A 72,089-nucleotide genomic window follows, 5' to 3' on the forward strand; every position below is an offset into this window, starting at 1 on the left:
ATTGTAATAGGAATAGACATGGCTGGAGCTGCGCTTGTGGTGTTCTTGAAGGCCACAAGGCAATACGACTGGTTTTGTGAAAGAAATTGCTACTTTTGAGTCATTCCGAAGGAATTAAATTGGATGTAAATTGTAATGTCAAAAGGTTACAAAAGATTTAGAGTTCAAATAAAATTTCCGTTTTTTTTTGTTCTTGTTGATTGTTGTCCTTTTTATTTCATCAAAGAATCCTGAAGATTTTAAAAAAAAAAAATGCGAGCGATGGTTGTTCCAACAAAAAATGTTAAGCAGCACAACCTTTTTCAAACATTGATCATAATAATGTGAGAATGGCGAACAGCCAAATCAGCAGTTTAGAATATTTACAAAGATACCCAAAAAAACTCAACGTCGACTTCTTTTTCTTACCTACACACTTGTGGTTCTCGTCTGTTTTGATCAATTCCTTGTGACACTAAATATGCGGTTCTATTAAACAATTCTTTATTATGCCATCTATTGCAAAAAAAAATAATTAATTGTAAATAATATAATTCAAATGCTGTAGATGTGTCATAGTTTCACATTCACTCATGTGTTAATTATTGTTAATGTATACAGCCCTAGCTGGTAAAGTTCGCTTCCCCACATTTTTATACAATACCTTGTTGTTTTTTTGTGATTGGTGGGTGGTGGGGTGGTGAGGGCGAGGGGGGGGGGTCGGGGGCTGGACAGTGATGGGAGATGCGCAGTGAGTGGTCGGACAATACTACGGCGGCACCATGTGGAGACGCCCTCAGGCACAAGGAAGCTGGCACACACACGCGGTAGCAAAAGCGCGGAAGCGTGGAACAAGCTGGGGCGTAAAAGAAAAGTCCACAATTTCATCATGAAGAAAGATATGGGTGGTGTGGGTAGTGGCAAAAGGATTTGGTAAGGACAGTTAGCACGTGAACGGGTAGTGACGCGGACTGTACTGCTCTGTGCCTGCAGGCTGATTAGAGATGGAGATGGTTTATACTGAGTTGTCTCCAAGGCAGTGAAGGCTGGCACTGAAAGAAGATCATTCCCTCGAACGAAATAACTTCTGACGGAAGCAGATGAAATATATGTGTACAGGGTAAATGCTGCCTTCACAGAAAAAATAGACGATCTTGCCCGTACTATTTATCACATGCCTGGGTAGGCAATTCACTAAGAAGGATTTGTGCCCCATGACAGTGGCGTTTATTTGCATGTACTGTCTGTGTTTGTTTTAGCCCCAATTCACTAAAGGCTAATCATGGCATGCAATTAGGTAACAGCGCAAACACACTCAAAAAAATCTGTGTCAAACACAATTTGCCCAGTGGATTGCAGGGGCATAGTAATACGATGCATCTGCATATAAACGTTGGTTTTAGGACTTTTCTGCCAATCGCTTGAAATCATTTTATATCAATTAATTATACTGCCATGAGGTGGTAGAATTTTTATGCTTGTATTTTTCTTAAAAAAAATATAACAAATGACAATTATTTATTTAATTATTAATTACTGATTATGAATTATTACATTAATTATTTGTTGTTATTGTTATATGATGTTTTATACGTTATAATGTCTAAATTTGAAAGAGTATATTTACTTGTTAAATATGTAAATGATCTTCTCTCAGATTCTGAGCTGGTTGATTTGAAAGGACAGAAGGCCTTACAGATCTGCGCCTGTTTGCTGTAGTGGCCAGTTTGGGCCCAGAAATTAGCCACACTAAGTGAGTCAGCAGGTCAAGTATTTAACATACACAATAGCAAATAGAAGAGGAGTCACTGACCTTCCAGAATACTCAGGAGCCAGTTCATGAATGTTTGTTGTGTTGTAGGACTGAAAAGTTGTATATCGTTTTTGTAGCATCTGTACCATTCGATTGTACAAAAATACAAGGGGCATGCGCTTGCAACACCAGAGACATGTGATTGGAGGATGACCCATGACAGCCTGGGTAGTCGTGTGTAGTCTTTTAAGTCCCTTACTGTGATGAGGGTTTGTGGGGGCATTGGGGCTGTGATGCTACATTATAGCCCATATGCCAGAGATTCCCACACACAGGCTCTTTCATTTCCTGCACACTTTTTTAGGATCTTTAACAGCTTCCACTCAATGCAGGGACCCATCGTCTATGCTTTCCTGGGCTATGTGTGCGAGGGGATTTAGGTCACTCCTTTTTTGCTGAGTTTACGGCATTTCTCTTTGAGTTGTGAGCGATGCATTTTCCCTGCAGTAGTGGACAAATGAAACAAATGCAAAGGAACAAGGGTGTTTCTTGGAATAGACACAATAGGGGACATTTATGTGCTTAACCTTTTCCATCAACCTTTTTCTAGAAACCCTGATAGGGATTTGACCCCATTCATAGCTGATATACACCCATGTTCACTCATTACAGTGTGGCATAACCCTGATAGAACGACAAAATCCAGTGCCTTTAGTGCCTGTTCAAAGTCTCTCCTGCCAACCTTTTGCTCTCCGCCATCTGTCCTGTGCTTTGGCACTTCTCATCAGCAGCGGTCCATCCGCCAGTTGCTTTAGACCAACCGCATTTCCATACAAAAGTTGATATGGTTACCCTCAAAACATAGTGTTTTCCTCTACCTAGCGCGTTTTTTTTTGTGTGTTTTTATAAGCAGAGTTAGAAAACGTCCTGGGTGGGCTAGGTGTTTGGCCTGAGCTGACCACAGTTTCGGATCCCAGCGATGAAAACAGCCAAATACTATGGCTTACTTGGACTGGTTCAACTGCATGTCTCACTGCACCATTACAAAAATGAAAAAAAGGAGGGAAACCTGAACAACGACCCTCCTTAAGGCATCCGCCGCGCCGCTCTCGTTCTTTCGCACTCTCTGACCCCCGTCCCAAAACATAAACAAACTTGCCGCCAAAACCTGCTTTGTCAAAACAACTCCATCCACCCAAACTTTAAAGTGGGTCACCCATCTGCCCCACCCCCCCCCCCCCAAAAAATCCAACCATATCTTGCAACCCCCCGTGCCAGGACCTCCAAAACTTTGGGCAATTATCTAAGCGTGATGTCCACCGTGATGGGCAACAACATCAGAACATGGGTTAGAGCTGCTATTATCCTCCTCTCTGTCTCTGGCATGCTCTCCGTTGCCCCGGCTATTATCCATGCTGCAGTTTTTGGGCTCTTTTTCTGCAAACCAAGTGCAATTAAAATGATCAGCTAGGCTGACCTGTCCTCCCCTCAGTCCCATCAAACCAACCCCCTGCCTCACCCAAAACCCCAGGGCATGGGCCAATAGCGTTAGTCTGAGGGGTGGGGTACCAGCAGCTATTCTCCTCCCAGCATGCTTTTTTTGAACGGAGGGGCTTGTTAGCCACGGGGATAGCCATCGCAGTGCCACACGCTGGGACAGTGGAGCTCTGTCCCGACTGAATAGTCATTGGCTCCGCGCAATTATCCCAGTGTGTGCATCTGTGCAAGTATAATTTGTAATAGGTGTGTGTTGAGGTCACATTGCTCCAGAGTCGTGTCCCCTAAACACCCTCCTCATTACTGGGCAGGTTTTTTTTTTTTTTTATCCTTTATAGGGGCGGGTTGGCCTTGTGTCTGAGATCATTGTGTTTTAGGGGACAGGCTAGAAAGAGAAACCACAATAGGCTCAGAACACTTTAGCATCATTGCCCCCCCCCCCCCAAAACCCAAAACAACACGCTACAAGATTCGGCCCCGCTAGGAAAGTACCCGCCAAAATACGCCAACATTTACCAGGCTATCCTTGCATGACCCCCATCATCTTCTGTTCATTTGGTGGAAAATATAATGTGTGTGTATATATATAATATAAATATACTAATATATATATGATCATATATATATATATATATAGATGTGGTGGTGTGTGGGTGTGTGTGTGGTGTTGTGGTGTGGGTGTGTGTTATAATTCATTACACTTATATAATCATCATAATATATTTTAGAATATATAAAACAATATAAAATATACAACAAATTGTAGATAAATACAACTGATAATGATATGTGATCAAATGCTAAAATAATACTTTTATAAATTAAAAATAATAATTGTACAGTGATTATAATAGTATCAATAGTTTATATGTGTTGATAAAATAATAACTTAATAATAATAATAATAACAAGAATAAAAAAATATATTTTAGAATAATTTTATATAAATATATTTTATTTTATTCTTATCTATTATGATTTGATCAAATATTAGTGTACAGAAGAATCGCAGAGACATCTCTTTTTAATTCACAGTGATTTCATGCGCTCCCTCATCAACAAGATGGATTTCAGATCTCTGGGGGAGATGAAGCTTTATAAAGCCAAAGGTTAGTTTTTCTATCAATGCTAATGCTATGTACGTGTACAAATTGAACATCTGTCATACTCGCTAGGCAAACTGTTCCTGATCATTTGGCAATTCTGTCCCTCCTTTTTTTTTTTTCCTCACCCTCATCGCAGTAGGGACTAATTACAGTGAAATATGGACCAATTAAAACACTGTCTGAACAGGCCAGCTCAAACACGGGGCTTAGTAAGAACTAGCTGTTTTCCGTCAAGCACATTGCACAGTGTCATTGAGAGGCAATAAGTAAAAAAGAGAAATGGGGTTTACGAAAAGTATCTCATGTTTTTTCCTTCAGCCTTCCCCCTCCCTCATATTCATGTATTACAGGCTGTGTATCCTCATTTAAAGTGTCCGGAAGTGACATCCAGTGCAGCGTGCTCTGTAATGCAGGCAAAGAAATACTGAGGATGACATCTCCGATAAAGCAGAGGTATAAGGTGGCCCCGTAAGCGGCAAGCCCCCAACCAGGCCCATGCATTGAACAGAAGAGGGCCGTCCTCTGAAACACATGGAGACTTAAAAGTGTGATGGCGGAGTTTGGGGAAACTGAGCCGCATGCCTGGTCTCGGGGTTAGGTAGAGAGAGGGGAGGGATACTTACAGAGTGAGCTGTTCTTGAATTGTTATCGAGTCAGAGGAGAAGAGGAATATAGTGGGCACTGTTGCCAGTGGATTACAGGACACACACACATACACGACTCACATTTTCGTCATTACCTCGGAATGCATTTAAATGTGCACACAGGTGCGCTCACAGAGAGAGTAGGAAAAAAAGCCAGCTGTAAACTTGAGCCCGCTCAGCTCACACGTGGTGAACGATGCACACACCTTATTATGTGCGCACATACAAAAAAACACACAGGGTATACCAGAACCTTCTCGTGTATCGGACGGACATCGAAGGTGTTCAATAGGTGATTAATTAGGCCAAATTTAATGTATTCACAAGGGATTTGTATAGGTGGATTTTTTTATTTATGTAAAATTACTTATATTTATTAATAACGATAATATGATCCATCTCATTTAATACAGATTTTGTTTTATATTTATAATTTATTATATTATATTTCTGGAGTGAATACAGGTGGGCCAATTGATGGAAATAGTAAGCGACATTTCATATTTTTCATATTTCATAATAACTGTTTTCAATGTGACAAATCACCACTAATGGTATAATATCCAACTACATGAAAGCAACTGATTGTTTAAGTGTCCCATTGAAATCTTTGTTCTTCTCCTTGTTGAACGTGTTGACATGAGCAAAAACTCAATTAAATTTGAACTATAAGCATACCTTCGTCATTAGTATGTAGCTGCATCTATATCAAATTACCATAAACAAGAAGGGGTAGTCGGTAAACGACTGACTAACTGGACTGAATGTCAGTCCAAATGACAAAGACAAACCTTACTCCTATTTGCACAGAAAAATTGGGGCATAGAGTTTCATTTTACGGCACACGACTGAGGCGTCACAACCGCTGAAGCATTAGTAGAGTGGAGGGGAGTGGCTGTCATGTGGTACTAGAAGCACGGTGTTTGCCAGTTGACAGCTCTTCAGGGATACTCCTGTAGTCAAAATTAAGCCTGCTCATATGTAATGCAGGCTAGTCCCTTTATTAAAGTGTAATTTGCAAGTCGGAATACAGAGAGTGAAAAGTCTTTCACAATGTGGTATTCAAAACATACTCTAATCACTGATAGATCACTCACCAAATCTGCAGGGACTCAGTAGGGGGAACAGGAAATGGAGGAACGAAGAGAAAAGGATTTTGTCCAGCATAGAGAAACCAGCCGTCACAGTCATAAATAACAAAATTGAGGCATTTTGTATAAGAAAGAGGAGAGAGAGGGAAAAAATTAAACCGGTATTGAGCGAGGTACGAGGGGAGAAACACAGATAACGAAGCGGCAAGAAGCGGATCCTCGCTTAAGCTCATAGAAAGAGCAATGAGCCGCAGCCCTCTAGTTCGACCATTGGACAGGCGTTGAAACATCGCTCTGGGCCACTCCATGAGGGAAGAGTGAGTGCTGTCTAACAGTCCTGCATCTTTAGATTTACAAAGTCTGCTGAAGAAGTTGAGAGGCAGGGATGGCAGCACTTTTCAAAGAGAATGAAGGAAGCTGGAGAGGAGTGATACAAGAAGTCCCCATGAATTTCAACAGAGAGAACATCAGAGGGGCCCGGATCACTAATTCAGTGTGGGTTACATGCTGCCGCTCCTGTTCTATTCAGGCGTGGCATAATGGAAGGCAACATTCTGCCACAAAGGGATGGACACGCGGAAGGGCTCAAATGGGCTGTGCGCACAACACTACACACACTGCACTTGCTCGCTACCGTTCCCTTGGACACAGTTCAGATGAGCATGAATAGTTTGTTAAAAGGAATTGGTGGCGTGTATTTTCAGGTTGTCCATGAAGCTCATTTACAATAGGTAAATGGAAAAGTTTTGAGCAATGGAATTCACATTGCTTTCGTGGAGATTGTGCTCCAAAACAAAACAGACAAAAAAAAAAAAAAATAGAAGGTGTGCAAAAGATTATTGAAGTAAGTTTTAACAAGAAGATACTATTTCAGTTAGCTTTTCTACTTTTCAAAATTTTCATGGTTGATTTTACTGTGTTTACTTTCTATTTCTTTCTAATTATGGAAATTTAACTAGCAAATTTCTTTGTGAACATTGTTGTCTTTACCAATTTTTGTTCAGTGTAGTAATTGATTTCTGCAATGGTCTCTGGATTTAAAAAGGTCATTTATGAACAAGCGTATTGGAGGTGAAGCCACAGATCTGGACCGTGATATTACAGTTTCTAATAAGCCTAATCTTTCACCGACAAGAACACAATAGGCCAGAACTTAAGTGGAAAAAAAAAATAATGTGCTTATCCATTTGAGAGATTCCTCGATTTATATATCGATTTTTCTCAAGGATTTTCGAGCGGAAAAAAGAACTGTGCACTCACTCCCCACAATAAATTTCAAACAAGCATAACATATGAAGCTCTAGCTACTGGAAATGAAAAATGCCAACTGGTTCCAGTACCTTACAATTAAGACTGGGCTTGTCAAGCGCCTGATGGATAAGCCGCAAAAACTGTATTTCCCGAGCTAAGCTAGTCCGACAGTTTCAAACCCTTCCAATTTGGATGGTGGTTTAAAATGTCATAGAAGTTTTGTCACAGTGAAAGGTAGCGAGCACAGTATCACAGGATAATTCGGGACAACCAGACTGTATATGTGGGGGTTTTCGTAGCCAATTCCACTAAGAGTGCCATTTCGGGTTTCCACACAGAACCTTTCAGATTTAACAAGTTCAGAACCGACTTTTTCTAGTGTGAAGAATATTTAAATAATATGACCCTTTCCCACTAAAGACACCAGTGCTTGACAATGGAAAAGCGTTCATTGGATGTTAAAGGTGTCTCCATGGAACAGATGCCAAAAAAAAAAGGGAACCTTTATTTTTAAACAGTGTATCTTTTTAAAACACAAAATATGAGACAGTATTTTTTTGGCCTCATCTGGACCTGCTGGCATTAAAATCGTCCCATCTTATCACCCACACTTGCTACGACCCTGCCTGGTTCCGCTAGGTTTTAAACCATTGCTTTAAATCTAAAGATTAAATTGAATAAGTTTTAACCTAAACCAAAAAGCTCGGCCTTTATTTTGTGTTGATGCATGGTTTTTTTACTTCTTCTTCAACACCTGGCCCCCCCCCTCTTGGCCTCTTGTGGACAGCACGCGCTTCCCTGACGCTGTGGTTTTAAAAGGGACAGTTGTTGATGGGCGTGTCAGAAAGCCCCAAAAAAGCGCCCCCCCCTTCAGCCGACTCCACTCTAGCGCCTACACGCGTAAGCGCACAGAGGGCCTTCAATTCATTACAGTATTGCACGCGCCCGCCCCCGCGCACACACGCTTTTACCTGTCAAACTCTACCGACTGTGTATTCAAACGCTGCAACTTTTGAGTTATTTTATGTTGTAACTTAACAAAAAGTGTATTTTTTCTTACTTGGAAAAACTTTTGTATATTGGGTCCATAACGTCAAGTTTAGCATTTACAAATCGTTTTGTGTTCATTGTAAAAAAGACTGTTAAAATGGTACTTCAATACACTTTTTTATATGATGACCCTGTTTGGCAATGTCTGAATTAAAAGTTAATTTTATATTTTTTTGCGAGAAGTAGAAAATGGGTTGGTGGGTGTAACTGCCCAGAGATTTTAAAAAAGCAAGAAAAAAGCCCTGTTTCACAAGTCTAAAATTTCTGAAAATATGTTTATAACAGGAGTTAGCCATAATTCCTTTTTTATTTTTGTTTTTTTTTAATTCAATACTTTTCGAGGGCACAAAACATCGATGTCATGTGGGCTAGCAGGAACATGACTGGGGGGGAACCATCATATTTGCAAACTGTATTTTGCTTAACAAATCTTTTATTGCGCCTTTCCCCCCTACCCCCCCCATCCCGTCCCACTATATTTGTTTTTAAGTTTTTATTTTTTTTTTTTTTTTTGTTAGTTTTTTTTTTTTGTTTTTTTTAAATTTTCATTTTTTTTTTAAAAGGATCACTGTGCCCTGTGCGTTTCACATAGAGTTCCTCAGCATTTAAACAATCTTATTTTGACTGTGTTAAAACAGTAATAACAAAAATGTGACGGTTTACATTCTTTGATTACTTGTTGCGGGGTGCTCTCTCTCTCTCTCCTCATGCTAGACTCGCCCCACCAAAGTGTAGATTGAGGGTTGGCAAACATATTGTTAATTTCCAAAAGTGCTGTCTTCACAACATTTGGCATTCATTCTTATCGCAGTGAAAACGGTCCCAGAATGCTGGTCACGTCTCCCTCCTGCCTGACCACAGGCAGACTGCCGAGGTTTAGCAGGCCCTTAATTCACTTTTATTGCCCATTAAATAAACTAATAAATAAATCTGAACGTCGGTGTTTTTTCTAGAATTGCTTTCCGTTACCATGAAGAATAAAAGTTGCAATACACAAAACAAACTCACGAAAACATTCTCTTTTAGAACAGTTTTATCTGAAAACAAACTGTAGAAAAGATGGGACCTAAGGCTATTCTATAATTTCTGAGATGCAAAACCCACCACTGTAAGAGCAAAGTGGAACAGGCAGTGTGGAGACCTCAAACCCTCCGTTTGGACAATAGGCTGCATAACCTGATCACCTACTCCAAATCCTAGTACCATTGCAATTATTATTCCCGATTAAATAAGACACGTTGGTGTTTTGAAAATGTAAACTCTAGACTCCTCTAAACTGCCGTACTGTAAGGGAAATTGTCCAGCTACGATGCATTTGGAGACTAGAAGTCTGAATAAGCGAGAGGTAATGAAGCAAAATGGCATGCTATGAGGTAAAAAATAGATACATATTAAATGACTGTTTACCAAAACATCTATAATCTCTTACATACAAAAAGAGCTTAACATATTTCAAACAACAACAACATTTTTTTAATACAATAGAACTTCATATAATAAAATTCGCCAAGTTGGGAAGCATATTAGAGTTGTGAGAGGGGTCTATCAGGGCAAACCTTCTTTTGATGTCCATTAGAATAGATAAAGAACAACGTCTGCTTATGTTTTCGGATTAAAATAGTTTTCCTTGGGCGAATGCGCTGGAAGGACTGGATGGACCCCGTTTCTTCCCTTTTAGTCCTTTTTGTCTCTTTGAACACTCGGACCCGTGGTTTGCCGTGTTTGTATGGGCCCATCTCTGGGTGTGGAATTCGAGTCTAATCCGAACCGGAACTGGGGCAGCGCAAACGCAGAGCTGTGTGTTCTTGGATGACCATCCGAGTTCCTCCCAAGGCGAGTGGCTGCGATTTTCAGGTATTTCCTAGAAAGAGAACGGGACATGGTGAGTATCTTGCATGAACAACAAAATCGAGAAACCACAATTATAGGCTGCAATTCAGTTTGAGTGTTTTTCAATACAAAACCTTTCACGAACGTTCAAACCAATTGGTGAAGTCCAGGAGCTCTTGGTTCGTCCGGACTCAGAGGGTCGTATGAGCCCTCATCTGTACAGGAGTAAGAGGACACGTGGCGAACCGGCCATAGAGGTTTCATGTCATTAGAGTAAGTTTTGGGATATGTGGGTTTACAGGACGCCCGACTGGAACGCCCGCGCTCACCGCGTCATGCTCGTCTAAGATCTGCTGGAAGCGCGCGAATGTACTCAACAGCCGAGCGCAGCGTCTCCACTTTGGCTCATCTCTTGTTCGCCGCTCGTGGGGACGTGCTCGCGGAGAGTAGCAAGCCTTTGTTTACCAGCTTGTACCCGGTTGCGTTCTCCTCTCGTTTCGCCTGGCCACCGCGTGCGGCTGCTGCTTGTGGCGGCAATCTGGTACCCGAAGCCCGGCGAAGCTGAGCCTCCTTTTGCACCGGATCAGCCGCTCCGGAGAGGAAAAAATGAGAGCTTCCTCTTCGTCTGCTTCGACGCGGACTTGTTGCTGCACTGGCTGTCGGTCGGACTGAGTTGGATGCTCTGAGAGGCAAAAAAGCAAGCAGGTGGCATGAACTGCTGCTGGTTTAACGCTTTTATTTCCATCTTGGTAGTTGATGTTTCCATTTCGCGGAGGCAACCCACAGAAGTTTTCTCCTTTGGAATGCCCATGGGCCGTGCGGTCCTTTGCTCGTGGCGTTTTCACCTGTCGTGTGGTTTCAATGGCTAGGGGTTGCTCCGGACTCTCGACGCTGTTCCTAAGTTGTGAGATGGAAACAGCGCGCCTTTTTTTTTTTCAATACGGGCTGCTGCCCGCCGCCGCGTTCCCCGCCGACCCGCCCCCTGAGATTCGCTTGCTTTGCGTACGCCGGGGCGCGTTGCCGCTCCTGCCACTGAGGTAAACAACTTCTCCCACCTAAAGAATGACTAGAGGTGTTTTCGGTTATGACAAGTGTTTGTCGGAGAACAAACACACGCCACACAACGCAACTTTCGAGCGTGCATTAAATGCATCCTGTGACCGAGTGTCAATGATGTAACAACATGCTTCGATTTCCTCTTTAGGGCTGCTTTTGAGAAACGCAATAATTAAACTTGAACGTGTCTAATCATTTAAAACACGGTAAAAAAAAACTGAGTAAAATTACCCCTCTTCAAGAATGGTGCACGTTTGACTGTATTTGCAGATATATAAAAAAGTTTATAAACGCAAAACAATTCACAGAATATCAAATGGTAAGATAAAATATCTACCACTGTTTGCCAACAAATATCCGTCATTAATATAATTTAAAACATGTGACCACTTGCCCCAACTTGGCATTTATGAAAAAGAGGTGTAGTTTTGAGGACAGAGGGATTGAGTGTTTGAAATCAAAATAGTTTGTTTGTGACAGCATGCCCCGGGTTACCCCACATTAGTTAATCACATACGAGTCCTGCTATACTTAAGCTTTCTAAAACTGCCCGAACATCATCTCATCAAATAAATCAGATCTTAAGCAAATATAGCAATAATTTGTAACCGCTTGCTTGCGTGTAAGACAATCCATTCATAAGGTAGTAAATAACTCCTTCCAAGCACTTTGCTTTCACTGGACTCGGGTTGTGTAGTTCGGGAATGACATTAACACTTGTCACAACGTTAGACTGTTAACGTGTTACAGCCATATAAATATTTTTCCATACGGGAATCTTTGTCCGGGCAAGATGAAATGGTTGGCCAGTCGCTTATTAGAAAAATCATCACAGTTGTGAAAGGCAGACAGAACGGATGGGTTTTTTCGGAGGACACACGGCATTAAGAAAGGCTCCTGAACACCTTATTCCACCTCTATTGTTTATGTATTTTTCCTCTCCCCTCGATGAATTTCGCCTCTTTCCTAGCGCACGAGTAAATGGCACATTGCTTCACCAAACCAACTTTGTTTGAAGGACTTTGCCTGCGCAAGTTTTTTTGTGCGCGCACGATGCATGTGGAGTGGAGAGGGAGGTGGGGCAATAAATTGTGTAATTTCTCTAGTTGGATGAGGCATTCAAGATCAGGCCAGCATATTAAGCCACACAACCGCCCCGCCAACTTGCCTTTCTCTCCCTCTATTCTTTTAACCCCCTTCCCTTCTTCTTTTAGCGCAGCGAAGGCGTTTCGAAAAAAAGCGTGGGTTCTATTCATTCCGGCTACGGGACTCTCTGAAAAACATATCCACCGTGCTCTGTAGTGCATTTGCAGAGTCCCAATTAGCGTTTGTAAGCCCTCTCGTCCTCTTTTCATGATACCCTAGGCTGAGGGACGGTTCCAGTCCTTCCCGATTGTTAATAATTAATATGGACAATATTTGACATTGACATATTTCCAATTCGTTAGCTGTTAAAACTACATTGTGAAGAGCTTTTGTTGTTGTTTTTTGATCAATTCAAATGACTAATTCACGTGGTGCGCTTTTGAAAGCAGGTGTGTGGCGTTTCTGCACTCGCTCATTTCTGAACGTTAGTGATAGAGAGCACGTTTGCGCAGATGAGGCCGAATCATGCCGATGAATGAACCGAACACCCGATGATTGCTTGTTAACTGCGTAGACTTGCTTTTTACATCGTGCACGAGCATAGAAGGATTGAAAGCCTAAATCGCGTCGCGCGATCCACTGCAGTCCATGCAGTAACCAGTACAAGACATCTGGGTTACAAGCATACACTTACTGCACAACATATCATATATAAAACTATAAAACACTATTTCCTATATTTACACATACTTATAAAACTAAACATGTATGTAGTCATCTTATGCCTTTCTATTTAGGCCTATTTCAAAAGTGCATACTTTAAATGAAAGGGGAATGTGTTTATTATTTATTAGTATTATTATTATATATTATTATTATTATTATTTTATTATGATGTTTCCAACCCCCCTTTAAGTGTAACTTTACGAAACTCCCCTTAACCACATAAGGCAAAGGCCAGATGTAGTTTGTCAATGCATACCAAAAAAAAAAAAAATGTGATTCATTTCATTTTAGCTTGAAATATGTGCGTTAGACACCATGCCTTGATCCGTTTTTGTGATAAGATTTTCGATACAGAGGGAGTCTACTGTATCGTAAACACTACCTGAAAACATCTGCAGGCGTTGAAGGGGGAACGGTGTCCAGATTTTTCAGAGACGGTGATAGGACTTCAGCTCTTCCTAGATCACATAGAGGTTTGGGTCATGGGGCCTGTACTCCTGTGATAAATAGGCCATCCATGTACAATATTGTCATAATCATTTCCATTGATCACAAATTAAATCTAATGTCCAAGTAAAGCCATTTCAGTAATGCTAGTAGTAATTAAATAAATAGAGTTTTTATTTTTTTCTCTTCATTTTTAAGTATTTTTGTACGTTTACTGCTTGTCCTACTTATCTATAGCAATCTAAATGGTGAGCCTCGTGTCCAGTGCATACAAAAGAAAAATGGTTTTCGGACAGTGGAGCTAGCGCAATCGATGGTTTCATTTATATATGACGCCAACTGCCATCTAGTGGTGAAGTCAATGAATGGTTTGTCTAAGCCTAATAAAAGGTGTGGGTCCTGTACCGACAGTGGTCCCTATATACAGTTGACTTTTACTTAACACAAATGAAACAAAAAATGGATTTACACGATCACATTTTCTGAGTCTATTGCCTAAATGCAGACATAGAACGTTACCACCTTTTCTGTTGTATGGTTAATAACCTTGTCAAGGTTGTTTTGTCCGTATAGACTCGAACCACACAAAGTTCGTCCAAATTAAAAGCCCAGTTGTTAAAGCATGTACAGTAGGGCTACATTAAGTTCGCTTATGTTGAATAACACGTTTCGTTAAACTCAAAAGTTAAATTAGAAAGTAAGAAGCGTATTTAATTTTACCCTGACTACAAACATGCTGCGAATTGCAGTCAACCTGAGATGGACCCATATCAACCAGTAGGCCTAGCAAAATAATAAGAAATAAATCAAATAAATAAATAATAAAAGAGAACAGCAATTACCAATTATTTTAATATAACGGTTACTATTTTCAGCAAATAGAATTGTATAACTTAGATTTTTTGTTTTTCATTACATTGTAAGAGAATCAATAAGCCTACCAAAAATGCAGCATAAAAGCTTTAAAACATGGTTTTCGAGTTACAATCCTTTTACTTTTATGTATAATTAAAATGTACCATATAAAATCAGACAGACCACACGGAAATAATTTTTGATTCATATCTCATGAAGCACCATCTTTACATGTTCTATCGAAATTGTCTCCAGGAATTTTTTGGTTGAAAATACCTAGGTAGCTCTGCCCAAAAAATTTTTTTGAATAACAACCGTCCAAAAAAGGTGTAACCATGTTATCTGGTTGATCCTAAACAAAATTGACCCACTCTCATCAATATCCCACAAATTTTGCTCAAAGTTAAATTATCACAGATAATAATAATTGGTGACGTATTTTTTAGATGTAAATTCCGAATCTTGTTATGATAGCTAATGCAAAAACGAATGGGTGCAACCAAAGCTTTTTTCTTAATAATATTTACGAAGTAGGTATCCCCCAAAAAAAAAAAAAAAAAAAAACTTCCCTTCCCTCTAGGCTTGATGGACCTATTCTTATATAGCAGTTGTCTAATAAGTTTATTTTGTACATTTGTTGTCCACTGCTGATGTCCACGATCCATTTATATAAAGTGTGAGGTCAATTCTCTGCTAATATGAAAAAATTGCACATGCCATCTCATTAGCATTAAGAAACCTGAAGGAATGGCTTTTATCACAGGAGTAATATTCTTTATATTTAATAGGAAAGGACCATTTATTCATAAATCTTCATACGAAAGTAACTGAGCAGACTGATCTAAAAGACCAAGCAAAAAATCAATTCCTTTATCCATCCAGCTCTGTAAATAAAGAGATTTCCCTGATGACTGTAATATAATCGATTAAATCAGTGTATCAGTTTAGAATTTGACCAAGTCGCACACTTGGACCCCAGTCACCAGTTAACTCAGCTATATTTGGCGCCATCGTGTGGTCATAAACGGATAGTGACGATTATTATTTATAACGGGATCCTGCATCTGTTTTTCCAATCTTGAACACTCAGTCCCCTCTACTTTAAAAAATAAATAAATTAATCTACTAATAAAATGAACATTACATCAAGTAGAAGAAAAACAAAACTGTGAAGTAATCGTTACGAAATGCTGACTTTGAACTCATTCTTCCTCACCCAACCCCCCCCTGCAAACTCTTTCCCACTGGACAACACAAACCAGATGCGCTGTGGCGCAGCTTCCAAATATCCCAGAGGTTTATGGGCATCTCGTCGCGTGACATGAAAACGGGCCGACCAGGGGGTGTGGATTCACGGGGTACTTTTAAATGGCTGGTTTTGGATGGGCAACACACAGTGCACACAAGCATTCAGCAAACAGACATCACCTGAGAACTAAAGCAAGAATGGACGCAGGTTTCAGACAGATGAACGGGAATCTGGAGAGAAAGGTGAACTATTCTCTATTTTGTAATGTTTTTACTATAATATTTTGATCATATTAGTATAACCAGTTTATATTATTTAAATATATTTGTAAAATATTTTATAGATTTTCCCTAACACTAGAAATAACCAGAGGAAAAACTGCAGACTAGGATGCAAAGTAGAATTGTTTATGTAAAGCAGAAAGTCAAAGTGAAAATTTTTGTGTGAACCTACAGTTTGTTCAATGACAGTCCAGCTCATGCTTATTATTGTTAAACCTCACTGGAAATTTCTCTCCAGACCACAAAACGAAGTTCAACTATAGCATCAACTGAAAGACTCCAGTGATCTAATTTGTTAAAACTTTATATACTGTATGCAATCAGAAAATGTTTACCTGACGATAACTAAGTGGTCAATAATACAATAATTGCTGATTGTTTTTACGTTCATATTTTAGATGTCCTGAATTGTACATTTTACATTAATTTTTGTTCTTTGAAAAGTATTATGGCAAAGCATGGGTGAAAGTTATGACACTTGGCACCTGATTCACAGGAATGTGAGTGTGACTTTGGTCATGAGTTTTGAAGTCCTTATGTTCAGTCACACACAGATTTTTGAAGCTACATTAAGGTCTTGCAAAAGTTTTTCATACCAAGTTAATGTAATATTTATTACAGCCCTAAACCTACACAAACCTGCTGACATTATTCAGTTTGAAGCAGTATATGATCTTTTTTGTGATTTATGGGCATTTGTATTTAAATTAATTCCCACAGAGGGAAACTACTTACTTGCCTTGAAAGTTACTTATCAGTGGTTTAGTTTTGCTCATGTTTAACAGACAGTGTTGCATCCTAAAAAAAATAAAAAATAAAAAAATACACACAGTGATTGGATTCCCAAGCAGAGATTCATGGGTCCCTTGGGAAAAGATGAGCTAATATTCATTCCAAAGACAAAGTGGACACTACTAATTAAATAAAAAGTGCAAAACAATGAAAATTCAATTTTAAATCACAGTTCTGCCTTCATTTGATGCGTGTTCCACGACAATGAGTTCAATTGTTTGACATTTGTTTGTTTAACAGGGCTCTCTGACCTCATCCTACCTGGAGGAACCATTAAATAAAACAGGAGTGGTGTCCTGCATCTTCTCTTTGAAGCAGGAAGTTGGCGCTCTTGTAAAAGCTCTAAGATTATTTGAGGTTAGTGTCTTGACACAAAATATTTGTATCCATCATTTGTCCCTTTCCCACAGTCTGTTTTTCTCTCTCACTAATATACACTTGCATTTATCTGAAGCCAAAACATGAGGGTCAGGACAGCAATGATAGTGGTAGATTTGTAGAAATGCAAAACAGGACTATATTTGTATTTGCAGGGGATTAGGTAATACTGTGCACATGATGTAACTTCAATGAAGTCTGCTGGATGACGCATTTTGTAACATGGAGGAAGAGTACACATTTTTCATACACATATACTATCAGCATTGTTGCAAAAACAAAATCACTGAATTTGTTTTTAAAGGGGATTTTGTGCCACAAGAAAAAAAAGAAGGAAAAAAAAGACTAAATGCAAGTGAAAGCTTCTGTCACTTATAAAAACATGGAAATTTTAATTTATATAGATAATACCTCGGGAGAGGGAAGTTCATGGGGAAAAAAGAAAGATGTGTACTTTTATTCAGAAGGATGCATTAAATAATTGAAAAAAATAAAGTAATTTATAAGGCTGTTCTTTCTGAACATTATTCATCAAAGAATCCATAAATAAACATTGTAAACATTGGATTCCTCAATTTATTACAATTTTCATATATTTTCATCTGTGATAAGAAAAAAGAAAGGTTTATTGAGCATCAAATCAGCATATTATTTCCATTTTTAAGGATCATGTGACACTGAAGCATGGGACAATGACTGATAAAAATTCAGCTATAATTTTTTTTTTAAAATGTATAAAATTGAAAACAGTTTCAGAATATTTCACAATATTCCTTTTTTTTACTTTTTTGAAATGCATCGTACTGAACCTTAAGTTTTATTTTGTATAATCTACATTTTGGTTTAAATTCAGTAAATATAAATAAAATAAAAAGAGCAATAAAAAGCAGAGACAAAGCTTAAGGCCACTGAAAACACAACATTGTGATGCATATAGAAAAATCAATAATATCAACCAGAATTGTGTTTTGAGATGACAGGATATTATAGACATGTCTTGTAAAAATGCCAAGATTTCTTGAATCATCTCCAAAGTTCTTGTATCAAAGTTCAATATATTTTGTTTTGGGATGTTGACTTTTCTACTGCCTACGTGCAATGAAACGTGCTCCCAAGTAGATGATGTGTTTCATTTACTGATTATAAAGAAGCTATTACACAAGCACAACATGTTGCATACTAATATATGTTGTGCTTTCCTGAAATTCAGCATCCAAATTAATGAGCCTAAAATCTTCTCTGGTGCTTTTCTGCAAGTTACTAATGGATATGTGCCAATTACTCACCCCCTAATGCCACTATAAAAATAAAAGCTCATCCTGTGGATTCTGATTGGCTCTTCCGTACCATCCTACTCCACCCCCTTTAAAACACCCCCTACTCCACCCCTCACCACGGATACCCCGCACACACTTTCCAGCTTTATTTTGACCTAATACAACGCAATCTCCTACTGCCCACATTGAATGTTTGTTATTAGGGAATAGGATGCTTTATGAAAGACTGAAAACAACTATAATGACTTATTATAGTTATAGTGAATATCCAGTTCCAACAATTTAAATAGAACATTAAATGATTTTAATTATTAATATAATGCAATTAATTAATATAATACCACTAATTAATATGCATAATATCTTTAGATATTATATTTTCAGGACAGTATAAAACATATAAAACACATATTATACATATAAAAAACATATGCAGACACTTGACAGTGATCTTAGAATGCGAATGTTCTGACTGAACACAATTATATTTACCTAGCACTGTGAAAAAATGCAGCAATTCTCTGCTGTGTTGTTTTTTGAGTGTCAAAGGATGCAGATTCATATGGGCTCAATCATTACCACATGGAGGGGAAATGTTGAAAAACAACCAGAGAAGGTCCAAAGCATCGTAAACCCTATCCGCCTCCTCTACAGGCCTATAGCAAACAGCAATAGGTGTCCTCCTTCTTTGTGTGTATAAAAAAAAAAAAAAATATATATAAAAATGTTTTTTGTTTTTATCTGTGCATAATTTTGTTATGAAAAAACACACTCTCTTATTTTGTGTGGAGAAGATGTGCACATGAGTCTAATCATTCTTGTTTGTGGTACATCTTACACATCTTTTTTTAATTTATGTTAAAATCTTTTTATTAAAGTGGTCAGGGTACATAAACCCTGTAATTAGATATATAAGTGTATCACTCAGTCTAGAATACAACTGAACAACTTTAAAACTTTCTCCACAGTACTGTATATTGTCTTTATTTTTTTGTTAGATGGACTGGCCTGGAGTGCCACCTAGTGTTTAGTCACTATATGCATATAGACTATCTAAACGTCAAACTAATGCTGGCTGTATCAAGCAAGCTAAAATATGATTGTCAGATGTTCAAACACACTAAAAGAGTAATAAATATTGAAAAGCCTCTCTTAAAGTTAATAAATGAATATTAAAGTATTAAAGTAAACAAAATTTGCTTTATTCACTCTCACATACTCTCACTCTCTTTTTTACTAGTAAGTTAGATATAGATATAGATAAATATATTATGAAAAAACAAATACATTTTCTCTTTTATATATATATATATATATATATATAATATATATATATATATATATATATAGACAGAGAGAAATGCGTACATAAACAAAGAAATACATTATAAAAATATTACTTATACATAAATATCTTGTAATATATAGTATTGATTTATTGTTAAGTTATGTAATATATTGCAGCATTATGTACATGTATGTTACATGTATGTACTTTGCAGGAGAAAGGCATTAATCTGACCCACATTGAGTCCCGTCCATCACGCAAAAACAAAGAAGAATATGAGTTCTTCATCAGTGTGGATCAATTGTCTTCTAAAGCGCTTGATGAGGTTATTGACGGTCTGCGCACTCAAATCAGTGGCCAAGTCCATGAGCTGTCTCGCAACAAACAGAAGGACACAGGTGAGACACAGAGCAAATGCACAGAGCAAAAACTGTTATGACATTTCAAGGTCAGATAGAAATACAACAAGAGAGCGAGAATAGGATAGTATAGAATATGAAGAACAGAAATAGAACACATGCTGTAATCGTTCATAAATGTCATTGCGGAGATGGATGACAAAGACCATTGCACTCAGCCTCTCTTATGGTTGTTTCCAGAATTACATTAGTTTAGTTTTTGAGGACAAATAGACTCATAGAGATGTTTCTATTCTATTCAAAGGTCAGTTCAGCAGGGTGGGGGTCAGAGTTCAATACAAAGACTGACAGACCAACAGTTCCCATCACAATTTCCCCCTTATACAATAAGAAAACACAGAGCAGGGGACATTTATGGATATTTATGGCTGATGAGGAAAACCAGTCAGGGTCTTCAGTTCTTGGCCTTTTGTTCAGACCGCCTCAGGCTCGTACCAATGGCTGGACCCCCAAAGAGTGTAACTGTCATAAATCTAGCTGATGTAGAGCAAGATTTAGCCTCATAGCCTGGACTGCGTTGTCACCCTCTGGCTCTTTCACCTCACAATGCTTTCTGTTTTCAACTGTGTCATCCATCTCTGTTAGCATGCTAACATTAGCAACCACAGTATTCGATATTACACAATTCACATATTTAGAATTTAGTACTTTAATCTCTATTTAATAAAGAGAATGGAAACACTATAGATCTCATTGAAATCTAAATCAGGAAACTCGCAAATACTTTCAATTAAAATCTATAGGCTCAAGTAATTTTGGTAGGTTTAAAGGAGAAAGGCAGCTCTGTTTTTTTTCTTCTTTTTTTTTTAAAGCACTTATATAATTTCTTATATTCAGAAATGTGTTATATGAGTTTTGGAAAGTTGTCTATAAAAGTCTTGTCTTGCCCCATAGATTTCCATTGTACATGCATACCCTTGTGAAAAAGTGCACTTAATTGTAATTAGTGTGCATATACTTGCAGATAATGTAATATTATTGAAATAAAAGACCACTTAATTGTACCCAAAGAGAGAATACTTTCATCAGTTAATTTTTAACACACTTAACTATACTTTTGAAATGTATATTTTGTAATAATGTCAAATTAAAAGTTTTATTTCTAAGTACTTTTTAAACAAATTGTCATGTACTTAAAAAGTACTTATTTTAATGGGCTGACTAGAATACTAAATGTAAAGTAGCTTACTTGATAATAATTTTAACTGGAGTGTGTTATTCAGTATTAAATTTCAAGTTAATATTGGAAATATTTTAAATGTACTAAATTGCTTCTTCATATTTACACGTGTAATTATAAATATATTTAAATACATGCTGTTCAGTTTTAAACTAAATTACATATATTTTAATTAAATGTATTTTAGTTTAGCATAAATGCTTGTCAATACATTCATTAGTACACATTAACCATATTTCTCAATAGAAGTAATTATGAAATTACATATAAATATATATTTTAGTCCTACTTAAATGGGTCAAAAAACATTCATATAAATTTGAACTATAATACATTTTCATTTAATTAAAATGCAATTAAGTGTCTGAAAGCATCATGTTCCATATATTATTTCTGTTTAGATATTTTTATTTGTAAAGTATGTTAAACTTTTTTGTCACAAGGATAGACACACCATGCAAAATATGCTGTCAACAGAAGATAAACTGCATTGATTATATCATTTATTATTCAGTCATTAACCATAAACATTCTTCCTTCTTTCCCTCTCATCAAAGTTCCATGGTTTCCCAATGACATCCAGGACTTGGACCGTTTTGCCAATCAGATTCTCAGTTATGGGTCAGAGCTGGATGCAGACCATCCTGTAAGACACTATGTGTGTGTGTGTGTGTGTGTGTGTGTGTGTGTGTGTGTGTGTGTGTGTGTTTTGAAGTGACTGTCTGTATGATCAGAGCAAAGAGTAAAAATGAGTGTGAGAGGAAACTTCATTTTTATTTCAAACGCATGCGTGTGTGGGTGTATTTTGAAAGATGCATAGTTGGTCCATGCAACACTAAAAGCCCACAGTCAGAATCTGCATCACTCACGGCTTCAATTGAGCCCCTGTAATTATAAATAATTGCCCCTTTCCAGCCGTTATTAAACTGAAATGCATTCATCATAAGCAGCAAACACTCTACAAAGGCTTCATTTGAATGAGTCTCCTCCATGAGACTGAGAAATACTGTCAGAGGCTGCTGAGAGATCAGAACTAGCTGTAGATCCACTTTCTTTCACACTCTAACGTCGCTGTCATTCACAGGGCTTTACTGACCCCATGTACCGCTGTAGAGGGCCAGAAGATGGTGATTTTGCCTACAACTACAGACAGTAACTATCGCCCTCAGTGTTTTCTCTTTCTCCCCCACTTTCCCATGGGATACAGGGATCATCCCCACCTCTAGCACTTTCCCTGTTGTTTTGTTGTGCATTCTATGGAAAATTACTCCTGCTGCCAAACAAAAGGGCTAAATTGCAGGGTCCCAGCGCAGTCCGGAGTGCCGGGACCTTTGTCATCACAATTGAGATGCATTATTCACTCGGCCACTACAAAGGGCAGGAGCGTTGAATGCTACGCACCCTGAGGAAGCTCACATTTGCATACACGCTCCATCAATAGTAACACCACTCATCACTGATATGACATAGATATGACGTACAGTGTGTCTGCAATGTGTCTTCTTTACAAAAAAAACATTGTAAAAATCTTAATTATTCCAAAGTTTTGACCGATAGTGTAAATGTCTTTGCGTTATAAAACAAAACATCACAGTGGCATTTCTTTTAAAGAAAAATAGCACAAACATGTTTTTCAAGAAAAATAATTCTCAAAATAAAGTTTGTTAGGTTTGTTGTATACTATTCAGACAAATATATTTGAACACATTGTGTCCTAAAAATGAGCTAAACCTCCCTCTTGAGATAAAATGAGCTAAATCTCCCTCCTCTTTTAGTGCACAGGTTATTCCACGTGTTGAATATACTGCTGAAGAGAAGGCCACATGGGGAACAGTTTTCAGAGAGCTGAAGACTCTGTACCCAACGCATGCCTGTCATGAACACAACCGTGTTTTTCCACTTCTGGAGAAGTACTGTGGGTACCGTGAGGACAACATCCCGCAGCTAGAGGACATCTCACACTACCTGCAGAGTAAGAGTGTCCTCCAGTAGAGCTGCTTTAATAAATATACAGTCAGGTGAAGGGGAAGTAAAATTAAAGGTTTAGTGTGTAATAAAAAAAGTAAAACTTGTTTCACTTCTACACTACATATCTCACACGTTCTTGATTTCTCAGCATGCACAGGTTTCCGTCTGCGTCCTGTGGCCGGTCTGCTCTCCTCACGTGACTTCTTAGCTGGTCTCGCCTTTCGAGTGTTTCACTCGACGCAGTACATTCGCCATAGCTCCAAACCCATGTACACACCTGAACCGTGAGTATACAGACCAAAACATTGTTACAGCTTTGTTTAAAATAAATGTCACAAATATATGTCATAACTGTGATAACAGTGATTAAAGGGGGAAAAAAATGGATTTGTTTCCTCAGGGACATCTGTCATGAGCTGCTGGGTCATGTCCCACTGTTTGCTGACCCAAGTTTTGCCCAGTTCTCACAGGTCTGATAATATAATATAATAAATATAATACAATATAACTTGAAACAAAAGAAGTGAAGTTTATGATATACATCTGTAATTTTGACTTTTGTCCTCACAATTCTGACATGAATTATGATGTGCAGGTATCTAGAGAACATCTGCTTCAGACTTTAAATCTCTAATGTGCATTTATCGGTGATGTACTATCCAAATATGATGTTTTCTGTTTGATCAGGAAATTGGACTCGCTTCTTTGGGCGCCCCTGATGAGTTCATAGAGAAGCTGGCTACAGTGAGTATAGCTTTAAGTTACAATAAGAATCATTTTCCACATTTTAACTGAGGCCATGTTATAAGACCACAAAGTATATTTGTCTCTCTTAGAAGGGCTGCATGATTATAATATTTTTTTTATTTTTTTGCAGGTCTACTGGTTCACTGTGGAATTTGGTCTGTGTAAGGAAGGAAATGAAGTAAAGGCTTACGGTGCTGGTCTGCTCTCATCTTTTGGTGAACTGCAGGTATGTGCTGTGTGTGGTACCTCTCGGAATACTTCCTTCTGGTTCATGCCCTGTGCTCTAACCCAACAAAGTAAACTGCCTTTGCCGACTTGCTGCAAGCTTTCAGAAAATGGGTTAGCAGCCCAGTTGAGTTTATTGTGTTATTAGTGGAGTGATACACAGAAACATGACACTGATGCACAAAAGCATGGCTAAAGTGGAGAACAGACTGAGTTATTCTGATGTCTTGCAGTACTGTTTGACGGACAAGCCCAAACTTCTGCCCTTCGAGCCAGAGAAGACCTGCCAGCAGAAGTATCCCATTACAGAGTTCCAGCCAGTTTACTATGTGGCTGAAAGTTTCGAGGATGCCAAAGAAAAAGTCAGGTAAAGTGACTGCAATTAAACCATCTCCAAAATCTTCCTTTCCTTCAGCATTTTTTTCCAGTTATCTATGTGCTTTTTTGTTTTTTCAGGAAATTTGCTTCCATCATTCCCAGACCTTTCTCTGTGCGCTACAATGCCTACACACAGAGAATTGAGGTGCTGGATAACACACAGCAGCTGAAGAACCTGGCTGACAGCATCAGCGGTGTGTCTTTAGTATTATGTAGCACTTAAACTGAATCTTCCCTTTACTATACAAGAATTAAGAATGAAAAATCAGGATTTTCAGAAAAAAAAAAAAAAAACAGATAGGAGAATTCTCTAATGAAAGTATACAGACAACAGGAATGAGCAGAAAAAAATATGATTTGAGAGTTATATTAAGGATTTTGGAAAAGTACACTGTAAAAAGTGATTATCAGGTAACCTAAAAATGTACCTTTTGTGGTTACAAAGAAATGAACTAAGTCAAATAATATTGTTTACTATCTAAAAGTCAAATTGAATATGTTCATGTACACTCACAAGTAATGTTTAAGGATCATATAAGCACCGTAAAATTGTTTTTAGCATTATTTAATGCTTTGTTTCCATTCAGTTAGCTTGTAGTTATTTCTATTCATTTTTATTTTATAATTAAATTCAGATTTCAGAATTTTAACTTAATTTTTCTTCACTTATGATTAAATTCAGGTTGTATTTTTACTTTTTACAGTAATTTAAAATTTGAGTTTTTTTTTTTTTTGGTTTGTTAGAATAATAGTAGTTTCTTAAATAGTGCAGTGTGTATTTTTTCACAGGTTTTATTTTTTAATAAAGTGTATCTTATGATTAGTGACTAAACAAGCAATTTATGAACTGCAATTTTTCCTTTTATCTTCTGTAGCCATATTTGTTATCTTAATATGTTCAAATTTTAATTTAATCCCATATTGATCACAATTATTTTTTTCTTCCTAGGTGAGATCTCAATCCTGTGCACTGCCCTGCGAAAGATGGAGTGAAGCGATGTTGGAGGATTTTCGAGGGAAAAGAAGAAATGCTAGAAAATCAAAGACGTTTCACTATATTGCCTTTTAGGCTCATATACAACATTTTCTAATCAAGCTGTGATAGAGAGAGCATGATATTAAATATTAAATTAGTCCTTAGATATTACATGTAGAACATATTTATAGACAAATTTTGCTAGTCCAAATATATTTAGCCAATGCGTATTTAAATAACATATAGCTAACGAAATAACATGAGAAAAAAAAATACCTATGCAAAATAAATCGCATGTAAATACCCAGAAAGCTTCGGGCATTATCAGGCCCGCTGCCACAATATTTGTTATTTTATATATTATATATTGTATTTTTCTCAGTAGTTTAATCGTACAAAAATAAAGGTTGCCTATACCATCCACCATTTGCTTCAGCCGTTGCTACTTGATGTCGCACAATGTTGCTGTAATTTCCCCAAAGAACCCGCAATCAATGAATCGCGGGATCAAAGGCTTGTTGAAACCATGTGTCGAGCGATTTGTGGGACGAATTATTTTCATTATTAAATTGCTTATTTAAAACATGCGTTCATATGCAAATTAAAGCTTAGTGATTAAAATATTTACACGTAGTACGCTAACGAAAGATAGTTAGAAGTTTCGCTTCACTGTGAATGCAATTCAGAAAACTGCATATATCATTAATCTGTGGCTGTACTGAAAAACTGAGATGTTATGCATGCCCGTGCGTTGTCACATGTATTTAAAAAAATAAAGATATTATTATTAAAACTATTATTATTATCATCCTTTATTGTTGCCATTTATTATTTTAGAATACTAGTTCTTGTACTAATTCTAATAATAATAATAATAATAATTATTATTATTATTATTTATCTCGTTTAAGGTAACAGCATGCGTATACAGCAGAAGTCGGTTTCAGTACCTTGGAGAGCTCAGTCTCAATGCCGTATTTTCTGTATCATTTACGACCCTAAAAAACAAAATATGCTTATTTATTTAAATATTTCCAATAAAGACTCATTTAGTGCTGACTTTTCTCAAAAATAAATAAATAAATTAAAATAAAATAAATAAATAAATACCTAAAAGGCATGCAATTTGTCGCTTTTGGCTGTGAAGCACCCGTGAAATGTCACGTGTCACTGCTCTTATTTGGTGTATGAAGAAGAAAAACACAAACACATGACGCATCTCAGCTTAAAATTAGACTTGCATTTTTGCAACACATTTGCATATATTGTAGGGCTGTGACCCCACAGTGAACATATGAGTTTTTTCCTCATTTTGGAAGAGCTGGAGTTTGGTGCGACACAAAGATTAATTGGATATAATAATTTTAGATATAGTGGCCTATATCTAACAGAGAGAGCGGCTCGTCATCTCCAGGCCCCTCGCGCTGTGGGGACAGCTTCGTGTTTGAGGAGGAGAAGAGCGGTAAAGTCACTCTCAACATCCTCTTTGCTCTCAAAAATGAGAAAAACGCAGGCTTCTTCAAAGCTGTTAAAGTCTTTAAGGTACGTGCTTTTACTTCTTTTTTACTTCTTTCATTCACAAATTACAGTTGTGGTGACATTTTGTTTCAGCCTCTGTGAAAAAAAAAAGAAAAAAAAGAAATGAAAAAGGAAGGGTTAAATGGGAGCTTTTTTCGAAGTTACTGGAGTAAGTTTTACAAGAAAATACCATTTTGGTCTTTCTGCTTAAAAAAATCAAATTTAATTAAATGTGTATGCTTTTTTATCCTTGTAATTGTTTGGGTAAAATTTTACTAGCATTTCTGATTAAGTGAAAATTGGTTTTAAAGCATTTTTCCTTACTATAATTATTTGGCTGCAAATTAAGGTATTCAAAATCTAATTACCTAAACTGTGTTAATTAAGGTCAAAGACAACCAGAGCTGTTGTTACAAATGTGACACCAACAGAAAACATGGGCAGTTTAAATCTGTTTGTGAATTTATTGTGGTTATCAAATATATATGTACAAAATAATTATCCCCGTTGCCACCCCACCCTAAGTTTATTCCAAAATAGCAAACACAATCAACACATCTGTGCAAATAAATCTGGAAACAAACACATAAAACAGGATAGCAACACTAAAAACATAACAGCCCATGTGCTGCTTTCTTAGTCGTGTCAGATTTGGCTCTATATGTATTATGTTCATGCTTTTTTCATTGTAGGTGCCATAAATAAATGTTTTGAAATGAAAGCATAATAAAAATGTTTGTCTGGTTTTGCAACTTAGACTTTTGAAGCAAAGCTCCTCCATTTGGAGAGTCGACCGAGCACGGGAGATGATCTGGAGTTCTTCATGAGGTGTGAAGTGCACTGCTCTATTATTATACATATCTTATATATATATATATATTATATATATATATAATATATATACATATATATATATAATTGTATGAACTTAATTTATCAACTAAGTGACTATATTTTAGGAACAAATGATCTTTGTTTTGTCATTGTAGTGGTGACCCTTTACCTGTAGTGGAATACACTCCAGAAGAGATTGCCACTTGGTAGGCTTTCCCAATTATTTTAGTGAGTTTGACTGTTGTTCTCGTTGTCAACTAGTCATTCTTTGCATATCAAATGTTTAGAGAAGACTAGTGTGACCGCATGATTCTAAGAGCGCTTTCTGTACCCCCACTCATGCCTGCAGACATTTTCTAGAAGCCCTAGGGCAGCTGGCGAGTGAATGTTTGTATGGGGGAGGACAAGATCCCTCAGCTAGGAGAAGTTTCTGCTATCTTAAAGGTAAACAGGCCTGCTTGTCTTGTTCCTGTCATAAAGTTGCAAAACTGCAGTTTATATTGTCCATGTACTGTGAATGTGTGTACCTTTTGTTTAGAGAGGACAGGGTTTCTGTTGCGGCCAATAGCAGAGCTGCTCTCTGTTCGGGGCTTCTTAGCCAGACTAGTGTTCCGGGTGTTCCAGTGTACTCAGTACAGTTGTCACCCTTCAGCTCCCATGCATTCCCCTGAACCATAAGTATAGTGACACACACCCATAAAACTACATTTAATTTGGCAAATCTTTTTTATTGCACAATATTAATATTTTTACATTATTTAACTCTAAACAGTGACTGCTGCCATGAACTACTTGGATGCAGTAGTGCTTGCAGACAAAAAACATGCCCATGCTTGCAGACAAAGAATTTGCTCAGTTTTCACATGTTTTTGTCCAGAAGTACAAGTTTGATTTCTATGCCTCAAAAACAACTTGAAATTAACAGTTCAAATGGGAAATGTGTGAATTTGGACTAACATTTATAATGCATGCTATTTCAATACAGATTGATTTTATTTAAATTGTCAACTTGTAAATCAATCTTTGTGAACTGAACTTTTTACCCTGCAGGAGATTGGACTTGGCTGAGCCAAGTTGGCTCGCTTGGATCATCAGATGAGGATATTGAGAAACTGTCCACAGTGAGTGCATCCTCGTGGAAATATTCTGCTGGAGAATACTTCACTGAAGACTAGTGTATTAAGCAAGTCTTTAGTGCCCCCTTGTGTTGTTTCATTCATAGTATCTTTTCTAAAAAAAAAAAAAAAAAAAAAAAAATATATATAGATATATATATATATATATATATATATATATATATATATATATATATATAATATATTGGGAAATTATATAGTTAAAAGGCCATTATTTATAAATTCTGTCATTCAGTATTCTGTCATCCTGTAAACCATTTATGCTCACAGTATGTATGTACTATACTGTACATGTTAGTAGGCATATGTGTAGCCTAACAAAACATATCTACATTTCACACACATCTATGCTGGTTTACAGTGGAGTTTGGTCTCTATAAGCAAAATGGAACATTGAAAGCTTATGGGGCTGGACTATTGTCCTTATATGGTGAACCTTTGGCAAGATAAAAAAAAAAAGCACTAATATGCTGATTTTGGAGCTCATGAAACATTTCTTATTATTATCAATGTTGAAAACAGTTGTGCTATACTTAATATTGTAATAATTTTCCAGTACACCCTACAAGCCATTCAACCCAGCTGAGACTGCAGTCCAACCATACCAGGACCAGTCATATCAGCCTGTTTACTTTGTGTCCAAAAGATTTGAGGATGCCAAACACAAGCTATAGTTGGGTGTTTTCTCAGATGATCTGTAGAAACCTTTTCACTGAGTTTCACTGAATTTTTTGTACAAATGATCAGAAAGCCTCATTAGTTACTGCTATTGCTATTGCTATTGCTCCACAGGCAATATTTGTCCGCAATACAGAAGCCCTTCTCTATTAGATATGATCCCTACACTTACAGTATGGAGGTTCTGGATGAGCTTTGTAAGATCCAGAATGCTTTAGGGCAGATGAGGGATGACTTGAAGATCTTTAATAAAGTGTGAGATACAATATCAATAACAACAACTGTTTTAAAGAAAGCCTTTCTGTATGAATGTGAATATTGCAGATTACATTGCATTAGGTACATTGTGTTATATGTACAGCTTATGTGTGTATGTGTGTCATTATATAACCTTCAAATATGTAATGAAGAGCTCTGTTTACCAAAATAATAAATATCTTTATTTTGACTACTTTTGCATTTTATCTTAAATCATAGTTTCTAGTGTAGTGTACATGTAATGTTTTGACAAGTCTGGAAGCCTGTTTCTGAATCATGACTTTTAATGCAACATTAAACTAAAGCGAGTTGGGACAAACACCCCACAGTATGCCAGCATGCTGAATTTTGCAGAATTTTTTACGTTTTAAGAACTATTTTTCGTTCCCCAAAGAACCTTTCAGTGGACAGTTCTTTTCTAAGTGTGAAGAACATTTTAAAAATCTAAAGAAACTTTTTCCATTATAAAGAACCTTTTGTGGAATAGAAAGTTAAAGTTAAATGTTCTTCATGGAACCATAGATGCCAATAAAGAATCATTATATTTAAGAGTGATACCTCAAATTATGAACACAATAATTCAAGTTCCCCCTAAAACATGTAGCTCTTAAATACAAGAACCATATTGGAATAAACCAAATCAGACTGAACCAAGTCATTCATATTTGGACCAATGGGAAAATGAAAACCAAAATAAACTAGAATGTTATCTGGCCCTAAACAGAAAGTACAATCTGCCTAAATTTCTCTACACGGTTCAAAAAGGCAGACACAGACATAGCTGCCAAAGAAAGAACGAGTCTATGTGCATTGTGACACTGGTGAGGTTGAGACAGAGACTGTGGTAAATATAAAGAGGTGAGAGAGAAATGCTTTGACCAACTCTCAAACCTCATGCCACAGTTTTCCAGTTCAGCAGAAATGGATCAAATGCAGATGTTTCTGGGGGAAAGACAGTAACATAAATGCAAAATTCATCAGTCAGCATTTCTGTTTCACATATATACAAGCAATGACAAGAAAATTAAATTACAATATTTATATTTATTATAAATACACAACATATTCATTGTTTGCTACGTTATTGTGAGGGATTTTTCCATTTTGAATCTTTTTGCAGGTTACATCCAGCAGGTGGCATCAAGTGCCTGTCTTTATGAATGATTCATTGAATCATTTACTTTAACCTATAACCTATAACTGATTCATTCAGAAAAGCCTGCATGTTTACTCTGAGATGGCCAACAGCTAAATTCATCCGAGGCTCGATTGGAAATATTTTCATTGGCGAAGCGAAAAGAGTGCAACAGAGCAGAAAACAAAATTGCTGATCGCTGATTGGTAGCGATATCCAGTTCGTGAAGGAACCTTTTGATTCAATTCGGTTCCTTTGAATTTGTCAAAGTGTAGTGTGCAGCGCTGCTTTGTTTTCAGCGTCGTATCACTGCTGTTCCATAAGCGCCACCTGCTGTCAGAGAGTGAATTTGCATGAAGGTTGGCATTGATGCAGTCAGTTGGCCATTATTTATCAAATTTACTTGTAATTTTGATACTTAAGTAGTTTTATTATCAGTTACTTTAATACTTAAGTGTTTTTCAACTTTAACTTTTACTTGAGTCGATTTTCATAAAGGTATCTGTACTTTTAGTGAAATATGATGATTGGATACTTTATACAAATCAATTTGTGCTGTTGCTGTAATCACCTGTCAACTCGTGGCCATGGCCCAATGTCAGCCATGCTAATATTCGGAATACAGCGTTCTTGCTAGTATACTATTGCTTAAATGCATCAGAAATGAATCATCTGTCCTGCTTTGGCTCCAGCAGGAAAGGAGACAGTTTAGTGGATTAGCCCAACTTTTAACAGATTGACAGCTTGTGGTTGCACTACAGATGGTGTAGGACCCAGCTACGCAACTGTTCTATTCATAATAAAAGATTAGGCTACCAGGTCACAACATATTCCTCCCTACTGGCCCCAGCACATGCCAAAAAATTCTCTAGGTCGAAACCACAAACTGAGCAACCAGGTCACTCTGTGCTGGAATTCATTGAGTTCAGGGGTAAATGAGGTTCTATTAGCTGGCTGGCCTTTGTTTGTCTTTAGCGTGCTGAAATAACAAATCAGAGAGAGAGCTCGTCAGGCAAATAATATAATAAATGTGGGAGAGAGGAGAGAGGCAGACATCTGCTTTCAAAAACAAAAATTTAAACACTTAATCGTCTCTCTATCACATTTTACACTGCGCTCAACCCAACCCACAAATCCCATGAAAGCCATAGCTGGGATCCGAATCCATCACATTCAAAACAAATGGGTGTTGCCATAGCAATATGATAACCACTGACAGGTCCTGTGCAATTCTACCAACAAATCCCAAAACACTTATCACGTCATCAGAACATAAGCATTGCCTTTTGGTATTGTGGCCATTGTGGAGAGCAATAATCAGGTTTCGGAAGAGAAAATCACATTTATTTTTTCCATAGGGGAATTGATTTTTTTTAACAATAACTTATAAACCTTTAAAGACACTCTAACTGTGAGCTAATGATAAGCTTTTGTGCAAGCTATCGGCCCATATTATTTCAACTTATTTTTTAATAACTGTGTTCAACAGCATAATTCCTTGTGAAAAAATGCATTACCCATGATTCAGAGAAATCTCAACCAATTGCGCATAAAGAAAATCTTAGCACCACTCACATGAAGCACTATGACGTAGAGTTAACTATTTAGTATTGTTATTTAAAGATGGGAAATTTTTATTAAAACAGATGTGAACTTGCAATCGATTGAAGATGGATGGGGTTTAAGTAGACTAAATGATTGAAGAAGTCTGGCATACTTCACCAGAGACAAGTCTTTTTCACTGAAAGATCGAGTTATAAGATTTTGATAAAAAAAAATTACAAGTAAATAAATTTATAAAACGGATAGATAATACATTTTCTCTTTGTGTTGACTTGAATACTGAAATTGCATTTCTTTTTTCCAAATATTTATTTCTTAAAGTACTAAAAGAGTCATTATTAAAACTGCTAAAGAACTGGAATCATTAGGAGGAGCTGGATCCAGAATTGTTTAAATCTTTACGATTCCCACCAGAGGTACATCACTGTACTGCCAACTTTTAGCCACTGGTCATACTGTGAAAGAAAGTTCAAGTCTTGGTCCTCAAAAGACTTTTACTTATCCAGGAGAGCCCTCATGAAAATACATTATCTCCTGGAATCAAAAAGTGCACTCCTTCCTTTTGTTCTTTTCGCTTTGTCTTAAGCAGTGAATATGATTAGGCCTGTAAGCTGTGCGGAAGCTCTCAACCTGGTTAGAGCTGCTTTGATCATGATGGGTTTTTTTCAGTCATTAAAACTACTCACCATCTTTGGAGGCTTAAGGCATTAGGCCTTTGAAGGAAGGATTGCATAGTCTTTCTTCATCATGACAGAGAGCATCTGCTTCAAGAAATGCATAAGCGTTTTCTATTGCAGCACTGCCATCTTTCCTACCAGGCTGACACTGGATGACTGAAATATTCCAAGTAAAAACCACCATATCATTCCTATATGATGCATACCCTAATCTAAAATCTTGTTCTTAAAAAAAGGCATATTCACAGCCCCACTACTAAATGTAATCCAGCCACCAGATGGCAGTCTTGGGTTAAAATCATGCCCAACCAATATTGATAATAGAAAGTAGATTTTTGGGAAGGTAGATTATATTACCTAAAGTCCTTTCAGGAATTTCTCAGTGCTCTCTCAGAAATTTTCTGTATCCTTTGGAATAGTATCTCTTGTGTGAGAGTATGTGGAAGATATGGCTGATATGGATTTCTCCAAACTATATGCAGCTCGTCCAGGACCAGCCACGTTCAGCGCTACCAAAGCCTCGTTTCAGACCACACTGAACTTATTCAAACAAAGCCATCAGACCAGGAGAGCAGTAGCATGTAATGATTGTGGATGGTGGTGTGCCACTGGTCTCCAAGAATCATACAGGCTTGTCTTTCTGGCTTGAAAGACTGTAGGGTTCATCCCCCCGCCTCCTTCCCTGTGCACCCATTTCAGTCTCACCTTAAACCCCAGGCACAATATGCCCTACTGTTACACATGGAGGAACACATGCAAAAGCCTCAGGAACGGCAGGAAATCTTCTCCAAGGGTTCCTGCACTTCTTGACGGGTTAATATTTCACAACTTTTCAACATGTCCACTTGTCATTTGATGCCATTCACAAAAAATATAACGATTTATAAATTAATAATTAGTAAATAATACTTTTTGCCTCATGAAATCAACATAAATACAGACAGCATATTTTTTTTTTAAACAATTTTTAAAGATTGTGAATGTTTTTATTGTCATTGAACCAACTATTCTACCAAGTTTGGCCTCACACCTTCCTGCCCAAACACAGCACAACTGACCTGAGAGGACCCTTGTTCCCCCTTTAGAGAGTCTCCTGTGCTTTTCTTGGAAAAAAACACAGCTCACACCGTCTTGTGTTCTCCTTGCACTTTAGTTTCCCATGCTTTGTCTTCATCTTCAGGGTTCCACTGTTGAAGCACAAATTGCATTGCGTCCGTCTCCCCCACCACACATGCGTCACGGTCAAGCTGAGGAAGTTCCCCTGTAGTGTTAGGAATGGGACTGCAGATTATTATCCTGGTGGAGTCAATGAGACGGTCTATATGAGCACCTGTACAGTTTTTTGTCTCACATTCAAGCATTCTGCAATGAAAACTGTCAGCTCCTGCCGTTAGGCGACCTTTGGCTCAACTTTAAGCCAGCTTGGCAGAACACCACACCAAAAACACTGATACAATGCTTCGCAGAAAAAGGGAAAAAAAACTAGGGAGAAAGAGAGTCTTGTTTCCCACAATTGTTAGTCTGAGTTCTAACCCAAGTGACCTATAAAATAAGACACAGTGGAGTACGTACAGTGACAGCACATGAAAAATATGACTTTATTTATTGAAAAAGGAAAACAGAAACACTCTCCAGCTGACTTCAATCCAGGTTACAACTCTGTCATCCAGAACAGCTTTCGGTCCCCACCGATAACACACAGAGGCAAGGTCCTATGCCAGCTTAGACCAGCCCCCCACAGATGCAAACCAATGATCACAGGCTGCAATGACAGTTGTATACCATGAGACCTGAAGTAGATGCAAAACTATGACTATCTACTATCAAACGTTGCTGTTGCGTTGCTGTTTGTTGATCGGATCATTAGTAAAAATGTACCTAAAATGTCTCGCCTTGTCAAACATGAGCTGGTCTCTTCACGAGTGGATAGCTACAGGGAAAAAACCCTCAGTATCATTTACTGACAGTTTATACTCACTCCACCTTAGAGACGTCATGATCAACAAAACTTATTAGCTGAATGTCGTAATGGTGATTTAATGTGGAGGAGTTAATGTATTTTGTCATAAGGTTTCAAGTGGCGTTGATTCTCTACGGAGCAGATGTGTTTTGCAAATTATGGACAAATTCTTGATTCTCTGAAAGATAAACTAAATTAAGTGGGAACAGGGGAGATAGTATTACAGTGTGCCTGGGTCATGTTGACCGCACAACAGTTCTGCTTTAAAAGTACCTCACTGCAAAAACATAACACACCACAAGCAATGATGTTTTGAATACCGAGATAAGGTTGTGTTTATCATCCAAATTGTGGCCACCACAGCTCCAACTTTAATAGTGTTTTGTGAGACACCGGTCAGCTGACATGAGCAGCACCTGCCAGCTGTCCAGAGACAGAATAGCATGTTGTGTATAAGGTCATAGAACCGTATAGTGCCTTTCTTCTCCACCACCATCAACTGTCCAAAATAATATAAACAAATATATCCCATTGAAAGTTTTCACATGAAAAATCTACATCCTATATGACCCTTAGTTCTGTCAGACTTTTGTTACTGACCTTACAGATGTCCTCAGGGTGCCACAGACACTTACACCAGGGGAATGCAGTCGGAATGAAATGATTTTTCGTTACCATCAAGGTCCCACGCTCTTTAAGAAGGAAGCAACAATATAATCTTCAGGGAAATTCAATATAAAATGCAGACATTAAGTATGAGGACAGCTGTAATACTTGTTCACCACAACATCTATCCCGCATTGGCCATAAGATTGATACTTTGATCAAAATATTGGGTATAGGTTAATTGAACATGATAAACAGGGAGAGAATCTCTGAAACTACTAGGGATTGAATCAAGATGTGCACTTTTAACTGTGGGGATGTTCTTTATCTCATATGTGTTTTTTGTGTTAAGAAATTCACAACTTAATCCAAATTATAAGTGGTGCAATAAAGTTGGAGGTCATGGTGACAGAGCAAATGGGCCAGTAACAGAAAAAAAAACAATGAGGCCATGAATGGGTTATTACATCACCCCTGTCCCCATGTGTTCTTGACCCTTTAAAACACACACATCGTCGATAGCGCAGTGTTGCGATTTTGCGGTTATCGCGACAGCCCTACAGCTGATCTGGAGTTCAACTGAGAAGCGGGACTGCCAATACCTCCCAGACTTTTCTTCTCAGGAACACAATTTTCACTCCAAATCTGGCCTCGAGGAAGTTTGTGAAGGCACGTTAGGGCAAGTACAGATACAGCAAGAGGCCTGCAAGCAGATGCAATAAATCATTTGGACAAAGAAGACTGGAGATCAGATTCTGGATGGTTTCACTGAAGATCAGATCTTGGGTTTACCACATTACAGAGGCCAGAGAGAAGAGAACCACAAGTTCTCTCAAATGAGTTGAAACTGTGGAGGTTTTCTGGGAAAGTGTGGGAGAAGAGAAGGAGGGGGGGAGGGGAAGAAGCCCTCCATTAATAAGAAAGACGCACAACCGCTTGGTTGATGAGGTCATTGAGAAGTCTTCATCAAATTAATGCCAAAAGCACTTCAAGGCCTGTCTGAATCTCAACCATGCAGTTGGGTAGATTAATATCTGCAGCTGGGCGGTACTTGGAGGACATGCCCCATGCTCAACAGCTCCCAGACGAGGGACTTTGTAAGCACCTAAGCTCTGCCCAACAGTTGCCAGAAACTCCTGAACTGTCTCCTCTTGTCTGGGGCATCTCTGCTGTGATCAAGCTTCTTTGCTGAGCATGAGTGAGGTTTCAGACCACACCACAAAAACATGGTTAAAACCCCTTTACTTAGAACCCCTCGCCAAGCAAGAGTTCAATTGCACGCAAAACCAAAACCGCCAGTCTTGACAACCACCAGGGTATTCAAGAGGGCGAAAAGTTAGCTCTCTACAATCCTGACAAAGCCAAATGAGGATTAGGACACTAAGCACACAAACACAGTGGGAACCATCACAGACAATGTGCTACTGCTATTGCATAAGGCTCTTCAATGACTGACACCGCATTGTGGAATAGCATGCTGCAGCCATGTACAATATGAGTTAAAAGAGAGGGAAGTGTTTGAAGTCACGAAAGATCTAAGAGAGAAAACAAGGGGAGGGTCTGTCTGGCTTGTCTGTGTTTTCCTACACTGCACAACCGGGAAGCTGACCTGCGCATGCAATTTTTCAGATGGGGCAGGGGTGAGAAATGCTGAGATTGAGTTAAGAACTGTTGAAACAAACATTTATGGTGGTGACCGGGTCAGGAGCTAATTTCTTGACAGAGATGGTGTGAATAACTGTTCTGACCTCACCTGTTTAAACCAATAGTCTTAGTGGTGGTGTTTACATTCAGGTGCTCTCAGCAGCCAAAATGACACTTTTTTGTGGTCTAGTATAATTTATCAATCATGAAGAGAATAAAAAGTTTCAAACCTCATACAGAAACAGATGTGAGGCAGGCGAAACCAACCCGAAAACAGCCATCATCACCTGACTCACTTTATAAGACATAAATACTCGGTTTCAAACCCTAGTGAGCTGGTTCATATTAGTACTATAAGAGTACATATTACTACCTTTGAGGTACATATTCTAAGGTACTAATATGCACCCTTTAGGAATAAAGAAGGTACTAAGGTGTCCCTTTGATGGTACTGCCCCAGTGACAAGTTGTGTATCTCTAAAGGTACAATTTTTGTGTAAACAACCTTTTAAGGCATTGCATGTGCCTTTGGAAAGCAGTTCCAAAAAGTTAGCAGTAACATTTTGCTACCTTTCAAGGAACCTTGTTTTAGTAAAATTCTAAGGCAGTATTGGAAGTATCCCTCTCGGATAATCTAGCATAATAATTTAGCAGCATACTGAGGCCAAACTCTACTGCCGGGTTGAACAGTCCTACTCCTGGGAAGTCCATCTTCCTACACAGTTTAACTCCAGCCTGTTTCAACTATCGGTGAATTGGCTCTCTGGGGGGATCGGAATCGATTTGTAGTCAAATCACCTTTGTCCAATTACATGAGGAGTGCTATTTGTTTATCAGGTGGAGTTGCTACATATGTTTCAGTAACTTATTGTGTTCTCTTTTGGGTCAACCCCCTTTTCTATCCTACAGAACTGTTGCAACAAAAAAAAACAAAAAAAAACAAAGACAACTGTCCCTGTACCTGTCATCCTCAGAAACTGTAGGTATGCCTCATTCACCTAGTGTGAACTCTGTCAACTCAGCATTTCCTTGTGTGACCTGCACTCCCTAAAGTAATCTGTAGGTGGCAGTGAGGCCTGTAACACTACTACAGCAAAAACCTGCTCTGATCTTCAAAGGAAATAGGTTGCACTCTTTCTCCGGCACACACACAGAATTACGTAACACTAGAGGAGATCTGAAACAGTTTGAAATCAAGGCGACTCTGTGATTGAGGTGGTTGATCAAACCCTCAGTGGTGATATCTTAAAAGGCAGGCAAAGGCAGGCAACCCTGCTGAAAAGAACAGCATGAATATTAACTGGCCTGCTAACAGAAGCTGCATGTTAAGAAGCCTAGTAGGGGCACAACCATACTAGCATCCCCTGCTGCAGACCAACACCCTTAACATATGCTGCTGACCAGAACAGGTGGTCTTTTAAACAGGGAAGGTGTGTCATGCATGCATAAACGTTCCAGCTCTAATCCACATTTGTATCAGAAGCTCAGTTTGTGTGGCCTGACTGGAAAAGGTTCACTCTCTTTCTCTAACATTAACCTGATCTTTCCCTTGTTCCACCTCGCTGTACCTCCTGCGTCCCATATTTTCTCAACGTGACAGAATTTAAATCTTTCTGCAGATGGAGCGCTCTACTGTTTTCTCTGGCTCCACAGGAGAGGGAGACTGAGGCTTATGGCGGATGTTTCCTGCTTCGATCCCTGCAGTGGCCCCTCTGCTCTCCCACCAAACAAACTATCTCTGACACAAAATCCACTGACCAAAGCTACATATATCAACTATCTGTATCTAAATTCTGATGGGCATGTGTAAACTACGGTTTTGGCGGGCACTCTGGGTTACATTTGGCTGTTTTCCTTATGAGCACGACCACAGCGAGACACCAAATCTCAAATCATGATATCAAATCTCTCATTTGAGCTGGCAGTTCAGGATTAGTAATATATGGTAACTGCAGTGGTTTGCACCTTACTGTGCTGTCGGGTGGCCCATGATTTATTCATAAGAGATGGTTATTACTTAATCAAAATAATAGGCTGCTTCTAACTGGGCCAGTCTTAGGGTTTTTAGGGATGACAAAAGGGGTTTCAGCACATCTAGGTTCTAGCAGAGAAGAAGCCCATTATTGCAGAAGCTGCAAACTGAAACTCACCCCTGACTATGATAAAGATCTGCGATTCCTCCTTTAATCACAGCCTGAAGTTTCACCAACATCAATAAACAGAAGCGAGAAGAGCGATGGACCCAGCGTACTCCTATTCTCAATGTCACACCACCCAGATGATGAGTGAAAGAAAACACTGTCACAGCGCTCAGTGACATTAGGTCACATGCTGACACTAGAGGTGTGTGCACAAAGAAATGCACTAGATTCAAAGCAGAACCTCAAACATCCCGGTGCAGATGTGGTATTATATGAAAGATGAAGGTCAATATCAAGAAAGGGATGTAATATCTATAAGCCAATGGCACAGAAATGGACCTGCACCTGATCATGTTGAGAAAACACTGTTACACCATCAGAATTTTAAGACGTGTATCATAATAAAACTGTCATGGCATGGTCTGCATAAAGGATCCAATTGCTGAATTTTGGATGTCTATAAGGAAAACTACTGTCTTGGTCCTCATCCACCTTGAAGCTATTAGGGTTTGCAAGCTGGGAAGAAAAAGGCCGGGACATTGAATTGTGGCAGGCCACAGCGCTGCAACATCCAGGTGTGTCAGTTACACGGTTCTGACGCAAAAGGGAAGACCCAGGACTCCAGGAGTGCTCTCTTACATTACCTCTGACTGCCAGGAAACCGCACTTGCCTCAGTGGCTGATTGGTGGGGCCACAGACGAGGAGCTCGTTAACTGTAGCCGTGGAGAAGAAAAGCCAAGAGTGCTGATTGGATTTCCACATTTAACCAATTACTTAGAAAAACTCTGCGAGCAAGTGGTGGTTGACGCTTACGCAGAGCAACGGCGAACCGTGTTGTGTTTAGTGTCGGGTTGCAGTGTGGAAATTTGGTCAAGACTTTATGCATCATTAACAGAGAACAGAACACACACACACACACACACACACACACATTTCACTTTCTCACACTCATACACTCGGACTGCAGTGCAACTAACCTTTTTAAAGTGATGATGCTCATGGATAGTCCGATCAAAAATCATTTGAATTGATTCAGACCTTTTGAACTGATTCACATAATTTTCCTACATCGCCATGTTTAAACAGCCAATTAAAAGCACATTAACGGTGACCGATTATGCCCCTTTCTACAATATGTTATATAAGTCTCAGGTGTCCCCAGAATGTGTCTGTGAAGTTTCAGCTCAAAATATCCAACAGATAATTTATTATATCATTTTGAAAATGCCTAGACACGCCTAGAAGCAGAGACACGCTGTTCTAGTGCATGTTTCTTTAAATGCAAATGAGTTGCTGCTCCCCGCCCCCTTTTCCAAAATAGGGCTGTGCCTTTACAGCTTGTATGTCTGATACTATGATTAAAAAAACAAAAAAAAATCTGTCTGATTTTGATTATCATGTGTTTTAAAGCCATATTAGTTTAAACTTCTGATATAGTGTTTTCTGAGCGCACACATCCGAAGCACACGCAGAAAGCAGCTGTCACACAGCATGTGCGTAATAAACTTAGCTCTCTTTCATGTCTTATTGTGCTTAAACTGTCAAATACACAAAGCAGCGTAATATACAGCAAATAAATAATTTAATAAATCCACTGCTCTCGTCTTCTCTGAGGCTGGGACTCTAAATAATGTTCTGTGCTAACATGCTTAGCTCAAACTTTTGCCATGGCATTAGAACGGGTACACTATTTTTGCTTGCGAAAACAGAATGGCATTGCAGTGGGTGGAAACGTGCAATAGGGTGGTGTTATTATAATAAGATCCCTTTGCCACGTCACAAAGGGAGCGAAATCCGATGTGCTCGTTTTTTCAGACACTTGGAGAAAAAGGCTTACCAAAACAAAGTTACTGGGTTAATCTTTTTCATGTTTCCTGGGTTGGTAGATGCACGGGGGACCCAATTATAGCACTTAAACACATAAAAAGTCAAATTTTCATGATATGTCACCTTTAAAATCATTTTGATATTTACACATTGCTTCATTTTATATAACCAGCAAAATCATAGCAAATATTTTGTCAGTATACAAGATAATAGAAAGAGCTACCTTTGCATCACAATTGTTTTGAAGATCAGATGTCCACAGCCTGATTTTTCTGTCAGCTGCTGTAGTGCAAAACCTGAAAAGAGCAAAACAAAAAAAAGTGAATAAAATAATACACCGCATTTAGTCACCATCATGTATGCGGGTGTGTAACAAACCACAGTCAGACTCAGAAGATAAAACACTGGAGAGATTACAAATGCTAAACACAAACAACCAAAGTCAGAATTTCATAATGCCACTTTCACATTTGTCTGATCAAAATCCAACTAGCCTAATAAAACAGCTCTGCTACTAATCAGCAGCAGCAATTATTCACACAATTACACTAACTCACCTCTGACAAGAAAAACACTTTAAGTTAGAGAGCCGCACGCACATTTCTATGTTACCGTACCACACACAGACACAAAATCATCTTCCATCTTATAACAAATAAAAATAAAAAAGTTCTTGCCATGAAAGGTCCAATTACCACCACATAGTTTTATCAACATGGTCAATTTCGAGTTGTCTTTGGCTAGATTGTTGCGCAGATGGCATAACATCACAACAGTATCAATCATTAACATGCCAGCAGTACCAGCAGGCAACGAGTCAACCTGTCAATAACCTCTGACTTCATGTCAACCCACATGCCCAGGAAACCTTAATAAGATCTCTAGTACTCTGTTCCCAAAAGGTACACCTACAGTGAAGAAGAAATAAACCCAAATTAAGGGCAGCGCACACAGCTGAGCACGCTACACCTTCTGCCCTGACCACAACATGGCCAGGAAATAACTCTGCCCTACACATGCTGCTAAACCTACAGGAAACTTCTCTACCGGGAGCAGAACCCTCCCAAGTTAACAGCTTAACGAAGGACTTTTCAGACTGACAGCATCTTATTAGACTCTTGACACAAACCAGATCCAACTACAGCTGTGACAGACACTTTCCACTGCTTGACATGAACATACAAATCTTGGGAATGAATCGATCCCTGGAAAATGGGTCTCTCAGTGATAAAAACATGTTCTGAGAAAGCACATTTGTTTGAACAAAAGTGAGTATGTTTGTGCGTGTGTGGTAAAATAGCTCAACTCTCAAATATCCCAATTGACTCAGACATCAATTAGGAAGGGAAATTCAATAGTGCAATACAGAAAAAAAAAAGCGTATTCATCTAACATTTAAAAAAAATCACAATTTGTGCGGTAAAATAAATCACTTATCATATACTGTGTCTGAGCATTTAATGAAGAGTAGGGACCCGGTCGTAGATGAAGAACTGAATGGTGTCTGCATCGAGACCTGTGCTCCTTCCATACATCACCATAATTCCACATCTTCTATTACACACACAAAGTCAAATCATAATCCATCAGTTTGATTTGGTTTCTCCCCTGCATAAAAAAACAGAACATGCTCAAAGCTAAACCTGATGACCGGAGGGAGTTTGTCCAGACTTGTTTCAAGGCTCCATGCGACAGCATCTACATGTACTCCATCCGAGAACACATGCAAATTGGTGAACTCTACATCCTCAACCTCGACACAAAAAACAAAAACAAATCACTAGACTGGTGGCATTGCCATTCAAATACTGACATGCAGAATGGACAAGATCTGTTCTCTACGCACCATCCTGGTAAAAACAGTGTTTTCTCTTACAGATAGATATGAATGGTTATATTCGGAACAGTGTACAATTTCTGTACAATGCATTGCATTACATACATAGGCTGCGTCCATGGTACATACATTCGGATACTCTCCGAGTAGGTATTTCTTTGCTTATGCAACCTTTAAATATGTATGTTGTATGTAGCATGAATGCAATCTGGATGTACTACATTAGTCATGTTGTCATTGTCATGTGTACTATAGCACATCATTGCCATTCACAAATCCTCTCCTGTGGCCTCATGGGACAGTGAAATGTCCACTGGATATGCACTTCAGCATCTCGTCAGCAGTAGTCAGTCATCTGGGTACATTGCATACTGTTTTATTAATACTGTAAATTTAGACATATGTCTCACACAGTGTTTTCCCTGCTATATAGTAAGGAAGTATTCATATTCAGATACAGCCATTGGTTACAATTTCTGAATGTCTGAATTTCCCAGACAACCTATTACATTTGCCAAGATTTGTAGTATACGATACTACATCTCGTATATCTTGTAATATACGATACTAAAATTCCCATAATCCCAAAAACGACTTGACCTTTAATTTAATAACGTGATAAACTAGTGTGACGAATGAAAAAAAATGCAATATAATGCTTTTAAGAGTTTATTTCAAACGTCTAATAAAAAATAATACAATTTACACTTGATATGCAACTTGTAGTTAGATGCAAAATATTTTGCAAGTATATACAACTAATTTTGAATGGTGGTCAATAGGAAACAATACTTCTAGGAACCCGAAAGTGTTTCTGGTATGGCTAACAAGACTACAGTAACCAGCAAAACCTTGACCCCTTGGTTTTTTTACAAACCACTTGTGAATGAATTTAAAGTGTATATTGCACAGTACCAAGCATGCTAGTAATACTTTCTGAACACAGTCCTTGAGTTTCCTGTAAGAATGATGTTTTGTTGGTAAAAAGTCATGGTCTCACCAGAGCCAGAATGATCTGACATGATGTAATTGAATGTGTGCTGTCCAGACATTGATTTGGTTATATGAAGAAAGTTTCCTACATTCAAAGAAGATACATTTTTAAAAAATAAAATAAACCATAATATCTACTATAACTCACATAGGTTATGATATAATAAATACACGGTCTTCGTACATTCACTTCCCTGTCGAAGTTATTAATGATATAGATCAGAGACAGCAGGCTGATGTGTATGGAAGCAGATTAGTCTCAAATATAATTCACGCAAAAACCACCATTCACACATGCGTAGACAATTTCACATGCATGAAACCTAATTCACGTACACACAAAAAAATTCACGTGCGTGAAAAAAAAAAATATATTCACAAAAAGCAATTCACATGCTCAAAAATAAAATTATATATTCATAAAATACATTACACAAATGCAAAAACACAATTCGTAGATATACAACTGTGCAAAAAACCTTTGAATGTTTAAAATGTACGAGTGTCTGAATGTACAAATCGTCATTTACTACGAATCCACTCGGAATTTGTGTGTGTGTGTTTTTGAGACTTTCCTGGCAGAGCTCTACTTCCCACGTGGGTCTGTCGTACTCTTTAGCCAATCAGATGCGAGCTTACCATTCAACCAATCATATCATAAGCCACTGAGACTGCATTCAAGGAGCACGATTCTGCGCACCTTTTGCGCCATATGGATTAATTAGAACGGCAATTAAGCCTTTACATCAGTAATCCCATAGACAGTAAAAGAAATTGACACAGCGACCCAATTGGAACTCAATTGAGACAAGTGAAGCCCATTTTAAGCGATTTTTAGCACTTCCGTTTCTGACGCGCAGACTCAAACTAAGCTTGATGACGTCAGCAACCTGTCTGACAGATGTAAATCTTCTAGTAGCTGTGCATGCAAACTGCCATCTTTAATCTTGCAGAGACAGCGAGCTTGAGTGGGGAGTTCTTTGGCGTGAGTGAGCAGGAGTATTCTGTTTAATTATTTTGTATAGTATTTTAAAATGTAACGCCAGGGCTTCTATGGGATTCTCTCTCGACGTATCCCCGATTGCCTGCGAGCTTCTGAATGCACTCTCAGTGGCTTATGATATGATTGGTTGAATGGTAAGCTCGCATCTGATTGGCTAAAGAGTAAGACAGACCCACGTGGGAAGAGAGCTCTGCCAGGAAAGTCTCAAAAACACACACACACAAATCTGAGTGGATTCGTAGTAAATGACGATTTGTACATTCAGACACTCGTACATTTTAAACATTCAAAGGTTTTTGTGCACAGTTGTATATCTATGAATTGTGTTTTGCATTTGTGAAATGTATTTTATGAATATATAATTTTATTTTGCGCATGTGAATTGCTTTTTGTGGATATATCTTTTTTTTCACGCACGTGAATTTTTTTTGTGTGTACCTGAATTAGGTTTCATGCATGTGAAATTGTCTACGCATGTGTGAATCGTGTTTTTTTTGCGTGAATTATATTTGAGACTAATCTGCTTCCATAGATGTGCAACAAGTCCAGGCATGCATGTACAAAAAAAAATCAATTTGAAAAAAAAAAAAAAACTTTATATGACAAACCTGAGATAATTTTGTGAACTCAGTTCGTCTGGCCGAGAAAGTGGTCTTCTCTACTATTATAGATCAGCGCTTGTTCTCAGCGTGCATTCTGATCACGTGATCGCATTTGTTTACTTCCAGGTTAGTGACGCAATCATGACGCGAGCACAAAGAAATATCAGGAAAGAGGAGTATCTGCATTGATTGGCATTAGAAACAAAGCCGCCCCAAAAAACATATTACGCATTGATGCAGTTCTCTAATTTATTGTAAATTGTAATTTTACCCCTGGTGCAATTTTGTTGCATTTTATCGTTTGTGAGCTGTTTGTAAACGGTTTAAAATCAAGTAAAACATACATTTGGAGATGCTGAATATTTTTTGTTATTAAAATGGGGGATATGCGTAATGAAATGCAAACGCTATAAACAATTGTAAAACACACCAATTCATGGTTTAGTTTATTGCTAATTTGTCTAGACGAACTGAAACAATTTATAGTCCTGGGGAAATGTACCGCTCCTGCAGTCATATAAATTGATTTTTACAAGTGGATTGTATAGCTCTCATATTTCTTTAAATCACCGCATGAGTTTTATTTCTTTTCTCGTCAACAATCGACACTGATACGCGTTGTGGTGGCTTTGAAACAAAACGGGACCCTTGTGTTTGCGTTGGCGGGGGCGGGGCTATCGCATCGCGCTCTGTGATTGGTCCAAGCGTCCTGGCATGTGGATTTAAATTTACAGGCAGCGGGCCAGTTTATAATAACTTACATCTACTGGGCTGGCGTCTGTTTTCTCATGTGGTTCACATTAGAGACATAGGACGCGTCTAAATATCAGTGTTGGTAAGCGGACCTAAGAAGTTTGAAGGTTCTGTTCTTAATAAAGTGCAAAGGGCCTCTTGCTCCTATTATTGTGATTTGCTTGATGTCTTCGGACTTTATGTTCTAGCTCAGTGGTAGACTTGGAAAGGTATATGTGATGCTGGCTGGGTTGCATGTATGTTCTACTGTCTGCTCAAAATCATTTCAGTGCTGATCTGCTTAATTATCTGGCCCTGCAGTTCATTTTGTAGGGTTGGATTATGGTGGTTATGGGGGAAAGCCTGAGAACAATGACCAGGGTCTTCAGGAGAGAATGTCACAGGGTTTTAGACTCTGAGAGGACCACCATCCAAGGGGCTGATGGGATGCTAATGGTCCTACAACTTGCTATGGCTGGGATCAACAAGCAGGTAATGTTTCTTAAACTGGAAGTGAAGCAGTCAGTTAAGTTAACATTATTTAGTAAAGTGATTTCCACTTTGATTAAAAAATATAAAACAAATGTGATTAATGTAAAGTGATTTAAGATTTGATTATGGTTTTGTTATAGTTTTTCGCTTGTTAAGTCTGACGTCACGTGTCCAAACGCTCTATCAGATACCACGAGAAAACAACAAAAGGTGCGAATACACTCACAATGCGATATTATACTACCAAAAAAATTATAATCCTAATCTTTAACTCCATACCGAAATCCCAGATAGTCAGACAACCACGCCCCCTGAATCTTGTGTTCTGCAGTGAGGACCATCTCGGCTCCGATTGCCAGCGCAGTAATATATAATTATATACATAATTAATATACTTTAATATATATATATATAAATATATAAATATCAGTTTTTTTCATCAGATGTTACTCCAGTTTTCAGAGTCATTTGATCCTTCAGAGATCATTCTAATATATTGATTTATTACCAGCGCTGGAAACTGTTTTGATTCTTAATATTTTTTGGAAATTTTTTTGTTTAGGATTCTTTGATGAATAGAAAGCTAAATAGAACATCATTGATAGTAAATCAACATACTGGAATTATGGATTATGTGACACTGAAATATATATGTGTGTGTGTGTGTGTGTGTGTGTGTGTGTGTGTGTATATATATATATATACAGGTGCTGGTCATATAATTAGAATATCATCAAAAAGTTAATTTATTTCACGCATTCCATTCAAAAAGTGAAACTTGTATATTATATTCATTCATTACACACAGATTGATATATTTCAAATGTTTATTTCTTTTAATTTTGATGATTATAACTGACAACTAAGGAAAATCCCAAATTCAGTATCTCAGAAAATCAGAATATTATTTAAGACCAAACCAAAGAAAGGATTTTTAGAAATCTTGGCCAACTGAAAAGTATGAACATGAAAAGTATGAGCATGTACAGCACTCTACTTAGTTGGGGCTCCTTTTGCCTGAATTACTGCAGCAATGCGGTGTGGCATGGAGTCGATCAGTCTGTGGCACTGCTCAGGTGTTATGAGAGCCCAGGTTGCTCTGATAATGGCCTTCAGCTCTTCTGCATTGTTGGGTCTGGCATATCGCATCTTCCTCTTCACAATATAAGGTCAGGTGAGTTTGCTGGCCAATTAAGAACAGGGATACCATGGTCCTTAATCCAGGTACTGGAAGCTTTGGCACTGTGTGCAGGTGCCAAGTCCTGTTGGAAAATGAAATGTGCATCTCCATAAAGTTGGTCAGCAGCAGGAAGCATGAAGTGCTCTAAAACTTCCTGGTATACGGCTGCATTGACCTTGGACCTCAGAAAACACAGAGGACCAACACCAGCGGAATGACATGGCACCGCAAACCATCACTGACTGTGGAAACTTTACACTGGACCTCAAGCAACATGGATTGTGTGCCTCTCCTCTCTTCCTCCAGACTCTGGGACCCTGATTTCCAAAGGAAATGCAAAATTTACTTTCATCAGAGAACATAACTTTGGACCACTCAGCAGCAGTCCAGTCCTTTTTGAAGCGAGAATCTTCTGATCTGTTGTTCAAGAGTGGCTTGGCACAAGGAATGCGACAGCTGAAACCCATGTCTTGCATGCGTCTTTGTGTAGTGGTTCTTGAAGCACTGACTCCAGCTGCAGTCCTCTTTTTGTGAATCTCCCCCACATTTTTGAATGGGTTTTTGTTTCACAATCTTCTCCAGGGTGCAGTTATCCCTATTGCTTGTACACTTTTTTCTACCACATCTTTTCCTTCCCTTCGCCTCTCTATTAATGTGCTTGGACACAGAGCTCTGTGAACTCTTGTGGGCTCTTGTGCAAGGTGTCAATGGTCGTCTTTTGGACAACTGTCAAGTCAGCAGTCTTCCCCATGATTGTGGAGCCTACAGAAACAGACTAAGAGACCATTTAAAGGCCTTTGCAGGTGTTTTGAGTTAACTAGCTGATTAGAGTGTGGCACCAGGTGTCTTCAATATTGAACCTTTTCACAACATTCTAATTTTCTGAGATACTGAATTTGGGATTTTCCTTAGTTGTCAGTTATAATCATCAAAATTAAAAGAAATAAACATTTGAAATATATCAGTCTGTGTGTAATGAATGAATATAATATACAAGTTTCACTTTTTGAATGAAATTAGTGAAATAAATGAACTTTTTGATGATATTCTAATTATATGACCAGCACCTGTGTGTGGTGTGTGTGTGTGTAGATATATATATATATATATATATATAATATATATATATATATATATAATATATATATATATATATATATATATATATACACACACACACACACATACATGTTATCTATATATCTAAATAAAAATAGAGTATAGATATGCAGTATATGATCCAAAGTAACTAGTAACTAACTACTTGTATTTTTTATTTTTTTATCCGATACTTTTTTACTCCCTTCTGGGGATACTTTTTTACCCACCTCTGGGGATACTCCACCCCAAAATGAAAATTATCACTTACCCCCATGTCATACCAAACCCGTAAAAGCTCCATTCGTCTTCGGAACACAATTTAAGATATTTTGGATGAAAACCGGGAGGCCTTTTTATAACACTATTTGTAAGTGAAGAAAATAACCACTAAGGACTCGCCACTAGGATGTGCTGCTTCTACGTGTATTTAGCTTTGATTTGAAAGAAAACAGTGCATCCTTGTGGCGTGGATGATACAGAAGAGCACACGCAGAATACGGTAATATGGAGAGACACAGAGGAGACTGACAAAGGAATTGTTGAATAAAGTCATTATTTTTGTTTTCTTCGTTTACAAAAAGTGTTCCCGTCACTTCATATAACCCAGATTGCACGTCTGATGGGAGTTGGAGTATTCTGATGACTACTTTCATACCTTTTATGGACGTTGAGACTGTTATTTCACTGTTATTACAGTCTCAGGCCTCCAGGTTTTTTAATTTTTTGCTTTTTTTGGACGTTTAGTCTGTTATTTCAGGCAATTCTGAGTTGTACGCAAGCGGCATACGCTCTTCTGTATCAGCCGCACCATAAGGATACATTTTTTACATATATTTATGCTTTGGTTTGAAAGCAAACAGTGCATCGGCACAGCGCGGCTGACACAGAGGAGCGTACGCCACCTGCGTACAGCTCAGAATTGCCAAAATGGCGCTACACTGATTTGGAGAGACACAGAGGAGAGGAATTGTTGAATAAAGTCTTAGTTTTGTTTTCTTTGTGTACAAAAAGTATTCTCGTCGCTTCAACGTTACGGTTTGAATCACTGATGGCAGATGGACTATTCTAACGATGCTTTTTATACTTTCCTGGACCTTGACACTGTTATTTATTTGGCAGTCTATGGGACAGTCTCAAGCCTACCGGTTTTCGTTCAAAATATCTTAAATTGTGTTCCAAAGACGAACCGAGCTTTTACGGGTTTGAAACGAAATGGGGGTAAGTGATTAATGACAAAATTTTCATTTTGGGTTTGAGTAACCCTTTAATAACAAAATTTTCATTTTGGGGTGGAGTATCCCTTTGAAATTCAAAGTGGAGATCCTACAAGTTTAAATAACAATAATGTGAATTCAATGTAAATGTTTGCTTGCAGTTTATACATGCAGTGGTAGGAAAAAGAATGAGTCACGCAAGTTTGAATCATGCATTTTGTTCCATATCTGTACATTTTCTGTGGAACAGTTGTGCGTAATATGCTCGTCCCTGTGTTTGCTCTGCTCCTGACAGGAACATGGGGACTTTGGTGTTGCTTTGAGTGAAGTCTTGGCTGCCTGGAAATACTTCCTTCTGGATAACCTCCAGCTATCCCACAACGATATCCCTCTTCCACAAAATTATGACCTCATCCGAAAAGAGTATGACTGCTTTTTGAAACGCACCAATACTGTGGACTTGATTGACGTCTTCGTTATGTTCAAGGAGCTTCGGATAAATGAGGACCCTGAGGAGCCCCTAACCGCGGAGAGTGCTGCCAGAGGGCCTCAGATTTGGTTGTTTTTTCAGTTATCCATCTGAAAGATCTTTAATCTGTGGCATATTCTCGGTCTTATCTCGATATCTAGATGCAACTGTTTCAGTTTCTCATTGGTGAAAAGAAGAGTTTGGAGAAATTGGATCCACTTCCTGTTTGTCCCGCAACTCCATCCAACAAGGCTGGAATCTGCAGTCCAAAGGTAAATGGTGATAGATTAGCAGCATGAGACTAGAATAAGTGTTTTTGTTTTTTGTTTGTGTGTGTGTGTGTGTGTGTGTGTGTGTGTGTGTGTGTATATGTGTATGTGTTTTTTTATGTATATGTGTGTGTGTGTGTGTATATATATATATATATATATATATATATATATATATATATATATATATAAATATAATTGAAGGCATTGCCCTGTGTGACATTTTAAAGCACCTGGCAACAGTAACTAAGGAAGGTGGAGTTAAGAAAATGATCTGATTCTGTTACTTTTATGTTGAAATCTTTCTCTAGTTTTCTTTTGCTGGCTGTCTTTTCCCCTTTTGTTTCCTGTTAAATTTTCACCCCCTTGCATGTGCCTCTTATTCAGAAGAATGCAGACAGTTTATCATATCATATCATATCATATCATATCATATCATATCATATCATATCATATCATACATTCAGAATCGTGGAATGAGAACAGGATGTTTTAATAGCACTTTGTATAGTGTGTTGAAACTACTGCTACTCTTGCCCAGTTCTGTTCACAGCTGCTCTGCTGGGCTCTGATTTATGTGTGAGTAGACGCTGGGGCTTTGCCACTGTAATACTGGGGTGATGAATTTTATGAGCCTGGCCTGTTTAAGCTTAAGGGGCTGTGGAAAAAGCCCGTCCTCTATACAACATGAGTCCAAGTCAGCTAAATTGACTCATCAGTATTGCAGAACTGAAGAGTATGAACCCTTCCTGGTAAAAAACAAACCATTTTAACCCCCTTTCAGTTTAACATTTGTTGATGTGTTTTGTAGTCCAATGCCAATTATCCCACTAAGGTGTTGTTCAACTTTTCCTTCAGATACAGAGAGTTGTCAGGAGAGTTTTCTGTTCTTATTTGGGCCTTCTGGTGAACTCTAAGAATGACATGGCTCTTGCATTCACCCTGGACAACCCAAATCGCTCTTTGGGTCACATCGCCTTTACTGACCTTAGGCATGCTACCTGCAACAGCACCTCATCTCTCTTCCTGGTGAATTTGCAATGACTTATATACTTTTCAAATATAAATAAGTTATCATTTGCGTACATTTGTTCAACTACACATCTTTTTAACCATAATGTGAATGCTAATTAATTGCCATTTTTGTATATTCAGACAGTTACATCATTTGTCAGGGCCATACAGCTGGGAGGAAAGGGTTATGCCCCACCGGAGTCTCACCCCTTAAGGAAGCACGTAAAGGCCTTATCAGAGTTTCTCAATTTTATCGACCAGTGCCAAGTTTTGGGAGAAACCTCTAATCCCAGGTACGTTTTCATGCTTTTTTTTTCTTTTTTTTTATCCTGTATTGGAAATACATATCCATAGTATTCCATTCTGAACACAACAAATGTCTTAAGACTGCATAGCAGCTGTAGATGTTTTGCCTTCGCTCCAATACAGGTCAAAAAAGTAATACAAAATTAATAAAGTATTATTATTAATTATTAATATTATTATTATTAAGTATTTTATGATAAAAGTTTCTGGATTGGTCACAAAGTAATTGTGTTTTGAAACAAGATGACATGTATTTTATTTTTTTTTAATTTGAGTCAGATCAGCCAAAAAATAAATAGCTGATATTCCTTGCTGCTAATTGAATAACACTAGAAACGGAAGGTCATTTGAAGTACTTTGCTTTATGAGATAACATTATTCCATGTCATGCACCATGTCTGATGTTTATTGCTCTCTTTGCCTGATGTTGCAGGTCATTCAAGTATGCATACAAAAAATTGACACACTGTATGTTGCACATGCTGAATACTAACCTAAGCAGTAGTATGAGTATTATGTTATTGTGTGCACAGCCATTGCTTTGAATTAAGAGCCAGGACAGTCATGACCTAGCCTTGACTAGTGCACGACCCCAGATGAGTGTAGAGAAGCCTTTGATTTATACAAAAGATTTTGTTTCACCTTGCTTTTGCCCAAAGAAATTGTACTTGCTATCTGTATTTGTGGATCTGTTTGTCTCGTCCTATCTTAAAAACGGATTCTCTCGTCTTTTACCTGCTGCCATGTATCGATGCATGATCCTCTTCTAAAAAGCAACCTTTAATGACGTCTGCACCAGTATTAATGAAATCGCCTGAATTGTTCAAGCATGTTTATCTGAGGAACATCAAAGTGTGTTGTACCGAACAGCAAATGGCGGCTTTGTCCCTCCTTAGTTTGATAACTATGATTAAACGTCATAACGGTGAGATTTTGCCATGATAACTCGCACTTCAAAACGTCCAAGCAAATCTCCTCTAGACGTTTGGCAGCACAACACATGGAGCTGAATTGAATAGATGATTGAGTTATTCAGAGAGGACGCGAGGTCATTTCCTGCAGTGCATCATGTGCATCAACTTCATTTTTGATGGAAGTGCCTTGAACCTGCTGCATGTGCTCCTGTTCTCCACCACGTCTCTTTTTTTCTGATGAGAGAGTGTGAGCGCTGAGCCAAAAGGGGTCTTTCATCGGCCTGCTTCCCTGCCTGTGCAGTTCCCCAACTCCCAGCACCTTATGGAGTACTGTATTACCACACACAAACACTCCTTACGGGGGAATCGGGGTCTCTCGTACAGCTAACATCTGTTTTCCCAGATGATTCTGTTACTGTAATTCCCTTTCCCAAAAGCAAGGTCAGGGATTCAGGGCGGCCTCTTTCCCGCTGCAACCCAAATGTTTACGTTTATTAATCTCTTCATATTCACACATAAAGTGAGGTGGAGTGCAGCAATAGCGCTGGTCTGGCACGAAAACCTCTTGGACCTTCCTGTATGTACTTGTGTACTTACTCTTATGTTTGCATGCGTATGAATGGAAGAATATTTAAAGTTTGTGACCACACCTTTAGGACTGCTAAAACATTAAAATGGGTGTTTTTAATTGTATGTTGCACTGTTTTTTCCAACAGAGAGCTGGATTCAAGCTGGTGTCTAGTATTAGAGCTAGTCTGGTCAAAGGCCGCAGTAATGGAGACCCAGTGTACCTTGCAGCAGAGGATACAGGCAAAAGTCTCAAGGAAAGAATCGGTCAAAAAGCGAGAGACTGTGAAGGTTCTAATGACTCTTTTCGATGAAGAAGCACTAGCACCGCCCTGCAGGAACAAGGCGGAACTGCTCCCTGAAGATCAGGCAGTTCTTAATGGCAGCTCTGGAGCTTGTCTTCTTACCCTTTACAAGTGAGGTACTCCACATTGCTGTATTAGCGTTTTTTTTTATATTGGTTGGTTGTGTTTGTTGGTGGGAAATAAATGATTTTTTTTTTTTTTTTATGAATTGATGTATATAAAAAATATTATTATAAATGTTTTATTTGATGCTTAAAATAATACTTATTTCATTCATTTTATTAGTAATAATAATAATAATAACAAATGTAATGCATTAATACAAACGGTAAGAAACATTTATTTATTTTTCTGTCTGTTTTCTCAATTCATTTGCCGCCTTGCCCTTTTTAATGAATTTAAATGCTACAAATATTGTATTATAATTTATTAAATATTTTAATAATAATAATAATATTTTTTTTTTATTAAAAAATATAGTTGTAAGAAAAAAAATGTGGAAAAAAATTCACTTACCTTTGAAAGGTGTGACAAAGTTCATTTGTGTATATTTGTGTTTTTGCCCAATTAAACTTCTTTATGTTGCAATTAATTGTGATTTGCATTTAAACACCTTGTTTTAATCTTTAAATATTCAGCTTGTTCGTTTTCTACTTTGTGTCTATAGATCTCCAGAAGCTCCCACGGGATCTTCTCCAAAGCCTTTACGGAACCGCGTCTTGAGCCAACAAGAACACATCAAGTCCAAGGTAAAGAATCATCGGGCCTGTAAGCAGAGACCCCAATCTCAAATAGCGGTCAAACAAAAATTGAATGTGACACTTGATTTTTTAAAACAGACAGCAAGTAATGCACATTTCACAAGCTATATCATCTGCTTTCCTCTGTTTTGTAATGTGCAAATTTATACAGCTGTTTTTTATGCACGGTGCTTGTGCAGCAGGTTTCCTGTTATATAAAACAACCACAGAGTGTGAAATTTAGTGTCACACAGTACACTCCAGACTTTAACCAATAACCTCTGGCAGTGATGCACGCTTACACAATTAAAGCCTATCTTATCCAGAAAACATTTAAAATGTGCCGCTGGGCTGTGAGAAGAAAGATTACATTTGTATGTGCTAAAAATTTAGTATTATCTCTTGGCCTTAGAAGGATTTTTTTTACTATTCACTCATAAAATACTTAGAAAAAATGACGGCCTGGATAGCAACGAAATGATGTTTGTCAAGAAGCTTGTTTCTGAAACCAACCTTAACTAGGTCTTTGGATTTGCTAGCACATTTTAAGTGTGGTGGGGAAATGACAGTTTAATTTTTTTTTAGTACTGGGCATCTTCACCAACGAGAAAGGGTGAGCGCTCTGTGAACATTTATGCTAGGCACATTTTGTTAAAAGGCTTCTTTATTTGATTGCACTAGCAGATGTCTCTTTAGACCTCCACTTTCTGGCCGCCTTCCTGTGTTAGTGAGTGGTAATGGTCCCAGGGCAGCTCACCGCTTCCTGAACTGGACGGGCGGAAGCTTTCTGCATCAATTTCACTTTGAACATGCTATATCAGTGGCGTTACTCAGCTATGAAGGGGAACTTGAAAGGTTATTGTTTCCTGTTGTCTGCAGTATGACTTTATCCAGTACTCCAATAGTTTCATCACAAACTGACGTCGATTGGCACAAGGGGAGAGATCGAGAGGTTCCTCCAGCATTAAGACTGCAGAGAGAGATTTTTCTGAGAACAGTTATGTAGTAAGGATTAATGAACTCGTAATGAACCCCAGTTGATACACTGAGGGCCAGTATTATACATATAAAAAGATTGTAGTGCATTTTTACATAATGTTAGTACATTTCCTGCTACGAATGTCCATTTAAAAACAGCCTCAAAACAGGCCTCTGGTATTAATGTCTGTATATGTTAACACAATTTCAAATGGGTTGTTCTAAGTATAGGTGTAAACAGGGTCCAAAATGTGTGATGTGGACAATTTGGAAAAGCACATGCATAAGTGTCACTACAAGTTGATGTTAGACAGTGAACTAAACTGAAAACTGCATTTTTCTTTTTTATTTAATACAGTACTCATCTAAAATAACACACAAAATTCTGCTCAAAACATTATATTTTATTTCAAAGTGTCACATTCCAAAGAGTATTTATTTTTGGTTGTTGTTATCATAAATATGTGATATTATTTATTGAAAAGTATTGAAGTCAATTTATTAATAGTGATTGAAGGTTTATTCTAGGCATTAACAATTGATTAAAAATATTAGTAGTACTAGTATTATAATAGTAATAATATGTAATAATAATGTAATTAAAAAACTATTAAAATAGAATAAACCTGTAATAATAAAAAAGTGTTTTCTAAATATTAACAATTTATTATTGCTATTATAAAACTTTAAGTAAAAAGTAATAATAGAATACTATTAATAAAAAGTTTGTTCTAAAAATGGTAGTTTTTGTTGTTGTAAAAGTATCAGATGTAAAATTATTTAATATGAATTTAAACCTAATGATTTAAATAATAATAATAATCCATCCATTCTCCAAACCTTTTAGGGTTTATGTAGGGTTGCAGAGATCCTGAAACCTATCCTAACGTCTTGGGCTGGAAAAGGCAGGGAAACACCCTGGATATGTGTGGATAATGGCTATTTTTATAATAATTATTAAAATAATCATTATTATTTAACTTACAATAAAACCGTGACATAGACAGTAATACACAATCAGAAACCCTCCACTCATACTGATTCAACTCATTCGATACACATTACTACCATGTGAAAACCGTGACCACTAATGTGTCTCAGCTGACCACTTATAATTTGATCTGATGTTAATACCACATGTAAAATGGGTCATAATATCAATGCTACTGGTGCTGTGTCAGCTGGCTCAGTGGGTTTGTCCCAAAACAGGTGTTATTCAACCATGCGTCTTTCATTGTGTGCTTTACAAACAGGGAGACACACCCCCTCATCTTATTGAGGGCTTAATGGTGACGTTCATATCAGAGGAAGTAGCTAGTGGACCCAGCCTGTCGCAGTTTTTCTTGGGCTCTCTGTTGGTGTACGGTCAGGGCTGCCCAATGTACCATATAATCCTCCCATACGAAAGCGCCCAATCTGAGCGATACTGTTGTTTTAGGTGCTCTTTTGAAAAGCTGTACTCAAGCTTTGATCCCCTCCCCCACCCCTAGATACACCCACTGCCCCATTTTCTCTCTGCTTTTGCAGTTCCACCCAACTATGCCTGCAGTATTTTTAAAATTTGTTTTTTACTTCCCTGAATTCCACTCTCCTACTGTGGCCGGCTAGCCTGAGGGAGAGAGTGTTGAATCCTGATAATCCTAAGCAGGGATGGATCAAAAGGCCCTGAAAGAGGTGGATCAGCGCTTCTCTGAGACCCTAGAGACCTTAGAAGTTCACTACGCCTGTGCGAGATACCGTTTCTTTTTTTCATGCACCTCACGTCCCAGCCTCTGGACCGCAATATTTATCCTATTTTTTTGTATTCATTCTCATAAGATTTTAGATGTGGTCATGTCCACCCAGTTGTATCAGCAGGGCCCAAAAATGAGAACAGCCTGATGACCTGTGGCCAGTGTGAGAGAGTTTCTGGACAGTTGATTGGATTGTTATTCGTCCTGTTCCACCAGTGCTGTAGGGCTACTGTCCCATACATCATTCGTTTATAATATTTTTGTTTTACAAACATACATTTGGATTAAAAATCTAAATCACAACTCATTTTTAGAAAAGTTTTAAGTTTAAAAGCAAATTTATTATTTTATTTTTTTTAAGGTTTTGCGGCTAACTGTCCGCTCTTAGTTTACATGTACATACAAGGATGAGATGCCCCTGAACGGGGTGTTGGAGTTTCCAAGTACCAGCCAACTTCCCACCTGTGTGCACCCTGCACCCAAAAAACCCAACTCTTTACGTGTGACTCTGGAAGAAGAACCTGACCCCACTGGGACGGACATCACTCTCAAAGGTAGTGCCTCTGCCACATTTAAAGACACTATGCAAAAGTAGTTTTGTCAGTTGTAGCCCTTGTGTATTAGCTTTGAGACAATTTAGATGCTCTTGTGTCCTTTGAAAAGTTCACAGAATGAAACATTATAATGCTTTTATTAATTAATGATGATGCCACAGGTTAATGTCCAATCACGGGCTCTCTAGAATGAGAATATCCTGCCCACTGCAATCGATCGTCAAGAAATCTGCATTCATTAAGTCATTTCATGGGGTCTTAAGTGTTTTTTTTTGGCTCCTCTTTTTTCTTAAGAGGGGGCTCAGTTTCTTAGTGTACCGAGTAACCTTCATGCTTGGTCTGTTCGCTGCTGCACACACATGCAGAAGTGTTCCCTTTTTCTGACGCACACACGGTCGGAAAGATGCCCAGGTCCACCTCCACAGCCCAGGCCTTGATCCCTGCCCAGTCCCTGCTTTGGGGACTGGTACTTAAGATCAACCTTTAAAACGATTCCCCATCCCATAAAACCTGGCTGCCCCCACATCTGTTGTAAAAACTCTTAAGAGCACACGTTTCTTCCCCCCCCTCCCTCACTTTTTGTGGGAATGCGTGCTTCGCTCCACCAGGTTACATGACAAATGTTCAGTTTCAGGGCTGTGTAAAATAAACACAACCGCCAGTTTAAAAGTGCAGACTAACGTCAGCAATTTCATCGTAACCTTTTCTACCCTTCCGTCCTCAGTCCTCCCTCCTTTTTTATTCCTGCTCATTGTTTCACCTTATTCTCAAAGCTTTTCTTTTCTCCCTCCTTTCTTGTTTTTCTGTCTATATGTATCCAGAGGCCACTAAACTTAAGGCATGAAGGTCCCAGCCAATCTGCTCTGGGGGAACATAGTGGAAATGCTTGGAACCGAGCAGGTGGGAAGGGGACTCAGCCAGAACAGCCAGAAGAGCAACTGGGGACCTTCAAAGAGAAAGCTCGCCAATAGAGAGTGCACTGAGCAAGGAAAAAGAAGAGAATCAGCCCCTTCAGAAAAGACCCCCTACCAAGACTCCCACTGGAGGGCTGGGGAAAAGGAATAAAGCTCCCAGCAAGAAGCTTATCGCTGGTTAGGGCAAACTCACTGGCTTTTTCAGACTGGGGGGGGGGGTAATTTACTGACCATTCTCTTGTCAATTATGATGTTCTGCTTTGGCAGTGAAGTTAGGTTTTATTTATTAGTAGTCTAAATGCATTTAAAGTGATAACTCACCTGAAATTAGTAATTTATTTTCACCCCATGTTGATCTTAACCTTTATTTTTGGGTGATGAAATAGTCCCTTTAAATGCTTTCACTGTTCCTTAATACAAGTCAAGGCATCTACTCCAGATGGCATGTGTTTGAATATATTTGTGTGTGTGTGTGTGTGTGCATGTTTGAGATGCAAGGTAAAGGATTATGAGTTGGCAGAGAAAGAACTTTTGTCATTTTATTTGAGGTTTGTATGACCAGGGTACCTTTCATGATGAATGCATTCACTTCCCCTGGAACAGACTCATACTTTGCAGATTTTAATACATTTTTATTTCAGTTCTTTTTAAATCATACAAGTATGTTTTGTCATCTTTATATTTGGAGTGTCTTGCAGGATCAGGGGAGAGCTGGGAAATCATGCAGGGGCTTTGTCAGCTGCTCTGTTTTCAAGCTTGCCAGCAGGGCCTGTATACTCTCCTATCATGGCACCTCAGTACCTGTGAAGAGAACAGGAAGAAGCAAAACAGATTTAGCATTAAATGTAAACTGGAAGGCTACTTGTTATTCACTGGTATATTCCCTGCTGAAACAAAGATTAAATCAACCTAAGCTGCTTTGCTGGTCTGATTTGCCAGTTGTAGAGGAGCTTTGAACACTCTTCAGTTAGGAGACCAGGTAAGACCAGCAAACCATCTTAGTCCTGGCTCGATTTCTGGTAATCGTTCTGGTTTTGTTTTTCAGAAAGTTAGGGGTCAGTTTTTTTTTTTTAAAACCCTTGTTTTCTAATAAGGTTTCTTCTCAGTTTGGTAATGTCCCATTTTTAATCCATCCATCCCTTTTTCAAACCACAGTGATACTGGAGACTATCCCAGCATCTTGGGCCTTCCCTTGGGCAGGGAATGGCCTGGATGGATGGCCACGTCCATCACTGGGTAAATTGTTCTTAGAATGTTAACTATAAAAATATGTCAAATTATTTAAACTTAGTCTTCAAGTTCCCTCAAGCATATCAGGCTACTGTCATGTCTATGTAAAATATATAAAGAAGATGGAAAGAAGAAGATGAGAAAGCAGTGCTTACTGTCTATATCCCTCCTGCCCATAGGAATGACATTATCTGTGCTACGTCGCTCATCCCTCGTGTGAATCCGTCTAGAGCGTGATCCATCCCACTTGGTGGCAGCACAGGGAAGGTTCCGAAAGGCAAGGTTGGTTTCCCTCCCAAGAGACCCTTTTATTCCTGTGTCCTGGTGGAAAAGGGAAAGGCATTTTTAGTCAGCACTTCAGAATGTGGGACAGCCAACTTGAACAGAAGCAGCCCAAGCTCACTCACAAACACTGCTCCCTCTACAGGCAATTTTTCCTGCTGTATTAAAGTCTGAAACAACACCTGGATATGTTTTAGTTATTCTAACAACCACGCCCAAGGGCAGCTCACGATCCCTCTCCATAACTGCCTCCCAAACTACGGAACAAAGCCGGTGCATGGAGCCCCACATGGAAGAAATGTGTCAATTTGCGACAAAGTTTCCCATGCCTCGCTTAGCCAGTTTTCACAATATCACCGTGGGCCTTTTTATCCATAGATTCCATTTCCCCTCTTGTGACCGTGTCCTTCCCATAGTCCTCTCCGACTGTTCCATTACTGCACTGATAATTGTCGCAATGTGAGTACAATTCAGCCTTGAATTGAGAAAGCTTTGTTTGATACCCATAGAAAGGGCATCTGATTCTTACCACACCAGCGAAATCGACTGGTACGATTCTTGCTTTAATCTGACTAAAACTTGCATGTACTAAATGTTTGCAACTACAATCATGAAAGCTCTGGGTTTTACCTGATCTAACAATATATGATACCTAAAACCGTCCTTTTACGAGAAATTCACATGCAAAACCTTACGGCGAGTATGAATATGCGGTTTGTCCCCGTCCTTCGCTACCAGTCTGGCCCTCTATCATTGGTTGTTTTCTGAGGTAGAGACTCCCAGGTCCCATTTCTGTTTACAATAGTCTTCTTCCTTCTCGTCGACACCGTCTGTCTTGGTCTGTATGTTCTACCATCCATCTTAACTTGGTGCAAAAGTTTGTTGTTGTGCGAGTTTAGTCAACGTCAACTAAAATTGCAAGCGTCAAAGATACCCTGTAAGATGATGCCCATGAGCATGGGCGATGGTTGAATTTGCTTGCAGGAACCTGGCTTTGTGCACTGACGCATAATCCCACGATTGTATCAATGTGTGCTTTTATAGTGTTCTGATGATGATGAATGGAGTTGTCCAATTTATTGATCTATTATTTGTGTTTTGATGATTTCTGTTGGTCTCCTTTGGTGAAAGTTATTCACCTTGATAAAAAGGTGGATGCCTTTCCACAGGGAGTGATATTGAGACATGTTTTAAAGCATCGAAGGATTATATTTTTGAATGGTTTTTTCCGTTTTTTTCTAAAAGGGCCCCACTGTGGTTTTTTACAAAGGCCAAAATACCCATCTGTGAGGCCTTTCATTGTGCCACTCTGGAGGACTAGGGGCATCCCCTTCCAATATAGCGTTCGTCCCATCTGCTTCTGCCGTACTTAGGTTATGTCAAGCTCATGCAGCCGGTCAAAGGTTTGTACGTTGATGGTCCCATTTTGTCTAAGCATAGGTAGTATCGCAGTGCAAAATGGTACAATATGAATTAATGAGCCTCAAATACTAGGAAGAATACCTGTTGGTGCTACATCGTCAATCCATCAAATGACTTCCAATTCCCTTGGTGCCCCCCCCTTGCCACCTTTCACTGTAGCGTGCTATTATCTTTCATGTATCTTTTTTGTGTTTGTAGTAGGTCGAAGAGACTGATTATTAAGAATTCTTAATTTCATTAGATCAGGGGTTGCCCAATCTTGTTGTTGGAAAGGTCCTGCCTACCTGTACTGTTCAGTTCTAAGCCCTGCTCCCAACACCACCCATCTGTAATTCACCATGTGCCTCCTGAAAGATTGCTGCAAAAATCTAAATGGGAAATGTTTTGACCTTATGCGCAAATTCCTGAACAATGTTAAGTTCCGATTGCGAATGTCAGGATTTCGCCTGTGCAATTTAGAAGAGCAGTGGTAAAATGTGTCAGTATCATGATGATTTCAGGACTCAAGACTGTTATTTCTTCAGTGTTTTGTAACTGATTATTCATTAAACCATGAATCACAGGGAGAGATAATCACCAGAGGCTCACAAACAAATCACCTAAAATCAATAGTACCACAATCTCACGATGTGTACAGTCATACTAATGGCATCGTTTAAGTGATATCTGATCAAACACACATTACGATGCACAACGGTTGTTTTTTTTTTTTTTTCTGTCTGCATTTTAGGTAATCACTTGTATTGTTCTAGTCACAGCCTGAGTCCTGTAGGGCACCTTCATAACAATAAAAAATCAGATGTGCTCTGCAGCAGGCTCCTCTTCCGTTCTTATAAAAACATAAAAGCTTTTTCCTTTATTAATATCATGGTGCCTGTTGCAACTAGGCAAGAAGAAAGTGGGACATGAATATAGTTTATTGGAACCCGTCGGCTGAAGTGATTTTACTTGGAACACTCAGCCTTTATTTAGTGAGTATTTGTGTTGGAGTGGATAGAGGCTTCTCAGCTTCTAACTGAATGGACTCAACTGGTCTATGGAGACACGACTGTTCCAGCAAGTAGTGCAACTGAACTTCAGAGTTTGACACTCTGTTATTGTTAATCCCTCTTTCTATGTTGCCACTTCCGCGCTCTGATGGTGTCTCACCCTCCAGAGCGGGACCTCTTCCCACCGTTGATTACCCTTACCAACGCTAATCTAATATTCTGATCTGCAATTTTCAAACTAATATTCATAGATCTCCTTTCATGCCTCAATCACCACTATGGTGACACACTTGAAGTATCATTTGTGGTCTAGCTTCATCCTTCTCCAGGTTTTTGAGCTTCAAACTATGTGTAACGGACATGTTAACTAGGCCGCTAGATCTAGGGAGGATACTGCTTTTATATTAATTTACCCAGTGTAACTCCACAAAGTCCACAAAGGTTCTGTTTAATTATTTTAAATGAAGAGTGATTCAGTCCATGGTAGCAAAAGTCATGTGAATAAAGAGACTTTAAAATGCTAATGTTGGTTTTATTGCAGTTTATCTTCGTCAATAAATAAAACCTATCATTAGTAGGTTATCTTGACCGGTTCCCCCATCAAAATAGTTTTTTATAGAGGCATTTTGCACATCACACTTGCAGGACAATGTCAGCTTTTCAAAAGTGTCCTCTACCCGCTATCCTCTTTGCATAGTACTGCAAAAGCTCGCAGGCCGTTTTGGGGTATGTGGGCTTTGAGAGTAACAGACGGACGGACAGGTTATTTTGGGCTTCCTTCCACCACTCTAATCCATTTGTGGTCCCCTGAATACTTTGCATGGGAATTACCATCAGTGCACACAAAATATAATAAATGACTTCAGAAATTTGGTCTTTTTTCCTGTTGCACAAATCACGCGTTTGGCCCCTGGAAGGTTTCCTGCCAACGGCCCCATCGCGCCCTATCACTCACCTCAAGGTACTTTGCCATGATGGATAGGTATCCACTCCAGAATTGGCAGCTTAAATACCACAGTAATGGAAAAGATCAGTGGTCTGAATGACAGTGTTTTGTGTTTGGTTTTGTTTTGTTTTCGTTTGATGGGGTAAGAGTTACGTACAATTATGGCCGCCTCACTCAAAGATATTCCACTCATTGCCAGTTTGAATTTAAAATCACATGTTGATGCTTCTCTTTCGAGGAAATGCCATTAATTCTTCAACAAAGCTGGAGCGGTGTGATGAGTTTTTCTTAAATAATGCAACCAAAAACAGTAACTGAGAATGGCACTGAAAGATTTAATCTGTGATGAACTGATGAACCAAGCACTTTGTCAGGGACGCATCTCGCGGTAACATTTAGTTCCTTTGCTGCTCATATCAGGGGTCAACTGCGTAAGTGGCCCAAACGTGCCTTGTGGTCACAGCTGCTTTGCTAGATTAATCACCAGTAGCATCCCCATGTCCCCAACTGGATGCCAAAAGACCGGGCATTTTTAGCTCTCTACCTAAGTTTTTTTTGTTACAACACACGTCTCACAAACATACTTTTCCATTTTCAAAGATGGTAAAAGCTGCTTTTTTGATCATCCTTTGGGAAACCAGAGAATTTATGTCACAGTTCCAAGATGCTCTCCCCATTGATCTATTACCAATTATTTTCTTTACTTGTCTGTTGTTTGGTGGGGGTAGTAAATGATGGGTTCAGGGAAGAAGGGGCCCAATGGGGCTCAAGCGGACCATGGTGGACCGAGATGGGGGTTTCTTTGTTGCCCAGAGAACAGACCATGGTTTTTCCCGGAACAATGCAGCTGATGAGAAAACTCTCCAAGGAAAATAGGGGTCTGACATATGGGTTCTTAAAGCCCCGGCGGGGCCAACATCTTTTCCAAAATAGCCCCCCTGATTTCCCCGCGGGGGGGAGGGGAGGACTGATAGGGGTGAAAGGGAGCTGTTGGGGCATGGATGCGCCTCAATTTTTGTAAAGTATGTTTGTTGCGATGTTGTTGTGCTTACGTTTTACTGAAAGTCTAGATTTTTATGATCATACAAAAAAAGTTTGGTTTGTATCGTGATTCTGTTTCTTAATTGATAATACTCAACATGTTTTTTAATGATAAAATTTGATTTGCTGTTATTAATTTTTTCAATGAAAAAACGTTTCAGGGTAAAAGGGATTGTAGCATAAAATAAGTGCATTTTGAGGATCAGGATTTTATTTTATTGTGAAAAGTCAGTTAGAAATGTGTCATTTTTACATCACATAGTGGCACCAAATGCAATTGCAAATTGTTTGAGTCGTACTGAACTTATTTCTTTAGTTTGTTGTAGGACTGTTTGTTGGTTGGACAAATGGAGGGAGTGTCTTGACTTCCTTGACAAATCATTTCAAAGGCAGGGGAAAATTTGGATGAATATTTTATTTTTTTTATTTTGTTTTTTTTGGGTGCACATGTGGATCAAAAATACAGTAAGATGGGTGCGTGCATTTGGGGGGTTTTTTTTTAGTATAATGTATTGTTTTTAAATATTTAGAATTTTTACAATTTTGTTTATTTTTTAAGTAGTAGTATTTTTTAAAAAAGGGTTTTTTTTATATTTCAGTTTCATTAATTTTACACTTCAAATTTAAAATTAGAAAAGAAATAAGCTTCTAAATGAAATAATTTTTTAAATTTTTCATCAATGTTTTATTTCAGATTTTTTTTCAAATTAAAAAAACGGGGGTTTGTTTAACAATAACAGCATGGTATTTGGGGAAAGTCAATTGGGGTTGATTTCATGTTGTCATTTTTAAAAGCCATGATATGTTTTTGTACAGATAAACAAAAAGTAAGAGACCCATGGAAAAATATGGGAGGATTCTGTCGAGGGTTTCATTAGGGGATTGTATTGTAAGTGTCTTTTCCAGGGGATGTCATCTTGTAGACTATAGATAAAACCCAAAAGAATGTCTATTTTCCCTATTTCTCCCTTTCCTCAACAGGGAGCTGTTTTATTACAGTTTTTATTCAGCTTGTGCTTGATTGTGGAACTGCAGTCTTCACTTCGTATTTTTCTAGTGAAAAAAACAAGAGAAAGCAGCAAGTTCCAGTAAAAAACCGAATCTATCATGATTTCTGAACACATGGTGTTTTAATGAAGGTTCTCAATGGTTGTTCAAGCTCATATTGTAAAGTTGCCAGATGTTGCACTGCACCTGTCCAAAAAAAAAAAAAAAAAAAAATGAGAGAAGTGAGGTGGAAAGAGAAACCTGTCAAGATGGTGTTTAAATAGTTGCTGCTCCCTTATGAATGCTTAAATTAATAATTTATTATTGTAAATCTTTATGCACCATCCGTTTCAGCAGGCTAACTGATGCCTTGTATTCATTAGCAGTGAAAACATGGCTTTTTAGCCCTACATTAATTCTTTTTCTTCTGAAACTACTGTGGGGAAGGTTGGGAAATGGTAGAAAGAACTGAATCAGACCACAAGGTCATTGAGAAGACAATAGCACATGTAAGTTGAATGGGCTCGAAGCTTCAGTTTCAGAGTTAGGTCCAGGAACCGTGTCCTTGGATGCACTTCGGCACTCAGAGAGCTACTGTAGGCCCAGTCTGGGAAAATAACACAAACTTGCTTTTTAGCTAGAATCCTTCTGAAACTGACCACAGATGGGAAACTGCTGCCTTCAAACAGCTGTCCTTGGTTACCATTAGCTAGATGGCATATGGAATGGTGGTACTGGTGTGTCATATGTGTGATAAATGTGCATTGCTGTTGTTATAATAGAATAAATATCATTGGAACTTGCAAGACACGGCTGAAAGTACACTGAATGTTTTAGTGGAGTGTGGTTTGGAATTGCATTATCATCTGTTTGGTTTGTTCTGTTTTTTCTTACAAAAGTGACCTACCAAAAAGTATTTTTTAAAGTGACCCTATTAAAATAATAATTCATCAAAAAATAAAAAAAAAACTGTCATTTTGTTCCAAACATGTAATTGGGGAACACAAAAGGAGATTCGGACTTGACTGACAGACTGGGGTTCTGACACTGCAAGCTTCATGCTTTCTAAACTTATCTTCACTTTGTGTGACAATTACTGCAATTTGCTTATTATACTATATAAAATACAAGCTGTTTATATCAAGTATCCCATATTCATAACTGTGACCACAGTCTGTTGACAGAGTCAACCATTGTAACATGTTTACAGAACATCTGCCAAAGAATATTCATGCAAAATTATTATTATTATTATTATTTTTTGAAATACTTATAGAAATATATATATAAAAATATAAAATATATATAATGTTTTTTTTTTCCGACCAAGTTTATTTAGTGATTTCTCAGGTTTTGCTGAGAATCCAGAATAATTTGCAGACTGTAATTTATCTAATTGGGCATAATATTGATTGGTATTACCAAGAAAAGTGGATGAAAAAAATCAAATAACATAGAGACAATGCCTGCAGCCGCATGCTCCGCATTTCAAATAATGTCTGCTGAACCTAAGCCGGGGGGCCAATTTATCTATTAAAAGGCTTGATTGTTCCACTATATCCAAAAAAAATGCTGACAGATTATTAGAGCTTTGTCCTGTCACTGAGATCCCTAAAAAAAGTGAATGGCAGTTTTTTTTTTTTTTTTTTTTTTTTTTGGGTCAGTCAGCCACACCTGTTTTTTTGTCTTGGGAACATTCTATTTTAGGAAAGTATCACTTTTTTCATGGGGTGAAGGGCAGGTTTAGGGCATTAATATCATTTGGAAAAATGCTGTACTTTCATTCCCTTTTTAGTTTTCGAGTGCTTTGGAAGGCGGAACATTGCTTCCTGCTTGAAAAATGAAATTTGGGGGGGTTTTTAGTCTGTGTGTTAGTTTTTAGTGACAGCCCATTTTTTCTAGAAACAAACAAAAGTATAATGACCCCATCCTGCATAAAAATTTTTTTGTCCAATCAATGCCATCAAAAAGCAAAAAGCCCCTCCCCCTAAAAACAGGCTACAAGCAGCAATCTGGTTCATGGGTGTTATGAACTAAAATTTTATTTTTGTAATAATCCCTTAATTCAGATATTGAAAGTGGTTTTTCAGCGGGAATGGTGACAATCTGTCATATTTTAAATATTTGTACAAAAAGCAATTGAGCACCAGTAGCCAAAATGAACCCTTTACCAAAAGAATGCTTTAATATCAATGCCCAGAACCCTTCCTTCTGTTTCGTCTCTGGATTTATGTTCTGATAAAAAACCTCAAACTCAGCAAAAGTCCGCAAATCTCCACAGCACCTTAAACCTACTTCAGTGTAATGGGAAAACAGAACCTTCAAAAAAAGCACAATATTTTGTAAAAATGTTTTCCTTTAAATTTGTCTAATTGAAGATTAAGAATCTTTTTGCGGGCCCATGATATTGCCAAAAGCTAAAAAACAAAAAACCAAAAAAAAGTTTTTTGGTTTAGTAGGACCTTTGCGGGAGATCTTTACATCGAACTTGAAATATTAGCCATTCTGGGTGGCTTTGCATTTGACTCTACATTTTTTCTGTTTCAGATTGAATTCAGATTTAGAAATTATATAAACGATACAACCCAGTTCCAAAAATACAAAAACTAAACCCAAAATTTTTTTCCAAAAAGGATGGTTACCTTTTTGAAAAAGTTTAAAAATCTGTACATCTTGTTTAAGATGATTTTAAAGGGCGCAGTTAAAACTACCTTTTTAAATTTCACGAGTGTAATTTATTTTAATCCTGGTGCTTTTCCTATTAAACCCCTAACTACGAAAGTAAAAAAATAGGGAGTAAAAAGGAAAACAATGGTCCTGAATAGACTCGAAGTTTACCAAAACACGGGTTACTAACTGGAATTACGTAATTTGTCTTTCCCTTTTCTGATTACACTGAAGACTGTTTTGCAAAACCCTTTCCCTTTCCGTTACAAAAAAGCTAACTTGAGAATCATACCAAAAATGTCTACATGAATGTAGTGTGCATGAAAAGCTACTTTTGATGGTCAAAATTTTGGTAATATTGGGGGATTTGCGGGGGACAGTACCAGTACTTGGCATTGGGATTATTGTTTTAAAAAAAAATTTTAAAAACCCTGAGAAAACAAAAAACTTAACCTCTCGCCCCCAAATTTTCCTTTTCTAGCATTTTTCAAGCTCTCACAAAAATTTTTTTGTTGTTTACACTGAACCTTTTTTTAAATAGCTTAAAAAAAAAACTAAAAAATATTTTTTAAAAGTGGCCACAAAGGGTTGGGAAAAGGGAAGATTCCCAATGAGCTTCAGTTTTTAGCCAACCCCTCAAGTAACAAACTACAAAATAGCACCATTATACAGTGGTTGATCTTTTATATGTTCCGCTATATAATGCCATCACCTATGATTATGGTTAGAGAATGCGAAGGTTAATATAGGTTGAGTATAGATACAGAGTAAACAGTGTGGGTTTGACGTGATCCATTGGGGTCAGAAAAGAAATCACCATGCAGAGGAACTGTGGAACGGCCCGGTCACACTCTCACACCCCTGTGCCAGGGGCTTAAAGTGGGGTGTAGAGGGGTAGTTCACCCAAAAACAGACATTGTGTCTGTATTTAAGCTGTATTCTTGGTACCTTTTTTTTTTCAGAATGAAATTTGTTTCCAGTATTTCTGTACAATTACCATGTCTGTAAAGCTTTAAATAGACAAATAAATGCAATAGAAACATTATCCAAATGACTTGCCATATTACATGCATCTGCTAGAAAAAATAAAGGGTAATGTGTGCTAAAGTTTAAAATAATCACTTATGACGTTGTATTATGCAAAATAACATTGCAATTGCCTTTTTTATTTTTCCCAGAAGAAACATATTAGAAGTCATATTTTAAATAAACCCATGAGAAGGTAAAGTACAATGAGTAAATGCCACAATTTTCATTTTTGGGCGAAATATCCCTTTAAAACAGCTAGTGAGTTGCAGTCATGTCACCATTCTTTCGCTGTAAAAATGCAAACCTGCAACTTCCTATTTGATAAACAGTAGCTGCTAAACCAGATTATGTTCTTCTTGATGTTATATGTTACAATTGCTAGTGATTTTTGCTTCTGTTGTAGTTTCTGCTGTCGTCCTCTGTCTTTTTCTTCGTGCTGATACACTGGTGTAAATGCATGCGGATAACTGTTTGAATGAATGGCTTTCACCTCCTGTTTTCTAAAGAAGGTAATCCATGCAGTTAAAATGATTAAAAAAGAAGCAAAGATCCCTCACACAATTAAAAAAAAAAAAACACACACACAAGGTGTTTTGCAGGATGTAGGTCAGGTTCCATCGATCCTAAATGTGTTCTCTAGAGCACCTCAGCACATCTGCATAAGGTTCTTGTATAATCCCCCTTGATCTGGTCTTGCACAATGAATCAAATAAGAAAAGATTTATTTGTATTTTATGTCATCTCTCTGTGCAGCCGTAGTTCAGTTTTGCAAGGGTTCCATCTGGTATAAACTGTCTAGATAGCCTTTTCTTGTCAACACGGTCCGTGATCTCCTGCGAACTCCTTTCTCGTGCCTCTCGTGTGCCTGCAAAAATTTTGGTTTTGCCACTATAAAAAGCTTTCGGCATCCATTACGTGCAACCATTCACACAAGGAGGATAAACAGTTATCATTTGACTTTTTTAGCAGCTAATTTATGATTTTCCCCCAGTATGGAATGGTGCAGTGTATGGAAATCATCAGATTTTGTTTGTCTTAACATGGGGCTTTAACAGTATCCAGTATCTTGTTGGTTTTTATATTTTTATTTTTTTTTAGTATTTAGTTTTTTGTTTTGTTTAGTTTTTTTTTTACAGTGAGCACATCTCTGAAGACCACAGTCTTCTTATATCCGTTCCCGCTGTCCAACAGTTTCACTTGTCTCTCTCAATAGCCATTCCCTTACTGTCCTCTAATCTCTAAATGTGATAGTTTGTTTTTCCTGTGTTTGATTTGTTCTGGTTATTCTGATGATAATGATGATGATGAGGGAGGTAAGTTTAGTTTGTTTCTATAGAAGTAACGCATGAAAGCCGACCCAATGAGAGCAAGAATGGCTGCTGCTGCCCATAACAACACAGCTGTTTGGTGAACGGAGTGTTATTTCATAATGCTGAGAAATCTACTGTCAAAGCAACACATCAAAGGTTTCACCATAGCAAGATTAATAAGTGTAATTCACGAACTGGGATGAAACCGCATGCAAGGAATGGAGGAGAAAGGCCGGTGTGAGGGGCCAAACTCTAAACTCAGCGTGCAGACATCTAAGGTGACCTTAGATTCGGCTTCCAGCGCATGACGTATGGGTGCAGAAATATGTCTGTGGAGAGCACATGCAGGTCTACCACAAAAAACCACTTAGGCAGTTCACTTTGCTAATGGTTTTCTTTTTCGAGAGGGCACTCAGAGCACTTAAAAGGATGGCCCTATTTGGGCAGTGGGGGTGAGGGAAGAGTTGCTTTTTCCTTGCGTATGTATCGTAGCACAATGTACCATTATTATTTGCTCGGCTCTGAGATGAAGTAAATGGACAGCTCACCAAAAAATTGAAATTCTGTCATCATTTACTAACTTGTTTCAAGCCCTGATGACTTTCTTTCTTGAGTGGAACACACAAGGAGAAATTTTAATAATGTGCCAGTCAGTTTTTTCCATAAAATTGCAGTCAATGTTGACTGGAGCTTTCAAGCTTTAAAAGGATGTATAAGTATCTTAAAAGTGGTCCTTATAACTTATGTGCTATATTCCAAAAA

At 38.2% G+C, this 72,089-nt stretch overlaps 1 protein-coding gene, 1 long non-coding RNA gene and 4 pseudogenes across 2 annotated transcripts; 3 read left to right on the forward strand and 3 right to left on the reverse strand.

Moving 5' to 3' along the window:
- Positions 1 to 10,338: 10,338 nt before the first annotated feature.
- On the reverse strand, positions 10,339 to 10,946 carry LOC122139402 (annotated as a pseudogene).
- Positions 10,947 to 15,646: 4,700 nt separating this feature from the next.
- On the forward strand, positions 15,647 to 25,952 carry LOC109088679 (phenylalanine-4-hydroxylase-like). Its single transcript, XM_042741189.1, has 13 exons — positions 15,647 to 15,862; positions 16,934 to 17,050; positions 19,851 to 20,034; positions 21,793 to 21,881; positions 22,320 to 22,387; positions 23,011 to 23,207; positions 23,352 to 23,487; positions 23,604 to 23,673; positions 23,891 to 23,947; positions 24,081 to 24,176; positions 24,409 to 24,542; positions 24,632 to 24,747; positions 25,503 to 25,952. The coding sequence occupies exons 1-13, from the start codon at positions 15,740 to 15,742 to the stop codon at positions 25,544 to 25,546; spliced, it is 1,431 nt and encodes a 476-aa protein (XP_042597123.1). The 5' UTR covers positions 15,647 to 15,739; the 3' UTR covers positions 25,547 to 25,952.
- Positions 25,953 to 27,335: 1,383 nt separating this feature from the next.
- On the forward strand, positions 27,336 to 28,966 carry LOC122139995. The gene is made up of 4 exons (XR_006156719.1): positions 27,336 to 27,875; positions 28,037 to 28,087; positions 28,231 to 28,325; positions 28,420 to 28,966. It is a non-coding gene; the product is annotated as an uncharacterized LOC122139995 (long non-coding RNA).
- Positions 28,967 to 34,902: 5,936 nt separating this feature from the next.
- LOC122139997 lies at positions 34,903 to 43,900 on the reverse strand (annotated as a pseudogene).
- A 2,724-nt stretch (positions 43,901 to 46,624) lies between these two features.
- Positions 46,625 to 59,654, forward strand: LOC109072422 (annotated as a pseudogene).
- Positions 59,655 to 60,174: 520 nt separating this feature from the next.
- Positions 60,175 to 61,946, reverse strand: LOC122139403 (annotated as a pseudogene).
- Between the last annotated feature and the right edge of the window lie 10,143 nt (positions 61,947 to 72,089).

Source organism: Cyprinus carpio, chromosome A4 (assembly GCF_018340385.1).
Source record: "Cyprinus carpio isolate SPL01 chromosome A4, ASM1834038v1, whole genome shotgun sequence".
NCBI classification, from domain to species: Eukaryota; Metazoa; Chordata; class Actinopteri; order Cypriniformes; family Cyprinidae; genus Cyprinus; species Cyprinus carpio.

Excerpts from the sequence above, each read along its gene's own strand:
- LOC109088679 (XM_042741189.1), top strand. The coding sequence starts at position 15,740 with ATGGCTGGTTTTGGATGGGCAACACACAGTGCACACAAGCATTCAGCA. Across the intron at positions 15,863-16,933 it reads ACGGGAATCTGGAGAGAAAG|GGCTCTCTGACCTCATCCTA; the intron begins GTGAACTATTCT and ends TTTGTTTAACAG. Across the intron at positions 24,543-24,631 it reads GATGCCAAAGAAAAAGTCAG|GAAATTTGCTTCCATCATTC; the intron begins GTAAAGTGACTG and ends TTGTTTTTTCAG.